Source organism: Pseudorasbora parva, chromosome 7 (assembly GCF_024679245.1).
Source record: "Pseudorasbora parva isolate DD20220531a chromosome 7, ASM2467924v1, whole genome shotgun sequence".
Taxonomy (NCBI): Eukaryota; Metazoa; Chordata; class Actinopteri; order Cypriniformes; family Gobionidae; genus Pseudorasbora; species Pseudorasbora parva.
In genome coordinates this window covers 19,429,213-19,488,776 of record NC_090178.1, presented here as the reverse complement: position 1 = coordinate 19,488,776, position 59,564 = coordinate 19,429,213, and the positions used below count along the sequence as shown (strand labels likewise).

The 59,564-nt window shown below is 37.1% G+C and overlaps 2 protein-coding genes and 1 long non-coding RNA gene across 6 annotated transcripts; 1 reads left to right on the top strand and 2 right to left on the bottom strand.

Moving 5' to 3' along the window:
• Positions 1–25,164: 25,164 nt before the first annotated feature.
• On the bottom strand, positions 25,165–28,229 carry LOC137083675 (uncharacterized). Its single transcript, XR_010906571.1, has 4 exons — positions 28,101–28,229; positions 27,454–27,596; positions 25,585–25,790; positions 25,165–25,251 (listed from the first exon to the last, which is right to left on the bottom strand). It is a non-coding gene; the product is annotated as an uncharacterized lncRNA (long non-coding RNA).
• scxb (scleraxis bHLH transcription factor b) lies at positions 27,965–32,831 on the top strand. The gene is made up of 2 exons (XM_067449618.1): positions 27,965–28,966; positions 32,097–32,831. Exons 1-2 carry the CDS (start codon positions 28,403–28,405, stop codon positions 32,133–32,135), a joined length of 603 nt encoding a protein of 200 aa, XP_067305719.1. The 5' UTR covers positions 27,965–28,402; the 3' UTR covers positions 32,136–32,831.
• Positions 32,832–50,894: 18,063 nt separating this feature from the next.
• zgc:194210 (uncharacterized protein LOC794982 homolog) lies at positions 50,895–55,962 on the bottom strand. Of its 4 annotated transcripts, XM_067449616.1 has the most exons (13): positions 55,292–55,962; positions 54,965–55,026; positions 54,683–54,736; positions 54,480–54,539; positions 54,307–54,342; positions 53,818–53,862; positions 53,657–53,695; positions 53,521–53,562; positions 53,302–53,346; positions 53,185–53,244; positions 53,013–53,090; positions 52,215–52,571; positions 50,895–51,333 (listed from the first exon to the last, which is right to left on the bottom strand). In XM_067449616.1, exons 1-13 carry the CDS (start codon positions 55,297–55,299, stop codon positions 51,005–51,007), a joined length of 1,215 nt encoding a protein of 404 aa, XP_067305717.1. In that variant the 5' UTR covers positions 55,300–55,962; the 3' UTR covers positions 50,895–51,004. The 4 variants fall into 4 exon arrangements, with proteins under 4 accessions (XP_067305717.1, XP_067305715.1, XP_067305716.1 ...); XM_067449614.1 differs by having other exon boundaries at positions 54,965–55,962; XM_067449615.1 differs by having other exon boundaries at positions 53,185–53,226; positions 54,965–55,962.
• Between the last annotated feature and the right edge of the window lie 3,602 nt (positions 55,963–59,564).

The window sequence follows — 59,564 nt, the reverse complement described above, 5'->3', positions numbered from 1 at the left end:
TAAATGTTGAAATGAAGTGCTGTTTAATGTGTTTTTTAGTGAAGGGAAAGACCTGTTAATGTTTTCATGTTATATTTGACATTTAAAAGTTGTTGTGTTGTGTTCATTTTTTTTGAGGTTACCATTATCATAAAGTGTAGATCTTGTGGTTAAGCTATGCTGTTCTAAAATTGTGCTAATGCCAGTGATGAGAGATGCTTTACTTGATTATATACTTGCATGTTACAATTAGCAATTGATCAAGTGTTGTTGAATAATAGTTTTTATAGAAATAAAGAAAACTAATACGTGACGCAACTCCCATAGAATACATATGGGCATCAGTTCTATCCCTCTCTATCCTACTTTATCTAAATGGATTGACATAAAATAATTTAGTCAAAACTACAAAAAAAGTTATATAAGTTAATACAACATTAACTTAAGTTAATACAACAAGATTTACAACAAATTTGTGTAGTTGAGCTGACACTATTAAATTAAGCTGTGCCCAACCATAGTAAATAAGTTGAATCAACCTTAATAAATTAAGTTGACCCAATGTAAGTACATTAAATTGGAATAACAGAATTGCATAATGCTGAAATAAAGCAAGTGAATTATGTGGAAATACTTTCCTTTTTTTATGTTCATTCAAAGAGAAATTTGTTTGAGTGTATGTCTGATCAATATATAAAAGTGCTGTCAAAGGATTATTCACATCCAAAATAAATGTTTGTGTTTACATAATGTGGGTACTGTATATAATTATTATGTATATTTGAATACACACATGCATGTATAAGAAATATTTGTTATATATATATATATATATATATATATATATATATATATATATATATATATATATATATATATATATATATATATATATATATATATATATATATACAATGTTTATATAATATAAATTATATAAATATATACAAACCCGATTCCAAAAAAGTTGGGACACTGTATTGTGAATAAGAACAGAATGCAATGATGTGGAAGTTTCAAATTTCTATATTTTATTCAGAATACAACAAAGATGACATATCAAATGTTTGAACTGAAGGAAAAATAAGTTGATTTTAAATTTCATGGCATCAACACATCTCAAAAAAGTTGGGACAAGGCCATGTTTACCACTGTGTGGCATCCCCTCTTCTTTTTATAACAGTCTGCAAACGTCTGTGGACTGAGGAGACAAGTTGCTCAAGTTTAGGAATAGGAATGTTGTCCTATTCTTGTCTAATACAGGCTTCTAGTTGCTCAGCTGTCTTCGGTCTTCTTTGTCGCATCTTCCTCTTTATGATGCAACAAATGTTTTCTATGGGTGAAAGATCTGGACTGCAGGCTGGCCATTTCAGTACCCGGATCCTTCTTCTACACAGCCATGATGTTGTAATTGATGCAGTATGTGGTCTGGCCTTGTCATGTTGGAAAATGCAAGGTCTTCCCTGAAAAAGACAACATCTGGATGGGAGCATGTTATTCTAGAACTTGGATATACCTTTCAGCATTGATGGTGCCTTTCCAGATGTGTATGCTGCCCATGCCACACACACTCATGCAACCCCATACCATCAGAGATGCAGGCTTCTGAACTGAGACACTCAGTACATACACTGATAACAACTTGGGTTGTTCTTGTCCTCTTTAGTCCGGATGACATGCTGTCCCAGTTTTTTTTTTTTTAAACTTCAAATTTTGATTTGTCTAACCACAGAACAGTTTTCCACTTTGCCACAGTTCAAATAAGTTTTAAATGAGCCTTGGCCCAGAGAAAATACCTGCACTTGAAACATGAAATGACTGGATCATGTTTAGATATGGCTTCATTTTTGACCTGTAGAGTTTTAGCCGGCAACGGCGAATGACACGGTGGATTGTGTTGACTGTAAATGTTTTCTGGAAGTATTCCTGAGCCCATGTTGTGATTTCCATTACAATAGCATTCGTTTATGTGATGCAGTGCCGTCTAAGGGCCCGAAGATCACAGTCATCCAGTATGGTTTTCCAGCCTTGACCCTTAGGTACAGAGATTGTTCTAGATCCTCTGAATCTTTGGATGATATTATGCACTGTAGAAGATGATAACTTCAAACTCTTTGCAATTTTTCTCTGATAAACTCCTTTCTGATATTGCTCCACTTTTGCCACAGCATTGGAGGAATTGGTGATCCTCTGCCCATCTTGACTTCTGAGAGACTGCCTCTCTGAGAGCTTCTTTTTATACCCAATCATGTTGCCAACTGATAGCCTGACGTGGTCATACTCAATTCTAGTCAGAATATGAGTCTGATACTGCTCTATTGAGCTGTAATTATGGGGCGGTTCAACCGAATCAGGAAAGACCTCAATTGGATAGACCTACAACCAATCAGAGCAACGAAGAGACGCATAACGTTAGTTGTCAAATGTCAACAGAACTCAACTGCACTGTGTTGCCAAATCTGCATTTTTTACCCCCTGGTTGTTTTCCATCTCCGCAGGTTGAAGTAACCTCATGTGATATATAGACCCAGGAATGCAAATTTTAGCAGGCATCCTTGCCAAAACAACACATTTTACCCCACAAACGCCATTTTTTTCTGGAGAACTCCCTCGAAAAGTTTTTGTGCATTTGGGCTTGCTTTGGGCTGTAGTTGGCAGGTTTTGTTGTAAAAACTTGGCAACCCTGTCTGCACGCGCCCTGGAATAAATAATCTTTGCCGGTATTGTAAAAAAAAAAAAAAAAAAAAAAAAAAAAGATTTTAAGGATTCACAGAGTACTTACCATCATGATCATCATTCCAGAGAGAAATAGTGAAGGTGAATGCATATACAAACAAGCTCTCCATTTAGGATTTGAACAAATATAATCCAAGCGCCTTTGATGACGTGCATGATTATGGTACTGTTTATCATGTCCATAATCGTCTAAAGCCCGCCCTGATGATTTCATTGATCCGAACAGTTTCTGTTCAGGCATAATTACTCCTCAAGAGTAATGGATCAAGTCCAGACTGAACTGCCCGAGCTCAAATGTTGTGGCCGGGGCTGAGTTCAGCTGGCATCCAGGTCAGCCAATTGACCTTACAAGTTGCAAATTGTTCCTTCAGCTGTTACTTATTGTTTAACATTGAACTTTTCCAGCCTCTTATTGCTACCTGTCCAAACTTTTTTGGAATGTGTAGCTCTCATGAAATCCAAAAATAAGGCAATATTTGTCATAACATTTCAAAATGTCTCACTTTCAACATTTGATATGTTATCTATATTCTATTGTGAATAAAATATGAATAAAAAAGTTTATGACATTTGTAAATTATTGCATTCCTTTTTTATTCACAATTTGTACAGTGTCCCAACTTTTTTGAACTCGGGTATATACATGCAAACATATTTTTTAAATATATACATGAATGAGTGTGTATTCAAATATACATTATATACAGTACATACACATTATGTAAAATCAAACTTTTATTTTGGATGCGATTATTCACTGTTAATCGTTTGACAGCCCTAATATATATTTTTATTTTATTTTATTCCAGTAAACATTAAGTAATATATAAATATTTTACAATTACAAAAAAAAGCATTACATTTCAGTGATAATTTCTGTCCGACTGATAGTTGTTAGTTTGCAAACATTTACAATTACATTGCAACTGTAATGCGTTCTGCATCTGTCCAACATAAAAGAAACAATAATCACACATGCACATGGTCTTAAATATGACTTATGGTTCTTACAAACCTGTTCTCTATAATATTCATCTGTGATGAATTTAGCAAAATACAATCCAAACTGATTAACTTTAATAACATCCTTTTAAATGTTTTAAAAGTGTTAATATTAAAAAACAGTGCTTTGACTGCAAAGTCTTATGATGTATTGCATAAGTTGATTTGTGTGCCTGCTGTTCAGGCACTGCTGTAATTACACAGCTTTTATTTGCACAGCATGTTCCATATTTTTCACTCTTTATATTTTTGGCCTTGTCAGAGAGTTTAATGAAAGTTTTACTGCAATTGATGAGACACAACAGGGATTTTCAGTCTTATTATACAAAATCCAAAGTCCACTAGACTGTGTGGCATTTTTAATTAGGAATGCAAAACTACTGAGACATTTTCTCCTCTGTTAATGCATAGAGAAAATTGGAAGCCAATCCATTTCACCCCAGTAGGGACTCTAGGCCTGAGAGAGAATTACGAAGTCAGTCTCATAAACAGAGCTCGGGATGAATCGCTCACAAAAACCTGCTGCTTTTACTGAGAAGAACCCAATGTGTGACAGACACATGTGTGCGCTATGGAGCCAAATCAGCAGATGAAATATTTTCAGTCATGAAAAATGTGACATTTTAGAACCGCTTTGAATATGTTTTAATATACGTTTGTTTAAACAGCCAGTTATAATGGAAAGGATTCTTTTTCGGCTTTCATGTGGAAACGATAGGCTTTGCTGCCATCCAAATATGCAAAACCACCTTTCATATATAGATAAATAATTCATATAACATTTACACACTCAATGAATTTAGTGGATGTCTAGCAATCAGATTCACATATGGGCCTGACTTTATATAAGCGAAAGAAAATGTACATAAATAACTGAGGATAACTAAAATCCCTCACAGTATCTGTAATGCACTCAATGCTTTTAATGGCATGACAAATTTTAGAGTCCCTGAAGCTCTGTCATTACTCCCCAAATTAATATTTTCATATTCAGTGAAACGAGGTGAATTGAAGTAATATAAAGGTTAAGCCCACGCCAAAGCTCTAAACCTACCCCTTAGGTTCGGCCTAAACACAGAGAAATCAGAACCACATGTGGAAGGGAAGAAAAAATCCAAACGGCAGCATTATACGTCAAGGTCAGTTTTGCCGTTAGCACAGGGTGGGATCAGTACGGACAGGAGTGTAATCTGATCTGGGCACAGATCTCTGACGTGGTGTTTGAGAACAGGTCAGGATTGTGTGTTTAGACCAGTGGACTGGCATCAAGCATTTCTTCACTTCGTCTTCTCACTTTCTTTACCCATTTATCTTCCGAGTCCAGTAAAGGAAGATTTTTGTATGTATTTTTTTTTTTTTTTTTGTATTAAGAAATTGATAAAGAAATATTACTCAATAAACAGACTAATGGCAGCAACCAAAGAGAAGAAGAGTCCCAAATGACACACTATACACTATACTTATGCACCATGTACTCAACCGTGTAGTGTTTGAATTTTGTAAGGTTATTTTGTTATTCAACACTGAAGTCTGATACCACCTCCCCCTCCCCCTCTGTTATACGTAATAGAGTGCAACAGTTAGGTTCCGGAAGTAAACACTCCATTTTATCTATAAGGAAACTGATTTTGAAAGATAACTTATAAACCTGTAAAGATAGACCTGTGAGCTACGAGGTTGTTAATGTATTCCTTTCAGCTGATCAAACCGTCAGCCCGCATTATTTCAGCTTATTTTTTAATAAGAAAATAATTGTTTCAACAGTGGAATTCCTGGTGGAAAATTACATTAGCCACAATGCTGTACAGAAAATTATACCAATCAGAGAAAAATTGAATTGTTCTTTAGCTCTGGCCATTCCCATGAAGCATGAATGACATAATCAAGCCGATCTCTCTATTCTTAAAATACTGTAATCTTTGAATATTTATGAATATTTTTCAATAACCATACAATATATTGTTTTTATACATATAATCAATATTTCTAAAAGAGTTTTATATTTCTACATCGTTTTTAACTTGATTGTGCTGTTTGCAGTGCTTACTTCTTTGTTTACAAAAAAAAATTATATATATGTTTTACTTCAATTCAAAGTTTGTAATGTGATTCACCTCATAGCTGATTGGCTTGCATGGTTCACAGCTTATAACTCTTTAACGAAGACTATTTTAAAATCCAAAATGTATGGAAAAAACTTCATCTAAAAAAGAGGGCGGCCGGGTACTGTTGCATTCTATAAAAGCTGTGACAGTTGAGCGCATGAAGTGTCCAACATTCGACACTTCCTTTTTTCGCTCAATTAAGTGTATCATCCCGGTATTTGAAGTGTACTTTTTCTATTTGGAATTTTTAGTGTGAACACATTTCTTACAGTATTTATATGACAAAACGACATAGAACTGTACATGGGACACACCTTCTTTCCTCTTTCCTGTTTTGGTAAAACTGAAATTGTTAACAAAAAGGTAGGCCTAAAAAAGAAACATAACTATCTGTAACTCCTTTTTAATTTAAAGACCTTAAAAGTGAGTTAATAGCCTAAAAAAAAAAAAAATATTGAATAGAAAATTAAGAAATTCATATATGCAGCGGTCTACTAAGCCATTATGGCATCATGAAACATCACTTTCTTAACCAATTAGTTGAAATAAACGGCTCACAGAATTATTAAAAATCATGTCTCATGATTAAAAATGCCATAGTGAATGCTGTGGTGTGATTAACGTTAATGTGATTTGTATTTACATATATACGCCTAGATAATTTCCATATGAAACACAGCATAAACATATTTGCCCAATGTAAAGGAGAATTTTAGGATTATTAAAAGTGACATGTCCCCCTGAGGACTCTGAAAGCAGGTCTTGGTCGTTTCAGCTGATGAACTTGATGACAGTTGGTTTAAAAACTGTATTTTAATGCTGTTTATACTAGACGGGTTTGACATAGTTATTGCTAACGAAAAACATGTAAGCCCAGAGGTCTGAAATCTAGAGTCCAATATAACTGGTTTTAAGACACATATTTACAGCTAGAGATTACCTGTGATGATGTCATATGGTTGTTATCACTCCAACTGACGGGAGGTTAGAAGAGGAGGAAATGATCTTATTAATGGTATTAAACTGTCTGAACGGTCTGGAGCCAGTCTCATTGGTCCTCTCTTTGTGTGCGGCATGAATCCAGTGCTGTTGGCTGGTAAAGTGATCCATACGATGAGGACCCTGTGGCTGAAGCCAGTATGAAAACCGATACAGCATCTACCTGTCAAGAGTCTGGCAACAAATGTGTCTTGGATCAGATCATGCAACTCAGACATAAATATGAGATACAATTTTGCCTGTGCGTTTGTCTGCTAGGTTTTAAAACTGCACTTTCAACCCACCAACCCAACCAAGATTTTTTTCTCGCCGTTTATGATCTTGCTTTTCTCGACTTTTAAAATTTGGCTCAGGTGTTCTTGACATTAATACAATCCACAAACACAGGAGAGAGATCTGAGAGATCCCGGCTGGCTCAAACTTTCTGTTCCACGGGCCAGATTTATCACACCAAACCTGCCCCAAACAACACGCTCTCCAAGATCCAATTGTGTCGTCACTGTCATTGATTTAAAATATGTGAATATAGCTGCGTGTAAAATATCCCAGTGAGAAATTTTGCTGGTGGAATTTGGCTCCGGAGTAAACAGTGAAGTCATGATAATGAGGTCATTAGTGACCTATGGGATGAGTGTCTGAATTCTTTTATTTCCCCATTGAATACCTTTGTTATCCCTCACTGTGGCATTCTTAGAGATATTTCAACCCAGTGTCACGGCAATTCGTACGTGTTTTACGAGGTGGATAATTTGTATGAATTCGTATGAATGAGCTCCCCCTAACCCCACCCCTAAACCTACACGTAGGATTTAGACAAACCTTACAAACTCGTACAAATCGTAAAGTGAGGTTGTAAAAAATGTGTTGATAATAAACCAGGCACACTAAGACATCACTGAGTTAGGCCTGTACAATTTTTCATTTTTACTATTTTATTAATTTACTTTTTTAAAGAAAGTAATACTTTTATTCACCAAGGATGTAGAGACATTTAGAGCATTTAGTAGAGAGAGTAAAGCATTTATAATGTTACAAAATTATATTTTAAATAAACTGTTCTTTTAAGAATAAGTATCACAGGTTCCACTTAAATATTTAAGGGATATAGTTCACCCACAATATATATATATATATATATATATATATATATATATATATATATATATATATATATATATATATATATATATATATATATATATATATATATATTTATGTTTATCTACTTACCCCCAGGGCATCCAAGATGTAGGTGTGTTTGTTTCTTCAGTAGAACACAAATTAAGGTTTTTTGTAAGGCCGCCCAAATCGTTCCAATGGAGGCCAACGATCGGCGGGTGAAGGTCGCTGCGCGTTCGTCTTTTCAGCGGGGAAAAGGGGATTTTATTCCAATTCCTCGTTATCTGACTCCATTTAATGATAATTTAGAATTTGGGTTAGAATGCCAATTGGTTATTTGGTCATTCATTTTTAATAGTTTAAGTACACATTTAATTATTCCGTTTAACCCTTTGTTGAAATTATACCCAACCTGAATAATTCCAGAGCAAGTCAGAATCAATCAAAAGTATAACAATTTATTTAACAGTCAGGTAAATGTATAAAGCCAATTACATAGTCAATTCAAAGGTAGTCCATATATAACATCAAATACTCTGAAGTAAAGAATGAAATATATACCTGACTTCTGAAAACTACATAATGCTGGCTATCTTGAGACATCCAGCATTACGGGCTGACCGGTTTAAAGTGTCAAGGCCTGAGCTCTTTGCAACATTTCCTTAAATACCCAGAAACAAATGCACAAACTCTTTCAAATGTAAACACGAGTGCACAATGGGAATTTGCATTGATCAAGACTTGTATTGATGTAAAGGCCAAATGGCTGAAAGCCACACCCACCAAACTAAGACAAGATATCTTTAAACTCTTAAAACATTGATTATCTTTTGGTTAACTTCTGTGGAGTTGAGATATTTGTACCAGTCGCACTGAGACATTTCAAACGATATCAAACACATATAATACTGTATCGTGAGGATTGACATTGTAACAAAGAGATTTTGTGTGTATTTTCAGGTGATCTCAGCATGAGACAGGGAAGGAATTGGGGGAGACGGGGTATATAGGGAAAGATGTAGATTAGCTGATAGTGAGGTGAGACTTGCGTCTCCAGTGGTGTGTGAGGGACAGTTCAGATGTTAATTTCCTTTATTTTCTCAGAGAGTCCTTGTTCTTCATTCAGACATTTCGGCATATACTAGTTTTTTCAGTCTTACAACTCCAACCGTTGCTCATATAATGCATGTAAATGGGGTGTGTTATTTATATAGCCACTATGAGAGTAAAAAACACAAACATACAAATCCATATTAAACCCTGTGGCTCGTGGAGACACATCGATGTCTTAAGACACGAAGCGATCGGTTTCTCTGAGAAACCAAACCGTATTTGTGTTATTTTTTTTACCTCATATCAGACGAATCTCATCCAGTATTCCCAATGGCATTACTTCTATAAAGTAAGGTCAAAAAGCCGGCACGATCATGGATATAGATTCCTCATTAGTGCCTGCGTGGATAGGTTGAATGTGGATTCTATGTAATATATTTCTATGATCGCACCGACTATGTTTTTGTACTCTCATAGAAATACACCCCATTGACATGGTTTACATGAGCAATGGTTGGAGTTAAAAATCTTAATTTGAGTTCTACTGAAGAAACACATCTTTGATGTCCTGGGGGGTAAGCAAATTTTCATTTTTGGATGAACTATGCCTTTAAACAGCACAACTGTTTCTAACATTCATAATAATAAGAAATGTTTCTTGAGCAGAACATCGGCATTAGAATGATTTCTAAAGATTTCTAAAGGTCCATATGAAGAAAATTCAGCTTTGCCATCAAACGATGCTATGGATTTTGTTGTGGTTTCTAGAGTGTTGCAGTTTTGCCTGTTTTTCTTTCTTCCAGGCAAGAATCAGAAGGATGATTACTTAGAAAAGTAAAATCACCACAGTTTAAGTGTAGCAGAGACAGTATGGAACATGATTTGTCCCATGATTTGTCCCAATAATGATGCTTTTATTCACACGTACAAATAATTGAGGGGGAAAATGCTAAAAAATAAGCTGTTATGTTGATAGGATTTTAAAATCATTTAAATATTCTTATCCGTTGCCGGCAGTGGAAGGTCCAAGCTTATCAGAATTAATGGACACAGTGTAGTGTTAGGATCTTTGCCACTCTCCACATACACAGCTTTTTATTACACGATATTTTACAGCTCTTGTGGCTTTTTCTTATTAAGCATGCTGAAATAGCTTTGTGTTTGAACAGCTGTGAACTACAATTTTACTTCTCCTGAGGACACTCAACACTTGCAAAAATATGAGTTCACCCCTCTCCTGTCTTTCGTCCTGGACACTGACACCGGCTTGTAAATCGGTAAATCTCTGTGAATAAAGTTTTATTCGGGGCTTTGAGTGATTGGCCACCTCAGGCTGGTCTTCACATACCAGCGTTGAGCTCATTTGTGTGTGTGTGCGCGCTCTGGGCCATTCTCAGAAAGGAGTCGGATGATACGTGATCACGTTTGAATAGTGAATCTTTCCATAGTAGGTTTAATCTTTACAGATAAGAGCAACTTGTATCTGCTGACCCCCAAATAACAGTTTAGGGTGCATTGCGGTACTGTGACGATCTCAGAAATCGTTTATTAATCAAGAATCTGAAGTGGACTCTTTTGGACTTTGAATTGTGTTAACCTCAAGGATGTGAATCACAAAGGCACAGTTGTAAGAAAATAACCGTGAATAAATCATTTAAATTAGAACTCTATATACTCCCATCACATCCAAGGGATATAAACAAGTGTGATGGTCCATTTGAGTTAAAGAGTCAAAACTTGCTCCAATAATACCTGATTTAAAAATTAACATTTAACATAAACATTGTATTTCACCTAAATTAAAAGTAGGTTTCTGTTTAGAAAGACATGGCAGGATCAGTTTTTAATTCTCTTAAGCAAGAGGATTAGTGTATTAAAACAATAATCATGTTGTTCCAGCTTTCTTTGAACAAAGTCTCCATTCCATCATATTTGAAATGAGAAAATATCCATTGACCATCTGAATGGAGTTAGTTTACTTGTACTTTGTTAGTGCTTGCATTTCGAAACGCAAAGAAAATACAAAAAAAAAAAATTATAAGGGAAACAAGAAAATTAGCTCAAAGTAATTGAAGTGTAAATGTCAAACTGTTCATGTCGTTCATAAACTGGAAGATATTAAGGAGATGAACGTTGTTTAACAGTCTTCTGGGAGGTCCTCAAAATACAGCGACAAGCAGTAACTGTGAAAAGCTTTTCATCTTTCGTTGTACAGCTATGAGTAAAGTTTCAGTGGCATGGCACACATATTGATGCTTTACAAGCCCTATGGTTTTTTTTATGAGAATGAAAGTCAAAAAGCATGAAAAGAATTTTTAACACACTCTACCCTGAAATAAATATGCCCCTGCATATCAATATTTCTCTTTAACACCATGCTCAGTATATTCTTAGTGTTCAATGAATTAAATCACTGTGGCTGAGACTGGACAGTCAGGGAAATCTGAGAAAGAGAGAAACATTCTGTCCTTTGTATAAATTTTGGCACTAACAGATACTTTATTACAAAGCAGACATATGAATTTATGCTTTATGTGTGTTTGGATAAAAACGTTTAGGATAGAAAACCTGAACCGTTAAAGATCCACTAAGGACATGTTCAGACTACAAATAAGACCTGGGAGTAACACCAAGGTCCTAAATCTTTCTAGCCAATACGCTTATAATATTCTTGTTTCTGTTAAGAACATTTAACATTTCAAGCCATTTTAATCTTAAACCAGTTTATATCTAGGGCTGTCAATCTGTTATAATTTTACTTGAAGGGACGATTCAACGAAAAAAATTGTAATTCTGTCATTATTTTCTCACCCCCAAGTTGTTCCAAACCTGTATAAATGTTTTTCTTCTGGTGAAAACAAAGGAAGATATTTTGAAGAGTATGGGTAACAAAACAGTTGATTGGCCCCATTGACTTCCACAGTGTGTTACAATCACCAGCTGCAGTGGCCAGGATATCCACCATAGGGCACTTCTATCTAGACCATTGTCATTCCACCATGAACTACATTTCCCAGAATCCTTTACCCGGACTCATTATCTCTTATTAGTTTCAGCTGTTTCTCAAACAAAGCAAAGACGGAGGAATTGAATCAAGTGAAATTATATATCCTCGTTGCCTTTAGCGGCACGTCAAAGCGTTGTCAATTAATGATGACTCTACACTGCTGGATTTAGCTTGCAACTTGTGATTCTTGAATATTAGAGATAATTATTTATAGTCTAATCGTTTCAACCTCCACAAAATACCATATTTGTCCTTATTTTTTCATATTACTAGTTATTATTAGCAATGAATTATTCCCAGTTATTAAATGCTTTTTGTTGTATAGTATTAAAGTAAAACATCTTTGATATAATTCTGCAACTGTCCTACTACGGTTGTTGTAATTTGACATACATTTGTGTCTTGTACATGTAAACAATAATAATTATTACTATTAATATAATATTAGGCTAATTAATAAACTGTGGCAAGATGTGAATGGGGAGGAGAATTTATATGTGCATCATGTTTAGTCGGTAAAACACTTCCACAAAGGATACACCTGGGTATCCTCGCTCAGGAAGCCTCTTCACTCCTTGATCCTTACGGTGCAGTTAAAAGGCTTGTTCGACTTCACCCAGCGATGCGCAGACCAATCGGCGGCAGACTTGAATCAGTGCATGCCGGTTAGAAATGTTGTCCGACTTGAGACAGCGCCGACGGCACGTGACTGTGACGTATGTCATCAAAGTACCGCGATAGTGATTCGAGAGCAGCCGGTTGATGCAGCCAGTGAAGATTCTCAAGGAGGACTGCAGGAGGCTGCTCGAGCTCTGATGACGACACAGCTGATCCACGATTGGACGGATTCACTGCATGACAGTGATCACGTGTTTGTCGTGTTTATTCTAAAACCTTATGTTATGCTAATGCTCACAAATCATTTATTTATAACAGTAAAACCTCTTTTCATAGCTTGGATGCCAGCCGAACTTAGCCCCGTCCACAACATATTTAGGTTGGGCAGGTCGGTCTGGCCTTGATAGAGGAGTAATTATCACCGAACAGAAACTGTTCGGAACAATGAAATCACCAGTGTGACACAAACAAGACTTTGCACAGAGTGGCTGAGTGAACCAGGTATTTAAATGTGAAACAGCTGAAACTAATCAGCGATAATGAGTCCATTCAAAGGCTTCTGGGAATTGTAGTTTACGGTGGAATGACTGGTCTGTGGAAGATCAAGCTGGTGATTGTATAAGTATGGATAAAAATATCATCTTTTGTGTTGCAGAATAAAAAATACATCATACAGGTTTGGAACAACTTGAGGTTGAGTAAATGATGACAATTCAAGTTGTTGGGTGAACAATCCCTTTAATCCATCAATACATTTTACAATAGTAGAATAATTTTTCAAACAAAAGCTGTGTTTACATTGACAGTGAATGAAATGTTGGAGTCACCATGACGTTTGTCTCTAGCAGATAGAGCTACTTGGCTGTGGTATCCAGCTATATCACACAGCACATCGCTGCCTGTACTCTCATTGGTAGTTACCACATCTTAATGCTGCTCATTTGCATAAAGTTGCATAATGTACTTTTGGTCAACAATAGTCCATGTCACTCATGTTGCCAGAATTAATCACCAGCTTTCAATGAAAATAAATGACATCCCGTAGGTTTGACACAACAAAACCCAGCCAATGGGAACACAACTGCTGTTGTGGTCCTCATTGCTGTAATACATTTAAAATCTGCATGGTATGAAATCTGCACGCACACACACACACATCTTTGTGTGGACTCTCCATGGACGTAATGGTTTACCGTGTACCGTACAAACTGTACATTTTATCCCCCTACACTGCCCCTAAACCTACCCATCGGAAACATTCTGCATTTTTACTTTCTCAAAAAAAGTCATCCAATTTATAAGCTTTTTGAAAAGTGGGGACATTTGGTCCCCACAATGTAGGTGATCTCAGGTTTTACTATCCTTATGGGGACATTTGGTCCCCACAATGTAAACAAGAACACACAAATTCATGGCATAGTTTGTTATTAATTATTTGTATTTGTTTTTATGTAAATCATACAGTCATATTTGTTCATTGTAAAAAAAACCAATTACATTTATTCAGTTAAAAATTATTAATATGCTTTTTATGAGTTTGAAAGAAATTGGATTTATTGATGATAAATATATAAACCTGGATATTGTGTATTTAAAATACATTCAGTTTATTTACAGATAGCTTACTTGTTTCTTACTTTTTTCATTTATGACTGACAAATATGCACCACATTAAGTTTGTTTATGTTAAATCTGTGGATGGAAATTTGATATGCAGTTTAAAAATGTATATATTTTATATTTAGACCGAAAGGATGTTGCATAAACTATGTTGAGTAGATGGACAACTTTGGCCACTGTTTTTTCTGCCTCATATTTAAGAGGCTGTGTCAAGTTAAAAACATTTTAATTTAAAATGCTTCCCAAAAGTTCCTGCATTCTTTTCCATTCAGTTGTGCTACATCTAGAAGCGAACAGGTCAGGGAGCACAAATCATTTCTTTTTCTGAAACTGGCTCCACTAATATAAACCACAGAATTAAATATATTATAATAATATTTCAAACATTATTTCATTATTGCGCCTTTTTTATTCCAACCAGGTATCAGTTTCTGCTTGCAAAATTCTTGATGTTTGGAAGCAAGACTAGTCCAATGCCATCTGTTGGTAATAATCCACTTGTCAAACATGTGTTTTATTCTAAGAAGACCAGAGATTAATTTCACTGTGATTCTGTGCATCCCCAGAGTGTTAAAAAGCCTGGTTAGCTCTTAAATTCATAATTTACAGCGGTTCAGGCCATTGGTCCAGTGTCCATGCAAACTATGATAACAAACATGAACACGTGCAAACTACGCATGCAACATGAGGGGACATTGGGTAGGATTAAAGAATGTAGAATATGGCATTATGTGCTTTATAAGTACAACCAATATTCTAGTAATATGTATGCTAATAAGAAACTAGTTCATAGTAAGAATTGGACCTTAAAGCCACGTTTCCACTGCAATTACCCAGAACAATTTGTCCCAGGATTTTTTTTCCCAGACCTGTTGCTGTCTGCATTTTCATTGTGGTCTAAACTACCATAAAGATTAGGCTTAGTCCGGTAAAGTAGGACTGTGCATGACTTTCCAGTTCCGGCTGGATTTCGTCCTCCACATATAAGCTTAATAAAGCCTGAATCTTGTCGTCGGTCATATTTTTTAAATTCCAGTGTTGATTTGAATAGCAAACAATTCTTACTGCACGCACTACAACCAACTTTTAAAAGTGGTGGTTTAAATAAAATGCTGCATGGAGTCTAACAATCAAAATGCTGCATGAACTCAACCAATCAACATGTTCGGTACCACCCACGAAAGTTCCTGAACTTATAAAAAGTACTGCCTCACAAGCAGGGACTTTCTGAGGGGGAATTTTTTTTCCCAGAACTTCATTTAGACCTTGGTACCTGCAGTCCGAACACACCGAGTACCACCCCAAGGTCCTTAGTTCATGGGAAAAGTTCCTGTAGTGGAAAGCTTCATTTATTTATAATTTGTCTTTTCCATACAAGAAAAGTAAATTGTGATCATGCTTTCTAACTAGATTTTCTGTCAATTCCAGTCTGACCACCAGACAGATCTATTATAGTTTTAGAAGACTTTAATGAGTCACGTGGACTACTTTTATGATGATTTTATTGTGCTTTTTTGGTCCCTTTAAGGAATGTCATTTCACTCATGGCTATCTTTAAAACACCTCTCGCAGTTGCAGAAACAAAGATTTTACCAATTAGCATTTGGCTAATTGTGTTGCACATTCTCCCATTCATAAGTAATATGAGTGCACTTTCTTTGCATATCTAAAGTCATTGGTTTGACTACCCTCACAGGGGCCGGCTCAGATAATCAGCTAAACTTCTCTTTTTGTTTTCCAAAGAAGGAAGAAAGAAAGCCATACGTATTTGGTAAAACATGATGGTGAGTAAATAATAATAGAAATTTTCATTTCATTTTGGGGTAACTATCCCTTTATGTGCTTTCCAGCTGAGGACTCTGGCTTTCTGGTTTATGGCACTCTGGGGGTTTCCTGTTGTGCTGAAGGTCAATACACAGCTGACGCTTGAGAACGAGGGAGGGATAAATCAAAGTGTGGTTATGAAGGGTAATCAAGGAAGGGAAGCAGGAAGAGCTGCGTTACTACGGCTGCCATGATCGGTATTTGACAGCTAAAGTGGCTTGAGTGGGTATCCTTATAAGAAAATGAATTACACAGGAAACATTACAGCACCTGCTCTTACAGTAGTGCTTTTGCACTTTGACTTTGTAACAAATCTCTCCTTATATTTCTCCATGTGAAATCCATGTGAGAAATCACAGGTGCCTCGTCCACCATTACTCTAGTACATAAGGGAATTATTTTATTTATATATAAAAAAATATATATTCTTTGGACTTCCTTCCAAAGATATCGTGAGGGATATACATCAGCTAAAAATCATATCAAGTCCAAAATAATTGATGTAATAATAAAGCAAACCTTAAAAGAGGCCCATAATCCTTGCACAGTGGCAGTAGTTGAGAGCTCATATCCGGGGGGGGGGAAAATCACTCTGAAAGAAAGGAAACAGAAGAAAAACTATTTTTTATATAAGCTATTCAAAGGTTTCAATAAAAAAGATAATCAGGGAAGATGTTAGCTTTATGATCCTCCACTTCATTTGCACACATTATTCAAAGATAGGCTATGCATCTTTACATCCCGTCACTGTTAAAATTCACTTCAAAATTACGTAACACTGATTAAACATGTACTTTTCTCAAGCAGAAAGTGTTACAGTGGAATTTTCTACTGTTCAAAGCCAAGTCAGATGTTACTATATCTACCATACTTGTGTGAAAAATAAGATGGAAAACTGTCTTGGCTGAGAGTTTGCATTTCCATCTAAATTATTCAGCATAATACATTTTGAGTGATATGAAACTTTGCTGACATACAAACCACACGTATGTGTATGTGGGCTCGAACAGAACATTCAGTTTTTTTCAAATTCTCAGCATAGATGTGAATAAAAAAAAAACACCACAAATAATCAAACATCAGTTTTTAAAGATAACAATACTCTGTTGTAATTCTGGATATGACATTTGAACTAACAGTTAACAGATTTTCAACAGATTTTAAGTATGTATAACTATTTTCATAATGTATTTTGTGTGGCATTGGTTGCTAAAGATGCCATTACAACACCAACTCACATCAAATGAAATGGATCATATCAGACAAGTCAATCAGCAAAGAAAAGGAGCGTATCAGGTTCAGAGAGGGAGAAGAGAGGTTAAACAAACTCCACAAACCCAACACATTATAATACACCACATTACGTTTCAGACAGAAACCATGTGGAACTCAAAAATGATGGATCTGCCATGAAGAGAAGAATGTTCCTCAGGCTTGCACACACTTTTCTGTCTACTTATGTTTCTCTTGGCAAAGCTCAGCATGGCCATCTTGTTTTTCACAAGGAGCCTCTGTCCACGCATATATAGTTGAACTTTATAAGCACAGTAGACAAAAGTGGCAGAAGCACATTTCACCGGCTGGAAGACCCTCCATCCTCTGTCAGTTCTAGCTTTGGCGCAGTGAATGAAACTAAGCATATCCGCAGTCACAGAACCGGAGCCTTGAAAGGCTCTGAGGCCACTTAGCTCATGACTTCAGAGTGAACTTGACGGCTGGAAATATATTCCAAACTTACAGTCTCTCTGCTCACCTACCTACTATAGATAATGGGGAATTGTCAGTGGTTTCTGGTTTCAGTAGCTTGTGATTTTTGTTAAATGTTAAATGTAAAAGAAAATCTCTATGGGTAAAATGCTCAACACAGCCTCAGCTATGGGTTGCCAGGTCTGTGCAACAAAAGTAGCCTAATGGCCATTTTAAAGTAGCAATGCGATTTTCTCATCGGCCTGCTGAATTCTTCACTGAATTTATATGTCTGAGTGGTGTTTTGGGGGTGTTGGAGCACTAAAATCAACTCTCTGCATCTAATCTTGTAAGACGAATTAGACACATCACAGCAATTAGACAGGTTGGAAGCAGCTACAGAGCAGCTTTCTGAACTGACATGAAAGCAAAGTCCAAAAAGGGGAAACACTACCATTAAGACTCCCTGTGCTACAATTACAATCTCTTCGAAACCTGGCTCATGAGGCGCAGTGAGGTGCATGCCTCAAGAGAGAGTCCAGCAGGGTCCTTCCCACAGCGAGCATCGTAATGAATGCATTCAGCTCCCTTGAGAGTTGAACACGCTCTGGACAAACACTAGAATCGTATCTCTCCAAAAAGAATCAAGCAATAGCAGAGCCTCCTACTGCGAATGCATCACCATGAGTAGTGTTGTCAAAAACAGAGACCGGAATACCTACCAATTCGGTACTGAAATTTTAAAAACAGGAGTGTCACGATTGGATTCTAAGGTCACGGTTCGATATTCGATTCTCATTTTTTTAAAGCACTGGTTGCTATGCCATTTTTAGACTAGACTTTTTTTGCAATATAACATCCTTTGTTCGCAATGTACCACACTACATTGTCAAATAAAATAAAAATGTATTAACACCATAATGTAACTATAATTATCTTCAGTCATTTGAAAACTTAAGCAAAATAACCCAGCAATCAGCAGTCAAAGGCAACTAAATGTGCGCTGCTCAGACCTTCAATACATTTCTCCTCCATTATTGTACATGGAGGGAATCACTGTAGGTGTGAGATACTTTCTACTAGGGATTTTGAAGCGTGGTTCTAGCACGCTAATTAAATGCCTAAATACGCATTGGCCCTCAATTATGAAAATTCAGTGCGTACATCAAATTTCCAGCGTACACCTGGCGTACATCCAAACACACGTTGACTTGGGCTGCGTCCGAAAACCTAGGCTGCTGACTCGTTGCCTCGCTGCCTCATCAGACAATGACTTGTAAGGCAGCGTTTTGTGCATGAAGGCATCTCATGAAACTAATTTCGGACAGACTTCTAAGGCAGTGTAACAGTTTAATGATCTACAGCATTTAATGATCTAGAAATTACTTCAGAAGTGTAATATGCTGGTAAAAATCGTACATTTACACACAAACTGACCCGCAAACGCAACTTCTGGACGCCATCTTTTTTTCCCAGCAGAACTGTCAATGAATGGAAAGCACAGGATTGTGGGATATCAAAGGCAGCGAAGGACACATGTACGCTGCCTTCAAACATCGATCAGATGAAGGTATCTCAGGAGACAGGAAGTGAAGCAAACATTAGATTCGGACGCAGCTTGATGCCTTCCTGCCTTCAAATGTGTCCTCCGAAAGCAGCGTTTTCCAGGTTTCGGACGCAGACTTTGAGATTCATCAATATGGGCGTTGGCGTAAGGCTCAAATCCTACGCCAGCTCCGGAGGTGGTGTGCGCACGTTTTGAGTTAGTGCGAAAATGCGCAAAAAAACTATTCCTAACACCACAAAACGCACTGACAAAGATATGCTATATTATGACCCACTGTAAAAAACCAACAACAACAACATGGCAATTATAAACTCGTAAACACCTCTGACTGGCCATTGTGTTCATGCGCCCATCGGATGTGTCTGTGATTGGCCACAATGATTAACGCACGGGAGCGTTTGAAAGCACACAGAACATATTTACAACATGTTTTCGAAGCACTGATCATTGTAGCCAATCACAGACATATATGATGAGCGCAATGGCCAGTCAGATGTTTACAATTCCGCTCAACAGCACTCAAAGCGTCACATTTTTTTAATTTGGTATTGGACTTGGTATTGCGGTCTGTAGCCTACTTTTGATAACACTAACCATGAGTGCCTCCAACTCCCTCAAGAGTTGAAAGTGCTTCATGCAAATGATAGATCAGAGAACAAAGCTTCTTATAAAAGCAACGAAGTAAGTGCATCGAGCTCCCTTGAAAGTCAACACACGCTCCAACAGAGTCTCATCTTGCACACGCATACAAACAAGCATCTCCTGAAGACAAAAAAGCTGATGAACTCAGACGGCTTTTTATACTCATGGGCTCTCTGTGTGTGACACCATGGACTGCCAGCTGCCAATAATTATAGCTGTTTGTTTAGATGTGATGCTGATGCCGTTCCCTACTAGCCTAGAAATCTAGACCCACCCTAGCGGCAGCAAATCTAAGCCCGTGATTGTCGTCTAGCAACTCTAAATACCCTTCTGAGCTGTAATCCCCAACTCTTGCCGGGCCAATCACATTGTATATTGAGTCGGTGGGCGGGGCTTAACATAATGACGATGGTCGAGTTGCGTTTGTGTGCTTCTAGTAAACACAGAAGCTGGCGAACGGCGGTCTTTCGAATCAGCTTTGATCACGACTCTGGAAGACTTGGAGTTAAGCTTTTATCTGAGAAAAGAACAAAGAACGGCACTGAAGTCATTCTTAAAAAGGAAAGATGTGTTCTGAGTTTTGCCGACCGGATACGGCGAATGTTTAATCTATCAACGAGCTCCGTTTCACCTTCGTTGCTCTGGTCTGTGTAGCGCTATCCTATCGCGTGCAGAGGGAGTTTGAAAGACAACCGTTTATCCCGCCCCTCGGATTGAGCCCTGTCTATGGTGGGTTTCCAGACCAAACATCTTGATGTGGGTCTGGCTTGTCAGGCTAGATCCCTACAGTGCCAATACCAAGACCCAGCATCAAAGTTCCACTTCGAAAGGGAACTATGTAAAAATGAATCCTGCGAACCAGCCAGATGAAATGATGATGCAGACTTCTCACATTCCAGTGTTTCTCCAAAAGCGGATGACTTCTTTTTCCCTTTGGTCCAACTGATACAGTACATCAGTATGGCCGCTGTTCTGGGAGAAAGCAGAAAAAACACTTTCATTATGGTGCATGGCAGGCCCATAAAAATGCACTGTTGCTGTAAGTAAAACATCGTACTCCATGAAGCATATACCAAGCACAGAAATCACTCCTGAGGGCAGCATTGAAAGGTTTGGAAGAGGATTAATCAGTGCCTGAGTGGGTGCTGTAGAAAACACCCCAAAAGAATTGAAACATTCTCAGTTTAGTCCTAAAACTCCCCCTCTATATTTAAAGATAGCCAGGCAGTGCTTAAATATAAAATAAGAACCTCACTTCTAGAAAAAAATAATACAAATATTTTTCAAGTTCCAGTGCAGAGAGAAGCAGGGTTTTTCGGACATAATTTATTGTATTTCATCAGGCGTACAGAGGATTTGAGCTGTAAACTGCACTTTCCCTGCATTTATTTTCTATTTTACAGCCATTACAAACACATTTGTGTGATTTGTAATCTCAGCAGGCTGCCGTGAGGACATTTCAGCTGAACTTATTCATGACACTCTTGGAAGATGGTTTCAGGGCAAAGGTTAAATCAACAAGGCACCATTCCAATCCTTCTTGAAGAAAAACTGCACATCTGATTAAGTGAGCTACATCTCAGTAGAGGAAGTGGTGATATGAAAACTTCCAAAATGAACACGGATAATCTAAATGATAAGCAATTTAGAATTATTCATATTTTTGAAATGAGGTCTCCAGATAAAGCGCGATGAGACCCACACCAAAGTCCTTTTTTAGTCCACTCTACAGCCACTTTGGGCAACACCGGTCAGCTATTTCCAGTAATACAAGTACAGCTCCGATTTACTTGAAAGGGGAAGAATAAATCAATGAAACCAGCCATCAATGTTACATTCCAATTAAAATGAGGATTAAAATCTGATAACAATAGTATCATAAATTGTACTTCTTTCACATCAAATTATGCCACTGTTCCATCAAATTCACAGGCACATTCAAGAGTAAACAAACAGGCGATGCCTCTATGAAAAATTAGATCTTGTAACGACATCCTACAGGCACCATACTGAGTGTTATGATTATCTCTCATTCATATCATAATGACTCTGCCCACACTGTTCATTAAACACCTTAAAATTGTAACTGTCAGCTTTATCATTACAGATTACCAGTATAAAGTCCCTAACGTCAATCCATCAATTAACATCCCATGATGATGTATCCAGAAATGAAGAAACTCTTAAAGAAAGTTTTCTTGTGGTGCTGATGAAGTGCTGATGTCCCCTCTCTGTCCCGGACCGGTTTCAGGCATAACTCAGAAACACAAACTCATCTGAAATGAGGCGGCATTAAGAGGGCAATTTGGCAATTCATTTCAGATGGCGGAGTGACCGCAATTATTTGTTTTTGGATGCTATCGAGGACGTATATTTTGAAAAAGGATGTGAGAGGGCAAATGTTCTGCCAGCACATGACTGATATATGCCTTGTGGATTTCCTTTACACTCATTCAGAGCTTTTCCTCAATGGATAATGACAAGCATATGTCCTAAGGATCCTTCGAACTGCGTGAACACACACACAGGAATCGGTTTAAATTATGAATAGACCGCATGATCAAACATACTAAAGCACCATCATAAATGAACAGCAAACTTCCTTTTAGGCTTCAAAAAACCCATTTGAAAGTTCATACATTTTATTGACAATTGACTATAAGCTTCAACGCCAAATTTACTAAGGCCGTTTTGTAAATCATGTTATGGCCTGCATTAAGGGTTTTCTTATTATTTCTGATCTGGCCACTAGAGTCGAACAATTTTGCCAAACGCTATAAAGAAAAGAAACAACCAAGCCAACGCTTAAGGATAAAGCAGACACAATTGTACATTATACTCAATTCCTGTTTTATACGCCATACATAATGGAGCCCTGAGAGTTTCCAGCAAATATTTGTTCTAAAAATCCATCTGCATGTACTCACCCACACCCAAAATGGATGACTTGTTTTTGGGCCCTAATCTACATTAACAGGACTGTACAGCCAAAAAAATTAGGTCATTGCTCTCACTGCAAAAGATGATATAAGCAGCCAGTTAGCTACTGCTTACATTACAAATGACCACAAGCAGCAAAGTGGGGCGTGCAATGTTGATGGAGATGAAACTGTGTTGGAAAAGGTCCATGATGAATGAACGGCAGAAGGAAAACCTCCAGTTTCCATTTAAGGTCCATTTCCGTTCAGATATGTTCGGGATGTCTGTGTTTCTGGCTGCTACTGAGCTGAGAAGAACTGTAAAAAGCAAGGTCATTCACTTTTGCACTAAATTATTTCAGCTACATTATATTATGCATCTTACTGTAAAAGAATATGGATTTAGGAATGGCAATCAAGGTTGCACACTCACTGTTACTCACGTACTGTATTCCTTAGAGATTTCTATGAATCACAGTTACGCGCCATTATGTAATGAACATATTTGAAGTGTAACGTGTAATGTAATGAACATATTTCATGGATCATGCTGGTGAACGTTGTAATGAAAACATATGTGACCTTCTGCACTCTGACATTCTGCCTTGGTCAAACAAGAATCGGCAATGTCGCTGGGTAATCACCATTAATAAAAAATAATAGCTGCAAATTGCAAATTTCCTGCCAAGCTAGCCACCCCCTTGAGAAGTACTTGGGCCTGTATGTATGATTTGTCTCTACTTACGTCTGTAAAATCTGACATTTTTATACAATATTGAAGTTTATTTTAAGAAAATTTCAAAACCACTATATAAGGAAATAAGAGTTGTAAGCTATTTTCTGTAAATGTGCAAGACTTTTGATTCATTAGCCACATAAACAATAAAACTATTTGCACCGCAAACTGCAGTGTATTTGTAATTACAACAGTATGTTAAGAAATATTACTTTGTAATATCTAGAAGCATAATTTTATTTGTGTAATGAAAATTTCTGTCAATCAGTCTTATTAATTGAATGAATAATTATCAACAGTTACCCATTTTTATTTATTCTATAGTTTAGGTGAGAGTTTATATCTAGCAAAACGTTGTGTTTTTCTCTAAATAACCATTCATTGTCTTACAATATAAATTATGGCTACAGCAGTTATATAATAATTTAATCCTGACACACTGCTTTCCATTTATCGGTAAAGTGTGTAATTTAAATTAAATTCCCAAAATTATATTTTTTAAACAAGTTTGCTGAAAATCTTTATAGTTAACAAAAAATGGTGATTTACTAAAATAAGAATGTGTCAAGCTGCAAACGAGTGAAGTGATCAAATCCAAGATGATGAGCAGATGTTTTAAGGTTTTGTTCTGGCGGTGGCACCTGGAGCAGATATATGAAGTGTTCCCACAATGAAGAGTGAACAAAGAGGAGAATGCTTTGAATTTAAAAGAGTCACTGAATTAGCAGTGAGCCATTGTTAGCAGGGCCACAGGTTAGTCCCAGGGCTCCAGTTAGGAGGGGCGGAGGTGGATTTTACAAGCACAGGCCGAAGAGCCGCAGTGGGATTGCCCTCACCAGCTGCCTGCTTTACAAGGCAAACTTCAAAGATAAGGCCTTGCCTTACCCCCTTCCAGTCCCTGCCACACCACCAACTACACGCCTTCTTTGGGTTACACAGTGTGAGTAAAGCAACATGTCTCATGGTTCATTTGTAATGACTTATTCTGAGTGACACACTCCAGTGTGTGAGAAAATGCCTGTTCACTAATGGGGGTTTTGGAAAACCTGTCACACATGATGATGGTAGGGGTCCACAGAGCAAATTGCAAAGGACCCCATTCCTAAAATATACTGTAAATGCAGCCATATATTGCCATGCATAAAGAAGACTGATTTGTACTGTGTGAGAAAAAGCCTGAGATAAAGACAAGTTTTTAGTTTTATATTATTACTATACTGAAGCCAAAGCAAAGTTTTAAAATATTTTTTGGAAAATATTGACTTTGTATTAACTAATATTTTATTCTACTCACAATTACAGTAATGTTAGATGTATAATCATGAAAATAAACTTTTTTTAATTAATTAATAATTCAAGTTATTATTTTTATAATATTGTTCCAGAACAGTTTTATAACACATAATTATTTTCTTCATTTATATTATATTGTATTATATTATATTATAGATACAGGTTCTGTAGGGTAATGATCTGTCAGAAAAGCTCTAAAGGGCACAGAATTCCAGAATTTTCTAAACGGTTCACTTTTTCCACCTCAAAACCCCACTGACCTGCTTTGCCGTCTGAATTCTTTGGCTTCCGAGGAACGGGACGATTACGGCATGGAATTTCAGTGAAGACTGACTTCATTTCTCCTCCTGAAATAGAGGGGTTGGAAGTCAGAGGCAAGGCCACAGCAAGGCAATTACCAGTCAGCAGTGGAGAGATGAGTTTGACGCCAAATTATGTCTTCCATTTCTACTGAGGGGTTGAGCTTATGTGACCTGCTCTAAATAGCATTGCCCCACTTCAGAGAAACCACCCCAGTCTATACATCTGACTGATGAGATCACAATTCATTACTAATTAGACCTCTTGCGTGACACGTAAAGTGATATGCATGTTAAAATGAGCCAGCTGATAGGGTCTCTCCTTCCTTCCTTCCCTCTCTCTCTCTTTCTCCCTCCACCCCTAATTCCATCTCCTCTTACACTAAATGAGCCAGCTGTGGAGGCCCTGTCCTGTCAGGCGTGGTTGCTGCCTGCTGGCCTGTCCCCAACTACGGCTAGACAGCGGAGTCCCCCGATAGTTGACTGGACGTACGTCCGGCAGACATCCATAACGACTGTCTGCAGTCCAGAGCAAAGGATTAGAGATGGATTTTGACAGTTTTCCAACCCATGCCAGAAGAGTTCAACTACACAGGGCACAAGAAGAAGGGCACTTAATGCTAAGATGACGTTTTACCACAGATGTTTCAGAGAAAGTAATGATAATCAGATGTAGGGAAAAACAAACTACCGATCTGTTCTGATTTATAGACGTCAAGTTTCAGCACACACAGCATTAATGCAATGGGCTTTTGCAAGCTTGTATGTAGTTGACTTGTAAGTCTAATAATTCCCATTTTATCTAAATAAGACTTCATATACAAATGTATTCAAGATTTTAAAAAATCAATCTATGCCCACCCAATATTTATTAAGAATCAGTGTATAGTTAAATTATAGAGTGAAGACTAAGTAAGCAGTTTTATATTTGATTATTTAATTTCTTTCTTGACTAGCTACTGTTAAATAGACCTAAAGTAGCTGAAAAATAAAGCACTGTGTGTCATATTGTTTGTAATTTGCATTTTGTGTGTGTGTGTGTGTGCTTATTTTTAAAAACAAAGATACAATTAAAAATATTATAATTATAAAATTACACTTAAAAAAATTATAAATTACTCATATCATGAAATAAGATTTTGGTCATCCCAACCTGTTGAAAAGTGAAAGGTTAGTGAATGATAACATGATTGATAATGTAATCTCTGAAAGGATGTTCATACTGTAGTTATTATAGCAATAAGAGGAGGGAATGGTCAAAAACCAGGGCAGGAACAAGTGAGGTCAAGTGAATTTTTAGTAAAAAAAATAAAACGATGATTAATAAGTTCTGTTGTCATATTATTTATAATATCTGTTTTTGTTTTTTTGTTTGTTTGTTTTTTGTTTCGTTTTTTACATTGTGGTATCGATTTAGTATCGGTATCAAGGTATTTTAGTCTGGTATCGTATCGAAGTCATAATTTTGGTATCGTGACAACACTACTATCAACGCCGAAATGAATCTGCAGCAGTCGGGTGGTAGAGGTCAGTGCTCTTTAAGTTGTTTATGTTTATTGTTATTGTAATATTTTGTGCTTTGAGACATGAGGTATTTTAACACCGTTTCTTGTGACGCTTTTGTATGCTCCTTGCTGTGTGTGTTCATGTGTTTTGAAGGCGGCCTGGCTTTGGAGAGCACTTTGAAAGGAGTTTGGGATCAGCTTTCAAAACTAGTACGCTATTGCTAGCCTCTCCGGTAATTTACTTACTTGACCTTTAACTTTCAGTTAAAACTCATTTATGCTAATGCTCAATCCCTTTACTGTGCAATTGCTAACTTAGTATGCATATTAAAATCCATCTTATTATTTTAGAATAGCCCAAGCATGTTCTGTTTTTTCAAATTGTCAAAATGTACAACAGGAATAACCAGAACCCTTTTGTAAGTGCATTAGGAACCTATAATGGTTGGAAAATGTTTAGATCAATAACATACATATTTTGCCATTTTTTGACAGAAATGCCAAATTAAAATGTCAGTGTGCCCATAACTGTCATACAGCTTGTCAAACAACCAATCCACCTATCGCCTCCACTCAACCATTATGAGCATCATTATGTGCTTTACAGTGAAAACTCCCCAGCCCAGAGCACTTCCTGTTTAATCAGCACTAGAGCTGCTAGTAGACAATCTCCATGCGCAAGAACCAATATTATGAATGATTATTACTATTATTATGAATGTTGCATAATATCCTGTGATATTACCCCTCAGCAACTGTGCAATAATTTGTCAGGCCTCCTGTGACTGTGGTGCCAAAGGCAAAAGGATCTGGGCTAATGTCCACAGAATGAACGCTGTATTTAGGTTCAGATTGGATTGATTCATGAGCATCTGGCCCTGACGATTCCTGTTTTTGACAAAGAGTGAGAGGGCGTAGACAAAAAAAAGGAGAGTTAATGGACTGAATTGAAAATTCAGTGTGAAGGAACTAAAAAATGTAATATACTGAAAGAAACAAACCAATCTATCACACTGATTAATCTTCTGTGGAAGCACTTCAGGGTCACGTTTTTAAAAAAAACAAATGTGGAGTGAAAGAGACAGAGACAGAGACAGAGAGAGAGAGAGAGAGAGAGAGAGAGAGAGAGAGAGAGAGAGAGAGAGAGAGAGAGAGAGAGAGAGAGAGAGAGAGAGAGAGAGAGAGAGAGATCCCGTTTTCTCTCATTCCTCCCACTTGCTCACTGGATTTCACATCTAGGGTGGTTGAAGGGAGAGCAAACCCCAGCCACGCCCCCTGACTATAAATCCAAGGCATAAGGAAACACTCAGCCGAAATCACACGTGGAACTGAAGGATCTGGAGCTCACAAACCCATTCACACACACACACACACACACATGCGCGAACGTACAGAGTCTGGGAGGCGGCTTGGCATGCTGTTAGCCCAAATAACTGATGACAGTGGAGAGAAGAGCATTTCTTATGAATGAGTGAGTCAGAAGTGACTCAGTCAAGCATCGCTGGATTGGTTGGATCCCTCAAGCAAAACAGGTTACAGGAGCTTGGACCCAAACAACACCACAGTGTGTCCTGGTGCTGGTGTGTATGATTAGAAACAGGGAGTTAATTCTTGTGTTTTTGTAGACAAGAAACATTCTGCCCTCTGGTGCGAGGTTAAAAAGCAAAGTTCAGGGGTCCTGTAAGGTGCTGAGCATGTCTTTTGCGATGGTGCGACCAACCCCAGGTCATTTCTTGTGCTCTGAGATCAGCATGCATTCCGAGGATGACGACAACGGCAGCGAGGGTTCTGGATCTGAAGACAAGTCCTTCCGTGTGGCCAGCCACAACTATGGGGCCTTTAAGTTGGGCGCTCCCAAAAAGAGGTATACCTGCCGACCGGTAGCGGTTCCTACTGAGATCCGGCCACAGATCGTTGAGGTAAGGCAGCGGAACACGGCAAATGCCCGAGAACGGGATCGCACGAACAGTGTGAACACTGCGTTCACCGCTCTGAGGACGCTGATACCCACCGAACCAGCCGACAGGAAACTGTCTAAGATTGAGACATTGAGGTTGGCCTCCAGCTACATCTCGCACCTGGGGAATGTCTTGCTTGTTGGTGAGGAGTGTGGAGACGGTCAGCCCTGTCTCAGGAGTCCTGGAGGCTTGTACCATCACCACCACAATCTCCCGAAGAGCTCGACACCCAGCCCGGACTCAGAAAACTCACAGCCCAGACAGATCTGCACCTTCTGCCTCAGTAACCAGAGACGGCTGGTGAGTAGCATGATGGAACGTAACTGTCAAAATGTATGAGTTTCCTCTATTTGCAGTCTTTTAGCCCTGATGGAGACCTGTGCGCAGAAATAAAAAACAGTTTTTTTTCAGTTCCACTTTCAAATCATTTAATTTCTATTAAAGTGTTACCTTAAAAATACCTTTCTTCTTATCCAGGCAAATGTTGATTTGCTCCAGAATAGCCATACAAAATGTATAAGCAGTTAGTTAGAGGATAAAATATAGAAAAGTCAAACCCTAGGAAATGTGGTGTTAAATAAGTTAGTATTTTGTGTCAGGTTCCAGGTTAGAGCTCACTGTGTTGCTATTCAGTCATGCAATTCAGAAATGTATCTGAGATTTAAAGAGATAGCCAATAATTTACTCTCTCGTGTCACTCGAAACCTGTATAACTTTCTTCTGTGAACAGACAATTGTTTTTGTCCAAATTGGATTCCATTGACTTTTATTCTATGGACAAAAAAACACATCCTCTTTGCGTTCTACAAAAGAAAGTCATGGAAAAGAAAGTCAGGTTTGGAACAACATGAGGGAGAGTATATGATGACAGAATGTTCTTTTTTTGGGTGAACTATCTCTTTAAAGTGCCATTTATCATAATGATATAGTGACTGATACAATGAAATGTTCTGAGTGTGCAATTGACAGATACGCCGATATTTATGCATAGCTTTTTGAGCTTACATTAGCATAATTTCTTGATGTCATCAGATCATAAATATAATTTGGCAAAAACCCTTAATATGCATGGTCTGATTTCAACCACATTAATTAACATTTAGCGCATTCTAAACGAAAGTGTTTACATGACCCGCTGTAATGAAAACAAATGATTCATTTGGCTCTAGACAAACCTTTCATAGAGAGGTACACAAAAATGACATGCACACACTCAGCACGGGCCGCTATGCGTCTGCTGTGTTTGTGCAGTGCACTAGAAACATCTGGTCCATTCCCCTGACAAACTGAACGTCTTCCTGCACAGTTCATGTATGTCCTGAGTTCCACCAAAGCCTTCAACACCCTCATTATCATTACGAGGACTAATCCTGAACAGACTCTTTAAACACTACAGTTTAATGAAAACACTCTAGATTCATCCTTTCATCTAGTATTTCATATGCTGTTACTGAAATAATATGGTCGTATTTGATGGCCCATAGAGGATTATTTATTTATTAATAAAAATGTCATCGGCCGCAACCAATTAATAAGGGCTGATGAACTCAAACTTGCAATTTGTCAGTGTTTAACTTTTAAAAGACTTTGTTTTATCAGCTGAAAGCACTTAATTGCTTTCTGGTACAAGTTAAATTTAAGATTTCATTCTTTTGTTTTTTTCATATGTACACCTATAGTTCCATAGGTAAGGCCCCGTCATAAACGCCAAAACCAACAAAACACCAAAAAATTATAATACTAATGCAAATAAATACAAAGAAATGGCAAGCAACATTTCATTAAACAAGAAATTTTGATGTAGAAAGAGTAAAAAAAGTATTTTCTTTTAACATTCCAATATTTGTGATAACGCTGCTTGTTAAAAAACTGCAACTAACAGCTGTATAACTAGCATTATCATGCATATATGTGTGTGTGTGTGTGTGTGTGTGTGTGTGTGTGTGTGTGTGTGTGTGTGTGTGTGTGTGTGTGTGTGTGTGTGTGTGTGTGTGTGTGTGTGTGTGTGTGTGTGTGTGTGTGTCCTGTAAATCCCTACGTCATGGGGACAAAATGTCCCCACAAAGATGGCAATATCCGAAATCCTTGTCCTTGTGGGGACATTTTTAGGTCCCCATGAGGAAAACATCTTATAAATCACACAGAAGGAGTTTTTTTGAGAAAGTAAAAATGCAGAATGTTTCCTGTGATGGGTAGGTTTAGGGGCAGTGTAGGGGGATAGGATGTACAGTTTGTACAGTATGAAATCCATTACGCCTATGGAAAGTCCCCATAAAACATGGAAACACGACATGTGTGTGTGTGTGTGGGGGTGGGGGGGGGGGGGGGGGTTGGCTTAAAATATCAATATGTTAAGCCACTATTTGTGGCAATAGCAAACAATACATTGGATGGGACAAAATTATCGATTTTTCTTTTATGCCAAAAATCATTAAGATATTAAATACAGATTATGTTCCAGAAGATATTTTGTTAATTTTTTTACTGTAAATATATTGACAATTTATCAGTAGTAATATGCATTGCTAAGGACTTAATTTGGACAATTTTAAAGGCGATTTTCTCAAAATTTTGATTTTTTTGCACCCTCAGATTCCAGGTCTCGGCCAAATATTATCCTACCCTAACAAACCGTACATCAATGCAAAGCTTATTTATTCAGCTTTCAAACTATGTATAAATCTATTTTTTTTAAATTACTGGTTTTGTGTGTGTGTGTGTGTGTGTGTGTGTGTGTGTGTGTGTGTGTGTGTGTGTGTGTGTGTGTGTGTGTGTGTGTGTGTGTGTGTGTGTGTGCATGTAAAATGCATGATTTTGTTTTTAAAGGTTTAAGACTTTAGTTTAATGCAAGTACCCTAAATAGGTAAGTAGTTTTAAACAAGTAAATTGAATTAAATGTTTATACAATAATGTAATTTCACCCAGAAGAAAATTATTATTGATAGTTTTTCATTATTTCTATCCTTACCATTTATATGCTTCTACCAATACAATATATGCACTACTGAGTGAGCAGATTTCTATGTATTCACATAAAGGAGTCACCAACCACCACACATGCATGATGCATCCCACAATCCAATGGCACCTCAGCACACACACACAGCATTGCCTACTGATTAATATGGACCAGGTGGATTAGTGACCTGTGCCTAAAGATGACGTTATGGCAAAACCCCCAACACTCCGAAGCGATCAGATTCCCTAAATGAGATCTATCTTTGAGATGGTCCTGATTACGGCTCAGACCTGTTGGTAATGACGGTCAGAGTTCAACTGCTCATCAGTGTCCTAATGTGTTTAAAAATCTAATGAGATAATTGTTTGTATGTGTCTGTAAAATGAATGGACGTACAAGATGTATAAAGACCCTTTAACCTACAAGCTAGTCATTCTCAAGGTCTCATCACTTTGTTTTCTTTTCTTTCAGAACAAAGACAGAGAAAGAAAAACTGCGTTAAGGAGTTAATGATGAGGATAAGAGAGCGTAAAAGAGCGTTCCCATCACATCTGTCTGAGGAAGCGCGCCCGAGCAAACTGCACATTTAGTGTAAATTTGCTGTAAATAATGTTTAATTAAACGTAACTCTGCTTAACTTTCTGGTGGACGGCATTATAACGGACAGCTACACTGCATTTCTGCATTTCCATATTTAGAAGCTAAAAACTATGTGACTTTAATCCTAACCTCTTTACTTTTGGGTTTTATATAGAGGTGATATACTTTTATACAAATGTGATGGGGACAAAATACTGTTGAATAACACTATGAAGATGATTTGTACAAAACACAAAAGAGGAACTTGCTGGTTTTGTCTATGGTGTCTATATTTTGTATGCACTACACTGAACTTTATACGTATTGTTAACCCCTAAGGGTTAACAGTATGCTGATGTAAAAACAAGCAAACAAAAAAAGGGTTTTCTGCTATTACCACATTCCTACAGTACGAGCAAACACCAATGTCGATTGTTTTTTAAAACCTGTAACATAATTGTTGTAATTATTATTTATTTATGCCAATTAAACATTAAAAACGTTGTTTAAACCAAAGTATGTATATGTCAAGGCTGCAAAATATTAAGTGTGAGAGCTTAAATAAAATCAGACAGGTTGTGAGAGGCTTGGAGGAGTAACAGAGAGAAAGAGATTGAAAGATGAACATGACCGGGAGGCAGGATAAGTCTGGTTCTGCAGCCTAGATGAGATCTGCAGGTAGATTGCTGCCGGCAGACAGTGTCCTCTACTTTACCTCTAACCACAGGCTCTCAAACACATTCATATATACACACACCTGCACACACAGGCAGGCTGGGACATCCCCTGAAGTACAAAAGTCTTAGTAAATGCCTGTCCTGGGTCATCAGCATTACCTTGCTGGACACGTCATCCTCAATAAACCCGTCTTCAGCGTGATGTCTCCGATTTCTTTCGAATATTCAGATCTAATATGACTTCTGACCTGAAAGGTTGAATAATAATCTTACACTGTTTGTTAATAGGCCTGAGGAGATCTTGCACCCTGACTAAGCCTGGTTTCTCCCAAGGTTTATTTTTCTCCATTATGCCACCTGATGGAGTTTTGGTTCCTTGCCACTGTCGCCTTTGGCTTGGCTTGCTCAGTTGGGGACACTAAAATTTAAAAAAATATCCAAATAAATTACTAAACTAAATTAAATATATCAACTAAATTACTGATCTGCCCACATTGTCGCTATATGATAATTGAAATGAGCTGATGACATCACCATTTACTGCAGCTGTACGGCCGAATCAAATTCTGTTGCATTATTTTCCTGTTAACACTGAGAAGCTGCTTTGAAACAATCAGCATGCAAACCTTTAAACCCTGTATAACCTTTATACCTTGTAGGTTTTAATTTCTCATTCAATCTATTAACCATTTACTGTTAAATTACAGTTGTAATCATATTAGCTGTGAAAGACCATTTGAATAAAAAGGCAATGATGAAGCTCAGATAATGCATCCGTCAATATGAACAGCATTTCAATTGCAGAAATAGATTAACAAATGCAGTGTTAAAACCAGCAGTGTTTAAAAAAAAACTTTCAAAACCAACAGCCGCTTTGCAGACTTAGTGAGAGATAATTGTAATATATTTTAATACATCATGTGACACTGAAGACTGGAGTAATGATGCGGAAAATTCAGCTTTAACATTACTAAATTATATTTTAAAATGCATTCAAAAAGAAAACAGTAATTTTAAATTAGGATAATATTTCACAGTGTTAGTGTTTTTTTGTATTTTTTAATTGCAGCCTTGGTGAGCTTTAGTCTTTTTTCATTAATATTTTTTTTCTTTAATATTGAGTATTATATTAATCCTAAAGTGTATAAAACATTTTATACTATAAATTAGATTTTTTTTAAAAGATCTAAAACAGTGACAACTAAATAAATGTTCATGTTTGTCAAAACTGTGACAAACTCTGTAGTGCTAGACACTATCCCTAGACCGTCAGCATTGTTGTCGGTCTGGTCTCAGTAAAGTCTCCCACACTCAGTGGATCCCTCTGTTCAGCTCAATATAGAGTCTGTGAACTGTAACCAGTCTAGTGCTCTCAGATCATTTAACTCACTCCTTCCCTCTCCATCTGCTTCTGTTATCCAACATCAACAGCGCTTCATCATGCCCCTGTGGCTGGAGACGGCACTGTAGAGACTTGTTTCCACGGCAACAGAACTGGTCCACTAATACCATTTTCTGCATGGAAATTGGTCCAAAAACATAGTCCAAAAACTAAGGTTAAGAGATCGAAAGCTGAATGGTACGGAAAATGGGACCCAGAAAAAAGATTCCCAGACAATGCACAAATTGGAAAGATTTATACCTTAAATGCAAAAAAAACAACAACAAAAAACAGTGTTTCCTAAAAGAATTGTAAAAGTAATAAACACTGACCTGTACACTGGATGTCATTGATATGATGTCAAAGAAAGAGTCGGACCTGTAATTAAAGACATCAGAAAAGTATTAGAAACTTTCCACTTGCGACGAACTCCAGCAAATTACAAAAATGTGTATGACCTAAAACTGATCTGAATGATTTCATCTTAAGCACAATACAAAACCTTGAATAACTCTGGAAGGGGAATAAAACGTGCCCTAAATATCCTAACCAGCCGCACCTGCATACTGAGAAGGAAAGGGTTTGAATATCCCCGTTTCATTCCTTTGGTAATGGGTTTGGATTCACCATGTTTTTTATGGTCCAAATGAAAATCCAGTAGATTCAAAGGATCCTGTGAAACTTCTCAATGTGTGTCAATTCAAATACTTAGCCTGCTTTGGTATTTGTTCGAGCATTTGGATTGGACGTGCATAAAGATGTTTTTATACCATTCAGCTGACTTTTTGTTTGCATTATATCTATTTTGTTTTCTGTCAGAATGTTTATGTCTACCCATATCTCAAGCTTCTGGTAAAGCTTTTACAGATCCAGCAGGGAGTCTTATGAATACCACAGGACAGGAAGCAGCAGTAAAGCAACGGTGGAATGACAGGTGTCCAAAGAGGCTGGCTGGCGCGCTCCAGCAATCTCTAACTCCCGTCCCTGCAACACACACCTGTGGGAGGGAGAAAACTCCTTTTCTGTGACTTGAGTTTCTGCCAGCTCCCCCTGTGTCAACATTTCTACAGTCAGAAAACACGATCCAGTCCACTTATACCCGTTTTTAGCTAAATGTTTCCTGCTGGAGAGCCTAATATTGAGCTGCTCTTGTTGAAAAGGGCTTGCTAATTTGTTCTCTCATTGCAGGGTTACATAAAATCAGCAGAGCATGACTAATGTGGCAAGATTTCATATGCCTTTATTTTTTTAAATGAGCTCTCAAATGATATCAATAATTGTTTCCGTGTTTGAGAAATACGCATACAAAAAATACACATGGCCCCCAAAGTGACGATTATAAACACTTTAAAGTAACAAAAGAAATGAGACACTACATTAGACACAAAACAAACGTATCATTTTTTGTTTTCTCAACATATAAAAAAATTATACTTTTTGTTGCAATAAATTGATAAAAAGTTACAATAAAAATGTTGTACAATGTAACAAAAAAATTATATTTAAAAAAAATTATATATTTTTTAATATAATTATATTAAAATTATATATATATATATATATATATATTTTTTTTTTTTTTTTTTTTTTTTATTATATTAAAAAAAAGTTGTTTTTTTAACTTTGAAGAATCCTGAAAAATGCATAATGGTTTCCACAAAAATATTACAAAGCACAACATTGATAATAAATGTTTCTTGAGCATCAAATCAGCATATTAGAATGATTTCTGTAGGATCATGTGACAATAAAGACAATAGTAATCATGCTGTAAATGCAGCTTTGCCATCAAACAAATAAATACATTTTTACATTAAATACAATAATAACGTTTCACAATAATAGTTTTTATTGTATTTTTTATCAAATAAATATAGTTTTAGGAAGCATAAGAGAGTTCTATTTCAAACATTTTTAAAATCGACCCTAAACTTTTGAACAATATTAATATATATATATATATATATATATATATATATATATATATATATATATATATATATATAATATATATATACATTTTCTTTATGAATTTAACAATTACTATTTTAGTTATCATTAGCCATCATTGAGTGTTTCGGGTCTTTCAACAGAACCCTCTTCCAGGCAACCCAAATGAGGTTGATCAAGCCTCGGCCTGTGTCCAAGCATTGATGCCCGCTCTGCAGCTCTGAATCATCTGTTGCTGATGGCTCTTCCCCAGCTTGCACCAGTTATTCCCAGCATTCCGTGAGCCTTGGTGAGGGAATGACCTGCAAATCCTTGGCAACTCACCTCCACTGGCATGCACCTGGTTTCCTACAGCAGTCCCTCATACTTCTCCCTCTTTCTCTCCTGCACCTCTTCCATCCTCTTCTCGCAAGGCACAGTTAGCTGCAGTAGGATAAGCCGTTCCGTAGACTCCGAGACCAGAATGATGTCTGGCCTAACTGAAGACTGGGTGATGTGTGCTGGAATCTTCAGCTGCCAATCCAGGTCACCTGTCATCACCCAGTTCTGCTGTGTTGAGCCAGCCAACAGGGTTGTTTTTCCTCATGGGCTGCTCTCCCTCCTTAACGAATGCATTCATTCTGGCTGCAGTGTTGGCGCTTCTGCTCTCACTGATCCTCTTGCTGATTGCTAGCCTAAAAATCTAGACGCACCCTAGCGGCAGCAAATCTAATCTGTCCGCGAGTGTCGTCTAGCAACTCTCAATACACTTCTGAGCTGTAAACGCCAAACTCTGGTCGGGCCAATCACATCGTGTATAGAGTCGGTGGGCGGGGCTTAACATAATGACGACAGCCGAGTTGCGTTTGCGTGCTTCTAGTAAACACAGAAACTGGCGAAAGTCGGTCTTTCAAATCAGCTTTTACCGTGACTCTGGAAGTCTTGGAGTTAAGCTTTTCTCTGAGAAAAGAACGGCACTGAAGTCATTCTTAAGAAGGGAAGATGTGTTCGGAGTTTTGCCGACCGGATACAGCGAATGTTTAATCTGTCAACGAGCTCCGTTTCACCTTCGTTGCTCTGGTTGGTTGTAGCGCTATCCAATCGCTTGCAGAGGGAGTTTGAAAGACAACCGTTTATCCGCCCCTCGGATTGAGCTGTCTATGGTGAGTTTCCAGACCAAACATCTTGATGTGGGTCTGGCTTGTCAGGCTAGCTGATTGCCTCAGCTATGGTCTTGAGGACTTAGTCGTGTCTCTAGTGATAATGTCCATCGCCCAGAAAAAGCTGCTCAAGATGTATTCAAGTGTTGGAGTTTCTACTAGGGATGGGACGAAATATCGTTTGACGAAATATCGCGATACAAAACGTGACGAAACGTATCGAGGTCGAAAAAAATGGATCGCGAAATAAAGATATATGGCACTGCTGCATGATTAGCGTAGTATATAAATAATTTAGTGTATTATATGTATGTGTGTGTGTGTGTGTGTGTGTGTGTGTGTGTGTGGGGCAGACATGACAAAACGCAGCGCGCATTTTCTGTTTGATCTGAGGCATAGTCCGTAGTTGGAAAAAGTGAGAGCTGTCAGACAAAGGATGGCAGCAAACATTAATAGGGAAAGAAAAGGGTTGACATTAGCATTAATATTCTAAACCAAAAATGCAGTTATTGCCTACATAAGCTACCATATTTTCTGTTTAACTTTTATAAGACTCCAGAAAGACAAGTGCGATTTTTCACTGAGCACATTCTCTGCAGTCTGAGCGCGATGCACTGCAGCTCACTCTCGCTCATGTCTGAGGTAAATCATTAACACCATAACCCCTTACAGAACACGTGTTTTATTGAGCTAAATACATTACAATCGGATAAAACGAATGCACAGGTTACTTTCCTGAACAAGCGCGCTTCCGAGTCGTCCGTGTTCTTCACACTGTCCACGTGAATTGCGGACCAGTTCGGCGGCGAGCACACGCAAAATACCTGCAGTTCAACAGGGAATGCGGATCTCTTAAAGGGGCCACACTATATTCCTTCTCGTGTAATATAGACCTCCTCCTGGTATGGTGTGGTTCTGGTTCGCTCACTGGTACACATTAACAATTTTTCATACGAACTTTACCCTGTTCTGAATTAAACTGCCAGTGTAAAAACTCCCTTTATATTGTTAAAATGAGAGAAATCACTACTTTCTCATTATTTTTAAGTTTAGGCTTAAGAGACATGAACAATTTCTTAGATAAACATATATATGACCTTTGATATGTCTAGTCTTCATGCTGTATTGATTATTATTGAATAAGTATGGTTTCACTAATAATAAATGTACATTTGCATAAAGCATGCATATTTGTCCATACCTATGTTGATTAGAGTATTAAAAACTTAATTTAAGATACATTTACAATTGATAAAAAGGTGCGATTAAATTGCGATTAATCACGAGTTAACTCATGACAATCATGCAGTTAATCGCGATTCAATATTTTAATCGATTGACATTCCTACAGTGCCCTCCACAATTATTGGCACCCCTGTTTAAGATGAGGTCGCAGACTTCTAAAAATTCTCCTTTTTTTTTAAACAACATAGAACCAAAATGCAAAAAAAGAGGAAAATCCTACCTTTCGTTTAAGTACATTACTTAGGTGGTACAAAAAAATCACAGATTTGGAAAAAAATAAAAAATATTTTGATATCGTATCGTGACATATCGTATCGTAACCAAGGTATATCGAGGTGTATCGTATCGTGAGTTTAAGTGTATCGTCCCATCCCTAGTTTCTACCTTGCCCCAAATAAACAGATTGGCATGGGCTAGGTAATATGTCATACACCCCCTGAAACAAAAAGTTCATTCTCTGTGGGATCCATTTTCATATCTTCCTCCCAGGTGAACTTCCGTTCCATTGCCTGATCCCACTTGATCCAGGCACCCTGTTTTTTTATTGCTACAACCCTGCTTGCTCATTCTTCCTCCACTGAAGCAAGCATGTCACTAGCCTTGACCTTTCCTTCTTGCTGACAGTGTTGCAACGGGTAGGTGTTGAACTTCCGAGTCCAGCCCTGCCCTGTGCCACAGTCCCACTGAGATTGGTGCTTCAGCCAAGCTTCTGCCTCAGCTGCCTTCCACTTCCTTCTTTAGTATTATTTTTAAATGGCTTTTCCTGCATCTCTTCTCCACAAAAAAAGTTAGCAATAGAACAAAGTATTTTCAAAATTACTATGACTTGTTTCTTTTCAGTTAAATATTACAAGCAAATTTGGAAAAAGAGGTTAAATGAGAAAACAAGATCCTTTACATCCAGTGTCCAATAACATTTAGTGTGCACCTCAGTCTTGACCCCTGATATTACAGTAAGGACGAGGATGAGGACAGTGATGGTGAAGGTCAATGAGGACAGAGGGAGTTAGACTTTGCAGCTGCTCCTCTCTCCTCATTTGACTGGCCTTATGGGAATATGTTCTTCTTGGTTTTACAGCACTCCTAATTCATACACACACTTTTATGCCCAAACATGTGTTCTCAAGACCCAGGCTTTGATGCACCCTAAGGCCCCTCTCTCCTTCAATACCTCATCCTCTGTCCGCTTTCAATGTCCTCTCTCTCTCTCTCTCTCCCTCTCCCTCTCCCTCTCCCTCTCCCTCTCCCTCTCTCTCTCTCTCTCTCTCTCTCTCTCCATCCCATCCAATTCCTCAAATCAGAATGTGAGTTAACAAGTTTTGATTGTAAAAGAAGCCTTGATATCCTAAGGGCCAATCTGTCAGCTCCCTGTGGCTCACCACAGAGCCATTGGCTTCATAACTAAAACATTTTTTTTTAAAAACCAAAGGGAAGGGAAGAGAAGCGATTGAAAGAGAGAGAAAGACATAGAGACGGGAAGAAAGAGAAAGGTGGTAAAACCCAGTCCCAGTAGCTCAAAATCAAGACTTGGTGTACTTTGTCCCATTCAATTGGGCCTAGAGTTTAATACTGGAAAATCTTCCTTTGCTGTCAATCAAATGCTTTAATAAAAACAAAGTATAACATTGCGGTCTTGCTCACTCTCTCTCTGCCCCTGGGAGAGTGGAAATGCGAGGGGTGCCTGCGGAACTGTGAAAATCCCTCCTTTTATTGCCATCAGCCTGCAATGGAAAATTGGGTTTGCGGAGGGGCCCATCTGTTGGACATTAAGCAGCCACCTGGAGCTTTAGCCAATCATGAAATTAAACATGAGTATTAAAGAAAAATGAAAAATCTCCACTCCCAGACATGTGGGTCACCCAGTCTTTGCCGCATTTAATCAAATTTCCGACAAGAAGCAAAGGCTTAGTTCACAGGGTGTCACCCACCACCCTACCAGTAAAACCACTCCTGTTTTTCCTGGTTTAAAAGAATAAAACAAAGCAGGTATATGACTATTATTCTAAATGGTATTCAGAAAGAGGCTAAGGAATCAAATCATTGTCTTAACTTTGCCTTGTTTTCCATTAACAATACCTAAACATCCTTAAAAGGGTACATCAGCGCTGGGAATATGAATCTGTATTTAAACTGGGTCATTAATTTTTGAATTTGGTGCTTTCTAGACTGATAAAAGACAGAAAATGTATTTTTGTCTCATGGGGATAAAAGACAACAATTCCCAGAATGCTCACCTCATTTCTACTGATAGAAAGCCATGTGCTGATCGCTGAAGTAACCCTTTAACAAAACTTACTTGAAGGGTTACTTCAGTGATTTAGCATTATGCTTAATGTAGCAGAAATGTGAAATTATTTTTGAATTTGGTGCCTTCATTTGAATATACTCCAAGGTTTCTACTGATACAAAGCATAATGCTAAACGGCTTATGTAACCCTTTAAGAAGCAAAATGAAAGATAAAAAAGTTTATTTTCAGTCTTCATTGTAATAGTTTTTAACCTAACAATAACAACATTTTTGATACTTAAAGGCCCACTGAAATCAAAATTGAAGTTTGTTATCTTTTAGTATGACTATGTTAGCCTAAGCTGGTCTGTTCCAAAACAATGACAAAATTTGCATTTAAGAGATATAAGCATTCAAAACTTACAGTCTCTCACTTCAGTTAAAACGAATTACAGATTTTGATGACATCATCGCAGACTTCACCTTCTCATCAAATCTTCTGTCCAATCAAAATGCTCTATAGAATCTAAAGTCCACCCCTACACTGCTGAAGTTGTGGCTGAAATCGGTCAGTTGTTAACACATTTACTAATTTCCACATGGTGAAAGGCACATAGCACACTATATATGTGATAGAAACGATTCAGTGTAAATATGCTTTCAGTGGAGGTGAATGAAGACTGTTTTTACGTAAGATTCACACACTGCGGCAGCGCAAACACACACCAACAGCTCTGGTCCAAATTTAGACTACAGACACGAGAGCGCAGAGTGGATCATATATGCACGAGTCTGCGCAGAAAACAAAACACTACAGAATGCTGCATTTCAAAGCGATATGGAGGAGATTATGATGATAAAAGGTTAGAGGAAACTGGCTTTACCAAACAGAAAGGCCCTAGTCAAACTGTGTATTAACAAAATGCTAATGGCGTTTCAAAAAAGGGGAGGAGCTGCTAACAGCTGGAGCTGTTTCAGGGGAAATAACATCAATACATTGAATAATGTGGCATGTTCCAAAGCAATTCAGTGGGCCTTTAAAACAAAAAAAAATGGTTCTCATGTTATCTTTTTAAGGATATTTATATTTTGTAATAAATGGTAATTATTAAAGGTATGGTTCACCCAAAAGTTTCTTTCTTCTGCCAAACACAAAAGAAGATATTTTGAATAAAAAATGTGTAACTAAACAGTTGTTGGGCCCACTGACTTTGGGAGAACTATCACTTTAAGAGAATACTTTTTTGCAGAGAACAGTTAGGGTTAATTTTAGGTGCAGTAATGCTGATATCTGCATAAATGCTGTCTTTTATGGACTGGTTTCACAGCCATAAACCTGGCTTAGGTGCATTTTCAGATATACTGTATATAATAAGATATATTAATAACTACTATTAATAACATTTGGGTACATAAAGCATAAGCCTTATTCGAAAAAAAAAAATATTTATAAGGCTCTTTCTCCAAATATGCTCGAAATGCTGCACTAAATAAGCATGGAAGCAAAGCTGCAAGCCAGATACTAGCTTGATACAGATACAATTTTACTAGTTTATTTATTATTTAAGTGTAAATTTAAAACAAATCAAAAATAAAAGTACAAAAAAGTTACAAAATAGAAAAAATATAAATGAAGAACAATATTTCCAAGACTGACTTTCATATCACAAAAAGAAACAACTAGCTAGACTGTAGTTGAAGAAACACTCAATTACAATAAAGCACAATGAATGAAACTGAAATCAACCGTGGGCAGTCAGCAAATATCTCAGAAGCTCACAGCCCAGATGTAGGGTATCAAAATAAACCAGATGTAAAGATATTAATCAGATCCTTCAATGAGTTACTTTAAAGTACTGGTGAGGGATTCTGGGAGTTATTTCTTACAGTACCCCCAACTGACAAGACCCCCTATATACCCCCCTACAAACGCATTCATTTTATCCATCATTTAATCTCTGGACTGATTTTACTCCGACAGGCCCGAATAACGTCCTTTTTGTGTGAAGGCTCTCTAAGAGGTGGTGGAATTGGATGAAATTAGTCTCTCTCCTCTCTTCCTTCTCCTCTTTCTCCCTCTGCATCTCCTTCCCATTCCCTGATCCGCCTGGAAAAGCCATTGCAGAATAAAACCCCACTTCCTCCCGCAGAGGCTGCAGCCAGACATGGAGCGGTCACACATGTTCCCTCTCACTCCACATAGACGGAAACAGCTCTCCTTGCTGAACATACACACATATTTGCTCACACGGCTGATCTGCTGTGTGGTTCGGCGTTACGTCTGAGGACAAATTGCATTGGGGGTTCTGGACCCAAAGCCGGAAGATTTCAGGGGTTTGAAAGGAACCAGACTCATTGGCAGATGGTCAGCTATCCAGCAGTCATCATGGGACTGGACCTCAAACGAGGCTTCAGTCATTCTTACGAACTCATGATTTGGTTTTATCTTCAACAAAGATGTAATCGAGACACTATTGAATAACCAATAAACACATCAGCTCTGTCACCATCAAGTCTTTGTCATAGTATTTTATGTTTCAACAGAGTCTCATTATTCTTGTTTGGTTTTTAAAAAATCATGTAGAGAAAATCCCTTTTGATGTAGTATCTATGGTAGGCTATATTTTTTCCGTCCAAATGTGGTCACTACATAATCTTGTAAGCAGGGCCAAATGGCTGTTCGTATAAATCCAGAACATGAAACATTCGACGCGCAGTTACCATTTTTCCAATGAAACGATGAATCAAACAGACTCCTGAGTCGTCTAATAAAACCAGAGGGAATGTATACACTGTATTTACATGAAATATGATAACACGTTTTTTTACTCGCATAGCAGTGAGGCTGTAGGCAACAATTCAATAAACAACAAAGAAATATTTTATAACTTACATTTCAGACAGAATAGGCCCCGTTACTTTGGTCATTTCAGCTGACAGAACTATTCGTCGCCGATCTACAAAGGCCTGGCACCACACACCACGCACGGTAATGGTGTTCCTGAATGTATCAGTGAATAATTCAACTCAATACACAAAAAGTCACTTGTTTGTGAGCGACATAGGCCCTGTCCTAAATGGCACATTTCATATGCACTTTCGATCTTGTAGATTTACAATGGCTGCCGAGTGCTAGTGTCCATTAAGTCCAAGAGACCTTAGGGTGTCCCATTTGCAGTGGTGGAATGTAACGAAGTACAAATACTTTGTTACTTTACTTAAGTACATTTTTCACATATCTGTACTTTACTTAAGTAGAATCAATAGTGCATACTTTTTACTTTTACTTCGTTACATTTTGCAGCAAATATTTTACTTTCTACTCCACTACATTTCTAGAACGTTTCCTTATATTTTCTGATCAGTTTCAGGGCTCGAGCTTAAGGTTTGTTCTGATAATTAATGGATAATAATAGGCTAATATATGAACTGACGGTTGAGCTGTTGACAATCGCGCAGCCTCTCGAGAAGAAATGGAAACAAACCAACGCAGCTCATACAGAGAAACTCAGTAACATACTGCAGTAAATATTCAAAATGTTAAGGTTTTTATATTTTATAACGTATAATACCGTTAAAAAACATCACGACACGACCAAGAGTGCTGTTTTCCTAAATAGCCTACCATCACGACTGAAAATGTGACACTGATTTCATGACAGTTCCATAAACAATTAATTAAAATTAGTCACTTACATTTTAGATGCAATAGTAAGAGTAAACACACACGTGTTGACAGGCCACTACTGTAGGCCCACAGAGACGGACGTCCTGATGTTGTTGCTTCTCCTGTTCAGTTTATTTCAGCCTCCGGATCTGATTATTGATCATGTATGTATTAGTTGAATCTGATTGATAGCCATTTATTAGGGTAACGTTTTCTTCTCCACGCTTGAGGATGTCAGCAGTAGCTGTGCGCTCGTCATTCTTTAGCTCCGCCCACACGATACGCCTCCAACCGCTCGGTTTTTTCCGGAAAGACTCGGTACAGCCTTTATTTCTTTTATAAATATAATAAAACTAAAGACTTTTCGGAGATATGAAGGATGCAATACTACTCTATAGGTACTCAAGATCCCCCCCCCCCCCCCCCCGAACGAATCAGCCGTTTGAACGAACCGACTCAATGACTCACTTATTAAGACATGCCGCCACCTACTGGTAAGTTAGTTTAGTTTCATGTTTAAACATTCTTTCCAACGTTTCTTATTGTATTAAAAATATATAGTTAAAACAATCTCATAACATTAATACAGTTGTAATTTGTCAGTGTAAATTATTTAATTTAACAACCGTTAATTTAATTTATTTAATTTTTATAGCGTTATTCTAATTTAATTTATTAAACAAATTTAAGAATATAAAAGGAAAGATGAAGCTTATCCTATATTTAAGATTAATCCTGATAAATATGATTTCAGCAGTTTGGCAGTTTGACACCCGATTCGAATCATGAATCAATACGCTGATTCATAACCGTTCAAATCTTTATTTGAGAATTGAAAACAAATGCGGAAGAGAAGACAAGGCTGAATAAAATCGTAGTTTTTGTTATTTTTGGACCAAAATGTATTTTCGAAGCTTCAAGAGATTCTAACTAACTAACTGATGTCACATATGGACTACTTCGATGATGTTTTTATTCCCTTTCTGGACATGGACAGTATAGTGTGCCTACACTTGGATACGCTCTCAGAATAAATATAAAATATCTTAAACTGTGTTCTGAAGATGAACGGAGGTCTTACGGGTGTGGAACGACATTAGGGTGAGTCATTAATGACATCAATTTCATTTTGGGTGAACTAACCCTTTAAGTCGCAAAAATGGTCTCGTAGACTGCAAGATTTTAGGGTGGCATCTGTGAAAGGCCATAATATTATTAAAAAATATGCAAAAACAACCCACACAAACCACAATTTTTCCAAGATGGTCACTATAACGTGAATTCACTACACTAAAAATAACTTAAAGCTACACTGTGTGATCTTTTCCCCCATCTAGCGGTGTAAAGGTATATGACTATCCAGTGAATAATAGTTTCTATTCCTCTCAATATTGATTTCGTTTTAACTCCTACGGTGGCCGATTTAGTCCAAGATTAACATGGCAATCCCCCTCTTCTCATTCGACACGGTGCCATCGAGTGTTAAAACGCGAAAGGCGAAGCTTGAATTTATGGGTATGTCCCTCTTTGGCAAATGTACTTTCAAGATGGAGGGGCAACATGGAGATCGGCATTCAAACCGCTCACCCATATGTATTTTCAATGGCATATTATAAACTTACGAGAATACTTTATTACTTGACAGAAGTAAATATACATTAATGAGCACATATATTTTTGAAAGAATTAAGTGTTTTTAGCTAAGAATAAACTAAAAAAGTTGCACAGTGTAGCTTTAAATACTCACAGTAGCGTTTTCTTTTTTTTGTTTTTTAGCAAAGTGTTAAAGTTTGGCTGGTGGGAAGACCTAGTACCAGCTGCATTAACAAGGCAAAAAGTATTTTTTTATTTTCTATATTTATGAGAGAAGTCAGTGGCAGAGAGATGAAGAGAACGATGAAAACAGAGGGGAAAAAGAGCAGAAAACCACAATCAAGAGGGGGAAATTTCCTTACTGATTTTGGTTAAATGGAAAAATGGTGAGTTGTGTCTCAAAGGGATTTAAATAGGTCCCCACAATTTTCCAATTTTGTGTATTAAACTGAAATGTGAAGCACAACCTAATATCGACTTAATTTACATGTGGCTTAAACATATTTAACATCAAACCACACAAACAGCATTCAGGTTTGTGTATCCGACATGGCCTACGACCAGCTGGATGTGCTGAAGGTGCTCAGTGAAGCACTTGGTTTTACAGGGCTCAAGTCCCAGGACAAAACCTCTATAAATGAGGAATCTGAAGAATGCAGAGCACCGTGGTTGGTGTTCTTGGACAGGGTTGACAACTTTGACCCATAAAAAAACCCACATGTCTTTTTTAAAGGATATTTTTGGTCTATAAAGAGATTGATTACTTGCTAATCGTCTGCTCTCTTGATATACTGTATAGTTGCACATATAAAATACCTATGCAGACACACATTTATACACAAGACACTGGAGCTGCACTGTGTTTCCCCTAAAGGCTTCATCCAAGTGATAGATCTTTCTGGAGATTTTAAATGTCTCTAGATTTAATGCACACAAGATGCGTAACGAGTCAACATCTTTTTTCATGAGCAGTGTCATAGTATTGGAAGGTAGATTCAGAGACTGTGAAGGTTGGAATAATTATCTTAATGTCAAAAAGTGGCAGATCTGCTTCATTGTTCAATCTGCTGATGTCCATTGTTTTAGTTATACTGAGCCGACAGGCTTTTGATGTGTCAGATCAGTTGCCCCTTGTCACCTTCCACACGTGGGAACTATTGCTGTAAAGGCGAACAAGATGACAACATAAAGCGTGACTCCTAAAACTGGGTGATTGCCATAAGTACAAGGTCTGTTCAAAATTGTTACAAGGTCTGCAATAATTTTAAAGGATGCTTAAAAGGAATATTTCAGGATCAATATAATTTAAAGTCAGTTTGTCACCTAATGTTGATTACCATAAAAACCATTTCAACCTAACCCTTATTTAGAAGAAACCAAAACCGAGGTTACAGTGAGGTACTCACAATGAAAGTTAAAGGGTACTATATATAAATAATATAAAAATGGTCAAAAAATCCTGAAGGATTCTAATAAGAAACCGGTAGAGGATTCCATTTAGAACTTCTAATATATTTTGGATTATGTTGGAAATAGTCTTATTGGATTTTTATGTCTTCTTGTCCTATATAAGATTTTCTTTTTTTGTTTGTTTATGAGGTCCGAAAAAGATAGGAAAGACCAGGAAAGACATCAATTAGATAGACTACAACCAATAGCAACAAAGCGACCCATAACGTTAGTTGTCAAATGTCAACAGAACTCAACTGCACTGTGTTGCCAAATCTGCATTTTTTTCCTTATAAATTAACCATGGAAATAAATCAGATTTAGCCATATATGATCCAGATCTACAGGCTGAATGTATGTCTCTGTATGTACTGTAACTGCATTGTGTGAGTTTTACAACGTTTGTGTTTACTTGTGGTTTATGAGGACATCATTTGGTTTATGGATTATTGTATGCGATTTAATGTCAGCAGTAGCAGGCGGAACAGGCGGTTTTGCACGTCAGACTAGTGCGAGTTTACAGACAAAAACAATGGAATAGTAGCGCATTTGAATGAACAAGTCGATTAGCTAACACAAAGACATTTGAAGCAGTTTTACTCACCATGTGCTTCAAATACACGACCGTGAACCTTAATCGCTGGAACCCCTCCATCTTTCAGCATTAGACGAGCTACAAATCCGGAGTTAAAAAATCGTCGCAGAAATGCAAGGAACAAAACACTTGCACAACTCCATTGCTGCTCCAGAAAAACAAACTTCATCCGCTGTCCAATTAAAGCTGGGTTCTTTGGGAAGCTATGCAGGGTTGTCTTGCTCTGACAACCAAAAACACACAATTTTGGTGACATTGATGGTTTCGTGATTGCAGCGCAGCCGTCGTGCATTTGCTCTCTTGCTCTAGTCGCACGCGTTGGCCCTTCTAGGAGAAGAGCCCTTACAAGGACATTCCACCCTATCTGACGTCAGAGAGACCCATACTCAAAAAAAACTTTTACGAAAATATACTTATTACACACCTCGGGTCAGTGACCCTATACAGTTTTTACAAAAATGAAGTGGTAAACCAGGCATTCTTTTATCTTTTTTCCCCTTGTTATATTGTTTTTAATTAATTGATTGAGGGATTCTAAGAAGGTTGATGCCCAACTTTTAAAAAAAAAATGAATGAGGGAAGTGAATGACATCAAGGGCACGAAAGACACTAAAAATCCTAAAAAAAAATCCAAAAAAAGTATGTGTTTATGGGTTAAAAACATGTTAGCATTCACATTATGTCCTGTATGCTGTGAAAGAGTGGGTATTTTAACATTTAAAAATTGCCCATTCACTTGTAAGCGCCCCAATGTAACCCAGATTGTTTTAAGGATAAGAAGTGATAGCACATTTTTAAGATGAAAAACATTTTTGCGGAAATCAACATTACACCAAACAGTGCTGTCTATTGACCTTAATTGTATGAAACCCCGAATGTTCCCTTAAGGGCCACATGAACACTTTTCATAACAGCCTGATAGGAAGTTTTGTTTCATATGATCCATGTCTCTCATTTAACAGGATTTGTAGGAATTTGATGGTCTTTTTTCAGATGAATGTGTCTTCAATAACCCCTAATATTGCAGTGCAGAGATCGATAGGCCTGCTGGACCAGCCGTGCAGCTGTGAGTCGAGATGTTATTTCACAATTGCTTTGAGTGAGAATCTCTTGTAAATCTCTTTAGACATGCTGACATTTCTGTCACGATTACGAGTCTGAAAAAGACTCTCCGAGGCCTGGTAGAGTTGATGAAGCCTGCCATACTGAAGAGACTGCATGATTTATGACCCCGACAAAATTGCATCGAGCCAACGGTACCTGAAGCTCCTTACATATACAGTCAGTCGGACACTGATTGTGAAAACCCACCAAAATCAACACCGTAGGACAAATAAGCACCTGTGGGAATGAGATCTATATGATAAATGGAGAAGAAAGCAGGATTTGTCTGATAAACAGAGGAAAGGTGGATCTGGCCGACGTATTAGACACACTCATCACCATCGCGTCTATAGAGCTGCGAGCTGTCTTGTCATAGCTGATAAATACCCTCTATTTGTCTGTCTAAATCTACACGCTGAGAGTTTTAATCATTTAGCTGTGTTAAATCAATGATAGACTCGCAGCATGCCGTTCCGTGCGACCTGGGACGAAATTTAGCAGAAAAGGCACTGTTGCTAACCTCCAACCTAAAAAAAAGCCATTTAAATCTTTTAAAATACTGTCAGTGGGACACAAATCAATTCAGTGGAATGAATGGAACATTAGCCATTAACTGCATATGGAGGATGCTAAAAGTCTGTGTGTTATAGCTACTAAAGGGATAGCACACCCAAATTAAACTCATCACTTGCTCGCCCTTAAGTTGTTTCAAACCTGTATGAGTTTCTATCTTCTGCGGAACACAAAAGAAGATATTTTAAAGAATGTTGGTAACTAGACAGTTGACAGCACCTATTAAATAAAAAATATACTATGGAAGTCAATAGATGCCGTCAGCTGTCCGATTACCAACATTCTTTCACATATCTTCTTTTGTGTTCGGCAGAAGAAAGACCAGGTGAACACTGGTAAAGTGGGACCCTTTTGGAAATTTAACTTTGCTGTGCACTTTCAATAATGATCCAAATTGCATATCACCTGACATTACACTTTAATGGAAATCTTATGAGTTCTCTGTAGTCAAAAGCAAACAGGACAAAATATTAAATACTGAGAAGAACACTGGAAGCAATATTATTGTTGTTGTTATCACTAATGTATACACTGTAAAAAAATATTTAGAAAAAAAGTTACCTGGTTGCCTTAAAATTTTGAGTTCACTGAAATTAAAATTTTGAATTAATACGATGAAATTTTTTTGAGATTCGACAATCTTTATTAAAAGATGATTAAAAGATTTTGTAAGCATATTGGGTAATTGTGTGTTTTATTTGTGATGACGCAGTGAAACATACCAAATTGTGCTATTTTCATGATTTATCTTTTTTTATGTGGTTCAGATACAATCATATTTTGAGTTTCTATTTATTAAACAAATTTCCTTTGTATCAACTCAAATTTTTAATTTCAATAAACTCAATTTTAAGGCAACCAGGTTACTTACTTTTTTAAGTTAAACCAACAAAAAACAACATTTTTTTTACAGTGCACATCTATTTATTTTATTGGCAAGATAGGATTAGTTAAAAATCAACTTATTTATAAATTTTTTTTTAAAAAAGTTATTTCTCCTTAAAATACCATTATCATTTTATTCTCTTCTCACTCCTTTGATTTCAAAATGAATAATTTGCATCCCCAGACACGCTCTGATTATTTTATTTATGCAATGACAAACAAACAAAAAGAAATCAGATCAAACTGACATTAAAATCCCACTGTCAAAATAAAAATCAAATAAAAAGTACATGTTCTACAAAAGTTGGTGATTCTCTACAGAGGAACTGCCACTTGATCTTCCAGCCTCTCACTGCTGTTGTCCCGGTCTAAAACTTCACTGGTCACTCTTTCTGGGCTATCTAAATCCAGCTGCGCTCTTGGGTTGTTGGATACTCGTATGCTCTTGGTGGGTAGTATTTTCCTCAGCTGGTTCTGATAGCTCATTGTGTCCTTTTGAATGTCCTGGTCCACATCAGGGGCATCCACACTGTTGTTCTCTTCCATGTGATGTTCAACAGATGTTTGTGTGCATCCTGGGATCAGATCAGCCAGTTCCCTGCTGTTGTCCAGTGTTGTAGCAGCATTTAGTTTTGATTTGATTCCTGCGTAATATTTAATCGGAGTGTCTTATTAAAGGGTTAGTTCAGTCAAAAAAGGAAAATTCGGTCAATAATTACTTACCCTAATGTTATTCGATACCCGTAAGACCTCTGTTCATCTTCAGAACAGTTTAGGATATTTTATATTTAGTCTGAGAGCTTTTCTGTTCCTCTATTGAATGCATGTACGGTATACTGTCCCTTTCCAGAAAAGTAATAAACACATCATCAAAGTAGTCCATCTGTGACATCAGTTGGTTAGTTAGAATCTCTTGAAGCATCGAAAATACATTATGGCTCAAAAATAACAAAAACTATGACTTTATTCGGCATTGTCTTCTCTTATGTGTTTGTTTTCAATCCTCAAATAAAGTTTCGAACCGTTACGAATCAGCGTATTGATTCATGATTTGGATCACGTGTCAAACTGCCAAACTGCTAAAATCACGTGACATTGGCGATCAGAATCATGAATCAATACGCTGATTCATAACGGTAAGAATCTTTATTTCCAGATTGAAAACAAACACGGAAGAGAAGACAATGCTGAATAAAGTCGTAGTTTTTGTTATTTTTGGGACCATAATGTATTTCCGATGCTTCAAGAGATTCTAACCCACTGATGTCACTTATGGACTACTTTGATGATTTTTTTATTACCTTTCTGGACATGGACAGTATACACATTCAGTGGAGGAACAGAAAGCTCTCGGATTAAATATAAAATATCATAAACTGTTCCGAAGATGAACGGCGGTCTTACGGGTGTCGAACGACATTATGGTAAGTAATTATTGAAAGAAATTCTCATTTTGGGTTAAAATAACCCTTTAAGAGTGTTTGTTTGGCTACTTCTCAGTGAAATAGTTTTATTTTGGACTGACCTGAGCTTTGTCTCGGAGATCTTCCATGACCACCACCATGTTCTTCACTGTCAGCATCAACATCTGGTCTATCAGGGGTATCCACAAACTCTGGGCTGTCTAAATCCATTGCTCTTTTGTGGCTCTCCTTCTGGTGTTTGTCAGCATCATGTGGTTTACCAGCCTGGTCTGTGAGGTTCATTCTACTTGCAAAACTTTGAATTATAGGATTGATCTCCTTCATAAAGTCCATATTTTCTCTGCTCGTGTCAGTGACCGCAGCGTTGTGTTTTTCTAACATCATCTTGATCCTTGGGGGACGGTTTCTCCCGTTCTCCTCAGGTCTGTCCATTTCCCGACTACTAATGTTCTCCATCACTGCAAGGAATTATAAGATCATCTTTATTCTGTGAGCCAGAACACATGACTTATTTACAGACCTTGTGAAAACGAAATTTGAGTTTCCGCATTGCCGTGTCTGTTAGCTTTATAGCTAAAATTCTACTTTAGAAGGAAAACCCCATTCAAATGTTGAGGTTTGGTAAGAATTTCGTAAGTCTTTTCAAAAAGCTGTATTTATTTGATCAATACATTTCAAATTTAAAAGAACTGTCCTCTATTTTAATATTTTTTTATTCCTGGGATGGTAAAGCCTTATTTTTAGCCTCATTACTCCAATCTTCAGAGTCACATGATTCTTCAGAAATCATTCTAATATGCTGATATGGTGCTCAAAAAACATTTATTTTCTGGACACTGGAAAAGAAAGTTTAAAAGAACATTTATTTGCTATATAAATCTTTTTGTAAAACTTCAAACCTGTTGCTTTTTCGATATGTTTGCTGGAGCTCTCAGTCAAGTCTGTGTCCATGTCAGTGCAGTCCATACTCATACTCTCTATATTAAAATGCAGTAATCTTTAACATTATATCACATCAGCAGATATGTGCAAACAGTAGCAGGGTGAGGAACTGATGGAACTATCGCTTACCTGCTGAGTTCTCATAACGTCCCTGTAATCCTTTATGGGTTTCTGTTGACAGGAGTGTGTCTGATGAAAGTTTTTTTAAATCAAGTTTCAGCAGTCACATAAAATCCTACATCTTACCTGTGAGTGGAGTTCTCAGATGTAACCTCTTGTAGTTGTCACCCTCTGAAACAAACAGTATTTTAAATATATCTGCACCTAAAATATGATTATAATAATTTGCGTGCAGGAGTGTTTCTGTCAAATCACTTTCAAGTGTTTTGATCATCTAACAGGCTTTGGAAACGAGAGTTTCATTCACGCATGCACAACTATCATGAATATAATACAGGCCTGTACCTCTGCTGTCTTCTGATGATGCTCTTTCAGTTAATCTGCTGTCTGTTTAAAAAGGAAATTAAGAATTAAATATATAAATAATGTAAAAACTATTAAATTTAGCTTTATGTGTTATGTGTTTTCCTTGACTTAACACCTGAGTTGCCGCTCTCAATTGATCTCTCTTCAGCATCATCTTAAACATGTTAGAGAGGTCATATTCTTTAATAATCAAGTCTTTAATAATCAAGAGGCGAAAATAATATTCAAATATCAGCCTTTTGTTGATGAATTGGATAGCATTAATTGTTCATTTACCTGCAGCTTCTAGCAAGCTTGGTTCGGGAGTTGTGTTGGAAAAGTCTAAAATAAATAAAATAGCTTATTACACACATTAATTGAAAAGATGATTGGATGGATGGATGGCTGGATGGATGGATGGATGGATGGATGGATGGATGAATAGATAGATAGATAGATAAATGTGGTTTTTGAGGACATTTCAAAAGTCCTAATATTTCAAATAGCTTTAAAAACATACTAAATTATGTTTTTTCCAGAAAGCAAAATAGTTTCCTGTGATGGGTAGGTTTAGGGGCAGGGGCAGTGTAAGGGGATAGAAAATACGGTTTGTACAGTATAAAAACCATTATGCCTATGGAGAGTCCCTGTAAACCACATAGACCAACGTGTGTGTGTGTGTGTGTGTGTGTGTGTGTGTGTGTGTGTGTGTGTGTTGTAAAATGTCATAGGCCTTATTTTTGTAAACAAATATGATTTAACAAAAAAGTAACACTTAAAACATACCAGCAGAAATTGCAACTGTCTCTGGGGCTTTACATTCTGCAAAAAAACAGTCACATAATTTGAGCTACTGTATATCTGTGATTACCTAAATCAACAAACATACAGGTCTGAATATTAGACTACATAAGCTTTCATGATGATATCCCTGTTGTTTCCACTGTCTAATCACTCACCTTCAGTCGGATTTGTTGGCTGTACAGGTTCCAGAATCCTCTCTGTTACTAGAGCCATTTCTAAGGAGAAAGGACTCCAGAGGTCAGAAACCAATAACCAATAGCACAGCTGTTTTTTGATTCACACATAGAGGATTAATAGCACGACACTTCACTTCCATACAACAGAACAAAAGCTCATGCTGAAGCAACAATTCAAAGACCTGAGAGCTGTGCAGGTTCAGTGTGGTCAGGAGGCAAATTCATTTCAAACGCATCTGAGGAGACATCGTACAAAATGGGAATAAACAGGTCAAATGTAGCTATTTAAACATATTTCATTTATTCATGCTCACCCGTCAGGAAACGTAACAAATCTTCACTCCCTTCTAAAAAAATATAGTGAATAAATAGAAAATAAATAGGCCTATATAAATGATAATTTATTTTAGAATTACTACAATATATTATAATCAAGTATATAATTGTTCTAAAAATACGTTTACCTCTCAGAGCTGCTGAATATACGGCATTTATAAAGACTAGAACACTCAAGGATCTGTTGATGCTGAGCCAGGAGGGAGAACGAGAAGGAAAATTACAACATTTTCCAAATGTCAGTGAAAATGAAACATAAAAACACATTTAAATATTGCTGAGCTGTCTCTATCGTCGCTCAATATCATTAATTTTACACCAGCAGTCATAAAACAGCCCTATAGGTTATTTGAACAACACGGATCTTGTATTTTATGGCGGAAAATGCTGACTAAACAGATCTTGACTAAATGAACCCCAAAAGGAGAAGAAAAGAAAGTAGTTTGGTAACTTACAGCTTCATATTGAGTGTTGATGTCCTTTCTGAAGGGCTTGTGTCATTTGCGGCTTTAAATATCAGCACAGGTCGCTGATTTGGACAATAGGGTCATAGATGATCAGTTTCAGGTACATGGAGATGAGGCCAGAGATTCTGAGGAACCAGAAAAGACCTGATTTGCTCTGAATAGCTGCTGTGTTTTATAATAATAAGGGAACGCATGGCTGAATTTACCCCATGGCATTTCCTTCCTTTCACGAAGATCAAGTGAAGGATTTTGTTTGTGCCATTGTGAAGAAATAGGAAACCTTTAGATTAAGGCTTTTCGTTTACCTTCATTTACATTAATATAGACTTTTAAAGCAACACTAAAAGTGAAAAGATTTTTTAAAAGTCACAAAGGCAGTGAGACACCACCTGAAAATTGGCCATGAAATATACAGATATAGCAGTAGGCTATAGTTCTCATCATTTGATGCTTCCTCGGGCACACAGACCACAATTAAAGTCAGAATTTTTTTCTGGTAAACTGAGACACATTTAATGAAGAGACCATTACTTTTTAATATAACAAAATTAAAACGTAAATGTAATAAATAATGGTTTAACCTAGTCTCAACTAGGGTTAGGAATTGTGTAATCCCCTGAAACAATGTTTGAATGATTTAACTTTTTAGTAATGGAACGGAAGATTTAATGTCCCACAATTCCTATTTCAATATAGAATAAGAATAACGTGTAAAAATTCTCATTTGTCGTCTCATTCTCTAAAAGATAGAAATAAATAATTCTCTTATATGATCACTAGATGGCAGAAAACGGAAGGGGGGGAAAGAAAAGGGAAGGGGGGGGGCTTTACTCCAACTGAAAATCATTTCACACAGAGAAAAGCCATTTGACATTAAACAAAACAGAAGCTCGAAATATTCTGGCACTTCAGAATAAATTTAGATGTGCAATATAAACGTTCAATAGCCTACGATTAATTGTGGGCCTACTTCTAGTCATTTTAATGTTAAACAATTATTTAAAGCAAGTAAACGAAACTATTTAGCGACAAACATTCTCTTATTTGACGCACTAACTGTAGCCCATCAGTTATTATAATATATATATATACATACATATATATATATACATACATACATACATGTATATGTATGTATGTATGTATGTATGTATGTATGTATGTATGTATGTATATATATATATATATATATATATATATATATATATATATATATGGGTGTTTCTGCAACTACGGGCACTTTTAAGTCCCAGCAGTGAAATTTTAGATTTATGTTAAAATTTGTCATATAATGCTTTATAAATATATTCACAGTGCCATTACACACCTTGACAAAAAATATAATTACTGAGTAATGTGATTTAATATAATATTATGAAGCGTTTATAGCTCAAAACACCATTTTTGTTAGTGTCCCACACCTGTGGTCTCAATGTTGAGATACATAACATAAGCTAATTTAATTAAAATTTGATATTATTTCAAATGGACTTGTTTAATATACAGATTCATTTAAATCATCTTAAAATTATTTGTATTATTTACTGATCATTTTTATGATTTTTTAAACTAAATGTGCCTGTCCCACACTTTTGAGTCCTTACCGCAACAATGAAAAAAAACTTTTATTATGAAATGTCATCAAACACAAACAAGTCTAGTTTTTATAGAAACAGAAATTATCACTTGAGCACATTGCTGACAGACTGGGCCACTACACTACCTCACTCAGAAGATGCCAAAAAAATAAGGTAAACATGATCTTTTCTGCTCTAGTATTTATTGTGCGTCCTTACCATTCAGCTTAATAACTGTGTATTTTGGACTACATTCAAAAAATAAATGTAAATTACTGTTGAATTATTGTATATTAAGATGCTAAGAGTCAAAACTAATGTAGTAGGCCTTGCTAGCTGCAATTAGCTAAAATATTAGCAAAAATGTCATTACCGCAACATGTCTTTACCGCAGCAAATTTAGGTGTTGCGGTAAAGACCTTGTGTCGCGGTAGAGACAAATTCAAGGTTTACTTTACATTCTTTTGAAATTAAATGACAGTACTGAAATATATATATATATATATATATATATATATATATATATATATATATATATATATATATATATATATATATATATATATATTATAGTAGGTACGGAAAGTATTTGTTATATTGCAGCCATTTGCTAAAATCATTTAAGTTCATTTTTTTCTCATTAATGTACACACAGCACCACATATTGACAGAAAAACACAGAATTGTTGACATTTTTGCAGATTTTTATAAAAATCTAAACTGAAATATCACATGGTCCTAAGTATTCAGAGACTTTGCTGTGACACTCATATATTTAACTCAGGTGCTGTCCATTTCTTCTGATCATCCTTGATCCACACCTTCATTTGAGTCCAGCTGTGTTTGATATACTGATTGGACTTGATTAGGAAACCACACACCTGTCTATATAAGACCTTACAGCTCACAGTGCAGGTCAGAGCAAATGAGAATCATGAGGTCAAAGGAACTGCCTGAAGAGCTCAGAGACAGAATTGTGGCACGGCTCAGATCTGGCCAAGGTTACAAAAATATTTCTGCTTCACTTGGCACTGTGGCCTCCAGAATCCTTAAATGCAATACGTTTGGGATGACCAGAATCCTTCCTAGAGCTGGCCGTCTGGCCAAACTGAGCTATCGGGGAGAAAAGCCTTGGTGAGAGAGGTAAAGAAGAACCCAAAGATCACTGTGGCTGAGCTCCAGAGATGCAGAGCTGGGAGAAAGTTGTCCATCACAACCAGTCAACCATCACTGCAGCCCTCCACCAGTCAGGGCTTTATGGCAGAGTGGCCCGACGGAAGACTCTCCTCAGTGCAAGACACATGAAAGTTTGCATGAAGTTTGCTAAAAAAAACACCTAAAGGACTCCAAGATGGTGAGAAATAATGATTCTCTGGTCTGATGAGACCAAGATAGAACCTTTGGCCTTAATTCTAAGCAGTATGTGTGGAGAAAAATATCACCAGCATGGTGGTGGCAGCATCATGCTGTGGGGTGTTTTTCAGCTGCAGGGACAGGACGACTGGTCGCAATCGAGGGAAAGATGAATGCGCCCAAGTACAGGGATATCCTGGACGAAAACCTTCTCCAGAGTGCTCAAGACCTCAAACTGAGCCGAAGGTTCACCTTCCAACAAGACAATGGCCCTTAAAATGTTCTTGAATGGCCCAGCCAAAGCCCTGACTTAAACCCAATTGAGCATCTCTGAAGAGACCTGAAAATGGCTGTCCACCAACATTTACCATCCAACCTGACAGAACTGGAGAGGATCTGCAGGAGGAATGGCAGAGGATCCCCAAATCCAGGTGTGAACAACTTTCCCAAAAAGACTCATGGCTGTATTAGATCAAAAGGGTGCTTCTACTAAATACTGAGGAAAGGGTCTGAATACTGAGGACCATGTGATATTTCAGTTTTTCTTTTTTAATAAATCTGCAAAAATTTCAACAATTCTGTGTTTTTCTGACATTATGGGGTGCTGTGTGTACATTAATGAGAAAAAAATGTTGTGGTGAGATGTTGTTAGTGCTATGGGTTTGTGTTATTTTATTACTAAGGTTTGTGCAGCATCAACTTTAGGAGACAATGTTTTTAGCACTTAACTATCCATTAATTTTTGTTTGTTTGTCCCAAAAATAAAAAAAATAAAAATAGTGTACTGTGCTAATTAACTGAGACTTCTTACAGCTCTTACAGGTTGTTGGCCTTGTTTGTTTCGTTGATTCTATTGCTCTCCCCTTTTTTGTAAGTCGCTTTGGATAAAAGCGTCTGCTAAATGATTAAATGTAAATGTTTTTAAAGTAGTTAAAAGAGTTAATTAAAAGAGTTATTTAGTAGCAGTTTTGCAGTATCTTGCATGCAATACCTGTTTCTTTTACTGTTGTTCTTTAGCCTGTTTTTGATTTCGTGGCACTTTAACAGTGTCCTTACCGACACAAGATGTCATTACTGCAGCACTGCTCTTTTTCTATTTTTTTTTCACATTTTCATTTGCAAAAAAAATATTTTAACACTTAAGCTGACATGATTTACACATTGAAATTGCAAAATCTGTTACAAAAAAAAAAATGTTAAATTTTGTGCGTATGGAGACAATTGACATCTAAGGTTACTGTAAATTTTTTACATGGCATAGAAAAAAACATGAAATTCCCTATTTTGTATATTATCATTTTTATATCAGTATTTACAAAACTGTGTAAAAT

Coding starts and splice junctions, on each gene's coding strand:
- scxb (XM_067449618.1), top strand. CDS start 28,403: ATGTCTTTTGCGATGGTGCGACCAACCCCAGGTCATTTCTTGTGCTCT. Junction 28,967..32,096: donor TCAGTAACCAGAGACGGCTG/GTGAGTAGCATG, acceptor CTTTTCTTTCAG/AACAAAGACAGAGAAAGAAA.
- zgc:194210 (XM_067449614.1), bottom strand. CDS start 55,103: ATGTGTTTTTATGTTTCATTTTCACTGACATTTGGAAAATGTTGTAAT. Junction 54,737..54,964: donor ATATTCAGCAGCTCTGAGAG/GTAAACGTATTT, acceptor ATGTCTCCTCAG/ATGCGTTTGAAATGAATTTG. Junction 54,343..54,479: donor GCCAACAAATCCGACTGAAG/GTGAGTGATTAG, acceptor GTTTTTTTGCAG/AATGTAAAGCCCCAGAGACA.